General features: G+C 42.7%; 1 long non-coding RNA gene and 1 pseudogene across 1 annotated transcript; both read left to right on the top strand.

Annotated features, from left to right (window-relative positions):
- The first annotated feature begins 14679 nt into the window (after positions 1 to 14679).
- On the top strand, positions 14680 to 19279 carry LOC130454657 (ubiquitin-conjugating enzyme E2 L3-like; annotated as a pseudogene).
- Positions 19280 to 37590: 18311 nt separating this feature from the next.
- LOC130454658 (uncharacterized) lies at positions 37591 to 38728 on the top strand. The gene is made up of 2 exons (XR_008912463.1): positions 37591 to 38466; positions 38557 to 38728. It is a non-coding gene; the product is annotated as an uncharacterized LOC130454658 (long non-coding RNA).
- Positions 38729 to 72089: the final 33361 nt, after the last annotated feature.

A 72089-nucleotide genomic window follows, 5' to 3' on the forward strand; every position in this document is an offset into this window, starting at 1 on the left:
GGCTGGCCTCCAGAGCCCCGAGCCAGCTCCCAGACAGGAATGAGGCGACCGGGCCAGGGATCAAGGGTGGGGACCCGGGGTGGCTGCAAGATCCAGGAGGAATGTGGACTGCGGCCCGGGAGGGGCTTGGGGTCGACTTTCCACTTCCCTCTCCCATTCGCTCCTTTTCCCCTGGCCTGGACGCTCTCCCTTCGGCCTCAAAATAATCTCCCAGAAGGGTTTTTAGGCTTGTTTTTGTTAAAACCGAGGCTCCTCGGGGGTGTTTTCCAGAGAAAGAGGGAGCAGAGAATGGGAGAGAGCATCCAAGGGCTGGGGGAGGCCTGGGGGAAAGGCTTCTTGCATCGCCCTCCCTCCCGTCTTTACCAAACAGTTTTGGTCGTTGGAAGCCGCAACTACCTAGACCAAGCCTCGGAGGCCACAGGGCCTAAGCCAGGAATCTCCACAGCCCTCCCTTCTATCGGCTTCCTCCTGCAGCCACCGCCTCCCTCCCTCCTTCCTCTCCCAGAAAAATCAAAAAGCTCCAGAGACTCGCCGGGAGCCAGTTGGAGCCCCTAAAAGAGAGCCCATCTCCTCCTCCGGGACCGCGGCTCTCCTTTCCCCTATAGAATCCTTGTTGGGGTTGACCAGCAGGCTGGCTAAAGAAATGCCAACTCGGAACAGTGTGTATTTTCCATCATACCCAACACCCCGGCTTCTCCCTGTGGAGGAAATTTAAAAATCACATCCCTCAAGAGGCCTTTGACCCGACCCGACCCGAGCCTCCAGAACACCCACAAAATGCGAAATTCCAATCGGGCCTCTCCTAAAGGAAAAGCAGAGGGTGCGAATAACACGCCCCCTGGGATACCTGGGTTCGCTCTGAGGACATTAAGCAAACCAAGCTTGGTTAGACTTATGAAATCATTTCGATGGTCCTAAAGCTGCCTCTTTCAATCAGTTATTTGCTTATTCAGTTGTTCTTATTGGATGCATCAAAGGGATTTTAACAAACCTCCGTGCCCTCAACAGCCTTCAGAGCAGGAGGATCCACAGTGATCACAAGCGATCCCTTTGCCAGGCTCCAGAGGAAGATCCCCAAACAGCCCACGAATGCAGAGGGCCTCTGGGAAGCCCAAACTCCCTTTGGAGCTTGCTTCTTTGGGCCCTGAGGAGCTCGGGGGAAAGCTTAGAGAGTACAGGTAGGACTGGAAACGTAGAACTGGGAGAGACCAATGAGGCCTCTCCTTTGACAGATGATAAAACTTAAGGGGAGAGAGAGAAGAGAGAGAGAGAGGAGAGAGAGAGAGAGGAGAGGGAGAGAGAGAGAAGAGAGAAGAAGAGGGAGAGAGGAGAGGAGAGGGAGGAGGGAGAGAGAGAGAGGGAGGAGGGAGAAAGAGAGGGAGGAGGGAGAGAGAGAGGAGAGAAGAAGAGGGAGAGAGGAGAGGGAGGAGGGAGAGAGAGGGAGGGAGGAAGGAGAGAGAGAGAGAGGAGAGAAGAAGAGGGAGAGAGGAGAGGAGAGGGAGGAGGGAGAGAGAGAGAGGGAGGAGGGAGAAAGAGAGGGAGGAGGGAGAGAGAGAGGAGAGAAGAAGAGGGAGAGAGGAGAGGGAGGAGGGAGAGAGAGGGAGGGAGGAAGGAGAGAGAGAGAGAGGAGAGAAGAAGAGGGAGAGAGGAGAGGAGAGGGAGGAGGGAGAGAGAGAGAGGGAGGAGGGAGAAAGAGAGGGAGGAGGGAGAGAGAGAGGAGAGAAGAAGAGGGAGAGAGGAGAGGGAGGAGGGAGAGAGAGAGAGGGAGGAAGGAGAGAGAGAGAGAGGAGAGAAGAAGAGGGAGAGAGGAGAGGAGAGGGAGGAGGGAGAGAGAGAGAGGGAGGAAGGAGAGAGAGAGAGGAGAGAAGAAGAGGGAGAGAGAGAGGAGAGAGAGAGAAGGAGAGGGAGGAGGGAGAGAGAGAGGAGAGAAGAAGAGGGAGAGAGAGAGGAGAGGGAGGGAGGGGGAGAGAGAGAGGGAGGAGGAAGAGAGAAAGAGGGAGGGAGGGAGAGAAAGGGGGAAGGAGAGAGACAGAGGAGAGGGAGGAGGAAGAGAGACAGGGAGGGAAAAAAGAGGGAGAGAGAAAAGGAGAGGAGGGAGGGAGAGGAGAGAGAGAAGGAAGACAGACAGAGGGAGGGAGAGAGAGGGAGGGAGGGAGAGAAAGAGAAGGAAAGAAGGAGAAAGGGAGGAAGAGAGAGAAGGAAAGAGGGAGAAAGAGAGAGAGGGAAGGAGAAGGAGAAAGGAAGGGGAGGGGGGAAGGATTGTCCCTTAAGAACTCTATCTGGGATTCCCAGGCTCTCTCAACGTTCTCTTCCTCAGGACTCCTTGGGGTTCACACAGAACTCTGGATGCTGCTTGTAACTTAGCAGAGAGTACTGGAGTAGGAAGACTGAGCTTAGGTGAGCCCAGTTTGGTTTGGAAATTAAATAAAGCTTGCAGCAAAGTTAATGAAGTTAATTTGAGGACTATAACATCATCATTGCACATTTGGCATGCATAGTCATACAAATCCAATTTTAGCTCAGTACATAGGTTAACAATAACTAAGTATAGGTTAATAATAACTAAGCTCTTTGAGGCTAAGCAAGGACTCGTTTTACCTTTCTTTAAATCCCTTGTGTTGAGCATTTAATAGTAAACTCTGAGGAGCCAGCTGGGTCGATCAGTGGATTGAGAGCTAGACTTAGAGATAGGAGGGCCTGGGTTCAAATCTAGATAATTCCTAGCTGTGTGACCCAGGGCAAGTCACTTAACCCAGTTGCCTACTCTTACTGCCCTTCAATTGGTATTGATTCTAAGACAGAAGGTGGTAGGGCTTTAAAAAAATTAGTGAACACTTAATTGTGTTTGTTGACTAACAACTGAGCCAAGTACACCAACAATACTAAGGTTGTATGTCGGTATTGTTATCCTTCATGCCAGATGATTTGGTCCTCAGGTCCTGCATTCTGCTTTCTCTGGCCTCCCCTTCCCCCCACACCGTGGCCTTCCAGAACAGTGGTCTGTGATGACAGTTCCCATGGGGAGATGGCTTCTCCTTCCCTTGAGCACAGATTAAAAAAATAAAATCCCATCCTATTGCTTCCCATCTTCCTCCATCAGTGGTGTTTCTCCTCCCCAAATCTTACCTTGCCTTGTCCAATCTGTGTAGGTGCTGAGCTCTGCCTGGTGGACTTTATCCCCAAATCCAAAAATTTGAGTCAGAATGAAGAACTAAAAAATCATTGATGTGCTTACCCAGAGTCACAGGAAACTCAATTCTAGGGAAACTAATTGGGAAAAGAGATTTACGGTCCCTGCCCTCAAGGAGCTTACATTATAGTAGAATTTCAGAAGGGACTAAATGGCCTCCCAATCTTTGCCCAGTTCTCTGTGACGAAACAGAACTCAGTACCTTTGCCATTCTTCTTGTCCTCTCTTGGATAGGCAGCTGGGTGGTGCAATGGATAGAGCAAAGGGCCCTGGAGTAAAGAAGACCTGACTCCCACCTCTGATACTTCCTAGCTGTGTGACCTTGGGCAAGTCACTTAACATCTGGGAGCCTGTTTCCCTAGCTATCAAATGGGGATCACAATGGCACCTACCTCTCTAGGTGACTGTGAAGATAAGAGAAATCAATGTCTATAAAAGTGCTTGACACAATGCCTGGCCCAGAAAAGGTGCTAGTTCTTCTGTCCAGCTAATAAGTGGCTTTCCTAAATATGGTGCCCAGGACTGAGCTCCATACTCTAGATATGATTTTGCCAGGGCAGAAGAAGCTTCTTCAGGGCAGGTACTAGTTTTGTTCATTTTCCATATTACAGGGCCTTCCCTTTAAAAAAATATATATATACACATATATTAAACTCTTCTCTTCTTAGAATTGATACAAAGGATTGGTTCCATGGCAAAAGAGTGGTAAGGGCTAGGAAATAGGGTTAAGTGACTTGACCAGGGTCACATAGTCTGAAGTCCTATTTGAACCCAGGACCTCCCTATCCCAGACCTGATACTCCAGCTGCCCCCAGATACTTAATAAAATGTTTATTGGATTTTTATGCAATAAAATTCCAACCTAGCAGGGCTGAGTCTTCTTGGTTTGGGGGCTCCTCTTTAGTTTTTTTTTGGTTTTTAATCCCACTTCATAGCTCTGAAGCCAGGTATTATATGTTTAGCTCACAATTAGTCTCATTTGCTAAACCGGAGTGCAGTCTCCATGATAATTACTTCTGGACATGCTAAGACTAATTAACAAGTAATCAGCAGACCCGTAAAACCTTTTGTGGTTACCAAGTAACTGCATCCTGTACCTTCAGCCTGGGTCCATTGTGAATTCCAGGCTTACCATTCTTCTCTGCTGCTGCCTCCCCACAGACAGGACCGAGTGGCTCCCATATTCTGAACTCTGGGACCTCAAAGAGAAATATACCCACGTGGGGAAAGACTGGTTCAACCCTTCGTGAAGCTCCCCCCTTTGTGTCCATTTGATAACATTCGATTTTTACAAAGCACCGATAAGAGAAAAAATAGGAGATGCCTGATTTTGCTCTTTTCCATTCTGGAGAGCCTGCAACTCGGGGCCAGTTTAATTCATTGGCCTGCAAAGGTAACGATGACCTTACTCCAGCGGGGCTGCCATTCCATATAATGCATTGCAAGTGAACTGGACCTGTTATCTTTTTTTGAAGATAAATCATTGAAAAGAAGGGAGGTGCACTATGGGAGTCTTTCTTTCTTGGCTTTCAAGAAGCAATTCCTGTGATAAATAAACCTGAACTCTGCTAAAATACTGCCATTCCCTTTAAGGGAACTGGGGTGGACAAGGGGAGATTAGGGGAAGAGGAATAAATAGCCATCTGGAGAAACACAGCCACCATCTTGGTTTTGTACCAGTATAGAGATAGAACCGTGCTGTTAGAGAGGCCCCCAGGAAGAGAGGAAGGAGGGGGGAGAAGAAGGGAGTCAGAGAAGGTATTAGGGGCTAAACAAGGAGGAGTTCAAAAAGTGTTCAGAAAGGACATCCAGAAGGTTTTAGTTCATCCATGAAATCTGAGGAAATAGAAGAAAATGGGAATGTAACCTGGAGAAGAGGGGCACAAAAGCCAACCCCCATCAGAAACCTAAGCTATGTGCAAGAAGAGATTGTCTTAATTCTGAGGAACTTGTGAGAAAGAACATTATCCACATCCAGAGGAAGAACTGTGGAAGAAGAAACACAGAAGAAAAACAACTGGTTGATCACATGGATCGATGGGGATATGACCGGGAATGTAGACTCTAAATAATCACCCTAGTGCAAATAATAATATGGAAATAGGTCTTGGTCAATGACACAAGTAAAACCCAGTGGAATTGGCTATGGGAGGGGGTTGGGAGGAGGGGAAGAAAAGAATGTGATTCATGTAACCATGGAAAAATATTCTAAATTAAATCTTTAAAAAAAAAAGAGAAGAGATGCTTTTATTCTTCGTATTTGGGTCCCAAGCACCTGGCGCATGGTAGGTGCTTCATAAATACTTGTCTGTGATTAATTGATTGATTGAATTTTTGAAGGGTTGTCATGTGGGAAAGAAAAGAGATTTGTTCAGAGGATAAAAGGAAGAGGATGGGTAGAAATACCAGAGAGGCAATTATTCCTTGTAAGGGAAAACTTCCTGATGAGAAGAGCAAAAGTGGAATGAGCTGCCATGGGAGGTAGCTGGATTTTGGTTGCTAGAGGACTTTAAGCAGTGGATGTGCTATAGTAAATGTTGAACAGCTATCTCTCGGGGCTGGGGGTGGGGGGAATGTATGCATGACATCCTTTTAAGTTGAGTCTACCTTATTAACATTTTCTCCATCGCTTTCTTAAGTCTAGGCAATCATCAAAACAATAAATCACGACCTGATTCATAGTTTTTCTCTTTCATCTTTCACATCAGTGTATTTATGGTTTGACTTTGGGGTTTTGGTTATGTATGAGTTTGCTCTTATAACAATGACCAATATGGAAGTGTGTTTTGCATGATAATAAAAATGGAATTAAAAATATTTTAAATGGTGTTTTAAGGTATAAATGCTCATGATGCAAATTTAACAATCCCTATCTTTAATCAAATTACTTGTCAAAGAAGACTTTCTGGGTCCATTTGGATTAGGTGACTCCTGAGTTTGGATTCAGAAATTCTATAATTCAGTGGTTCTGTGAAGGTAAAGAAAGAAGGAAATGGCAGCTAGTATTTTTATTGTTGTTCAGTTGTTTCAGTCATGTCTGATTCTTCTTGACCTCATTTGAGTTTTCTTAGCAAAGATGCAGGAGTGGTTCTGCATTTCTTTCTCCAGCTCATTTTAAAGATGAGGAAATGGAGACAAACAGGGTCAAGTGACTTGTCCAGAGTCATACAGCTAAAGTCTAAAGCTGGATTTTGAACTTAAGATATAAGCCTTCCTGACTTCAGGCCATTCACTCAATCCACTGTGCCACTTAGTTGCCCTAGATGGAACTGGAAAAAGGCAACAAATGCCAATAATAGTTTCACTCATAAATTAAACTTATTATGTTGGCTTTTTCCAGATTCAGCTGAGACCAGGCAAAGAATTATTTGGATGTTAGAAATGAAAGATCCAGTGGAGCCTCCAAGATTTCAAATGAACCAGAAAGGCCTCATATACACTAAAATATTTATAGCAGCAAAAAACTAGAAACCAAGGATGTGAGATGTCTGTGGGAATGATAACTAGAAACCAAGGATATGAGACTTCTATGGGAATGATGATTATGTGGATAAAATAAGTCAAGAACTCATGGCTCCTTGAGTATAGCAATGTTAAAGCTTATTGCAAGGTGGAAAAAATTGGTCATCATATGCTTTTGTTAATTGACCAAACAATAGACCTTGGAGTTCAGGAAATATATTTTTTTAAACCCTTACCTTCTCTCTTAGCATTGATATTAGCTATTGTTTTTAAGGAAGAAAAGAGATAAAGAGTAGACAATCAGGGCTAAATAACTTATCCAAAGTCACACAGCAAGGAAGAACCTGAGGTCAGATTTGAACACATGACTTCCCAAGTCCAGGTCTGGGTCTCTATCCAGTGAGCCACCTAGCCTAGAGGTGAGAAAAATCTCAAAGTTAATCTTATTCAACCTCCTACATTTTATAGTTGAGGAATGAGGTCCAGAAATTTAGTGATTTGCCGAAGGTTAAATAATATTAGTGACAGAGCTGAGATTAAATCCAAGTCTCCCAATTCCATTGGAATGTTCTTCCCAATAGTGTACAGTTGTTCATAATTCTCTATTGAGTGTTAGATGTCCAGGGACTTCATAAGGGACAAACTCTAAAGAGAGTGTTCAGAAGTCATTGATGTCTAGAAAACAGGTTATTTTAATGGAATGGATCTCCCAGTTTGGGTGGCTTCCTTCTCATGCTCTTGGCTTTGGATGCACCTCAAAAGAGCAGCAAGTGGATAGGCTATCCAGAAGCTACTACTTGTTCTCACTGTCACTTGTCTATCCTTTTTTTCCATCCCTACATTTCCCTGACCAATCAACCTGAACAGTCCCTTCTTTGTAATACTCTGTAACTTGCTCATGCCCACTGTATAAAGTTCTCCACTAGCCATTGGATGAGCTTCAGCTTAATTTATATGGAGAGGATGTAGCGCCCCATGACCTGTAGCTCATACACTGAATAATGGAATGGTCACTGGCATCAGAGGACTTCAGTTCATATCCTGACTCTGCTACTTATTATCTGTGTGACCTTGGACAAATCACCTAATCTCTCTTGGCCTCAGTTATTCACTGCTAAGAGGAAAAGGATTGGACCTCAAAGATCCCTGGAATCTCTCCCAGCTCTAAATCTTTAATTCTGTGAATGTCATGGGAAGAATTATTAGTGTTTTTGAAAAATGGACTTTTGATTCAAAGAGAAACTTATGTGGACAGTACAATTTCCTAAACAATCCTGCCTTTCTCCACCTTGTTTCCCATCCATCCATCCATATGGTTTCATTGGGGAATGACCCTGCCAAAATAATTGTGAGAAGAGGATGTTATTATAATCCCCATTTTTCAGATGAGGAGTTGTAGGGGATGTGGGAAATGAGTGTTTGAGGTACAATTTGAACTCATCTTCTTGACTTTTTGGCCCAGTTCTTTATCCACTGGGCTACCCAACTGACTCAGCACTAAATTGTGATTTAAGTTAAATCACACCACCAGCAATAGAGTTTTAGGTCAGAAAATCTGATTTTAGTATCTTTTTCAGTAGGATTATTTTCTTCTCTTTTGTCCATTGAACTGCCTTGCTATATGATGATCTACTGTGGATGATTTCACCAGGAGGCCCCAGCACTCTAAGGTATAACACACTGAGGCCTTTGGGGCCATTAACACTTTAGCTTGGGCCATCAAATAAGCTAGCAGGGATGGGGCACCGTACCAATAAATGCTGATGAGCTAGAAAAACAAAGTAAGATTAGCCCAAAGCACAAACGTTCTTCCTAAGGAGGGGAAAGGCTGGGAAGAGTGCCATAGACTGAAAGTAGGTGTACAAGAGGCCAAGCCAATGAGAGAACACCAAGAAAGGAAAGGTCTTATCTGCTCCACAATTTGGCTTATGGCCCAACCTACATAGCAAAGATTAACTTCAAAAACACTATATGAATATGTAAAATATTATGCATTATGAATATCCTCAGAAAAGGTCCAAAAACTTCACTAGACTGTCAAAAGGGATCGAGGACTCCAAAAAGGTCAAGACCCTCTGCTTTAAATATTGGAAAAAAAGATTTATGCCTTCCAAAAATATGCAAGAAAACTTAGAGATTAAAAAAAAATAAAATTTTGTCCAATTAAATATTCTGATTTAGATAGAGGACCGCCCGTCTTGGAGTCAAGAATATCTAGGTTCAGGTCCTGCCTCTGACATATACTAGCTGTTACCATGGGCAAATCACTTCATTCTTTAGTGTTTCCTCTCTCCCTGCCCCTCCCCAAGCCACATATAATTTCCCAAGACCCTCAGGCTATATACTGAGTTACAGATCTTAGAGAAGAGAATTTCTCACTGGGAGCTCTCTAAATATATGAAATCATGGGCTCACAATCCCAAGAAAAGTCTTGAATGTAAAAATTGTTAGTGATGACCTTTCTTGGGTTCCTGATAGGATATCTTCAGAATTCTCTGTTACCTAAATCTCCTAATTCTACAGATTATCCTCATACTTTAGGAGACCACACAGGAAGAAAGGATTATGGGATGATACAGAAGGAACCTAACACCCCCCCCCCAAAAAAAAAAAGTAGGAAATCATGAAATCTGGTAGAGGCAAAATGGCCTAGAGGCAGAATTTGAGATTCAGTCAAGAAGACCTATTTCAGAGCCCATCTCCGACACCAGGTATTTTGACCTGACCATTCAGTTACAGATGATCTCTGCCTCATCCATCTACAGCACTAACAGGACTTTCATGGGCATTTTTTGGGAATGGGAGGCAGCATTGTATATAAAATATTTTGTCGACTTTAAAGTTCTCTCTGGATTTGTTATTATTATTGCTATTTAGAAATGAGGGGAGTTGGCAGATGTCATCAGAACCTTCATTTGACCCCATTTCTCTCCATTTTTCTCTTCTGTTTATATATCCTTCCTGCTGCTCATTGGCTGGCTGTGCCTTTGTATAATTTGGTGGTAGATATTGTTCGAGGAAGAGAATTAGCCACCCAAGAAAGCCCTGGGGACAAGGGCCCTCCCTTGCTCAGCTCACTTCAGAGGGAAAAGGAGAGGCCCTGCTGAAGGCGGACGGTTCTGTTTGGGGCTCTTTTTCCCATTAAACACCATACACTGTACTTGTGTAGCTGTCAATCCAATTCTCTTCAGATTAGCATCTCTAAATTAATTTTGTGTTCCACAAACCTGCATAAACATGTTTGTTCAGCAGACCGGATTGGACCCTTCGAATTCGGTACAGAAAACAAAACAACAGAACAACCTCTAAGCACATATGCTCCCTTAATTCATCCACCACGAGAAGCCTTGTTTCATTATTCACTGTCTCCGGCTTTCCCTTTCCATTGCATTCACAGGCCCTGCTAAGCTTCTCCAAATAATCAAAAGTTGCTGCTATTGAAATATAATATTGATAATCCTCCCCAGAGCTTATGTGGGCTTCTTCTAAATTGGGTAAGGAGGATTACAAAGCAGCCGAGGAGAAAATAAGGGAGATGGAAGCAAGCTTTCATTTAAAATCCATTGATTTTTTTGGAGGTCTCCAACCGCCATTTTTTAACCATCCTTTGCAAATCAAATTAGATCATTCAATCCTCAGAGACATTCTCTCACTTTCCTCTACTATGGCACCCTGTTCCCACCTTGCCCCTTTGCCCCAGACTCTTCCCTTATCCTTAGGGATTTGGGCATCCCATTAATTCTCCCTTCAACACCCTGACTTCACAGCTCAGTGCTATCCAGTTGGACTTCACCACCACTTGGAAGTACTTATTCCATGTCATAGAATCACAGATTTTCAGAATTCAGTGGCATCTCGCATATGTAACCTCTTCTCTCCACTCTTGTTGCTAGGTCACCCGCACCATCTTTCACCTGGACTCTTCAGGCATACCTAATTGGTATTCCTGTATCATCTCCAATTCACTCCACTCTATCCTCCCATCGGCTGCCAAATTTTTTTTTTCCTTTCCCCAAAGCAGAGATCCAACCGTGACTTCCCCTTACTCAATAAATGCCCATGGCTCTGTCTTATCTCCAAGATCAAATATATCAGCCCTGTTGGGCATTTAAAGCCCACCATGACCTGGCCTCTTCCTACCTTTCTGGTCTTTTTACACCTGACTCCCTTCCATGTACCATAGAATTCAACGACATTGGCCAACTTGCTATCTCTGTCACCCACCATTCCACCTCCAGACTCCCTTTGCACTAGCTATCTTCCATTCCTGAAATGCTCTCCATTCTCACCTTTGCAAATACAACCTTTTTTCCAATTTTTAAAATCCTCATCTTCCATCTTAGAGTCAATATTATGTATTGGTTCCAGGACAAAAGAGTAGTAAAGGCTAGGCAATGGGGATTAAGTGGCTCTCCCAGGGTCACCCAGCTAGGAAGTGTCTGAGGTCAGATTTGAATCCTGGGCATCTTTAGGCTTTGTTCTCTATCTTTCCCCAAAACTCTTTCCATTTTTCAGTAGTTCTAATCATTTGGAAGCCACAATTAACTTGTCTGTAGCTTGTGTCCATTGATTTTACCCTCAAAATGGCAGCCCTCAAAGACTTGAATTCTGTTTTCACAATCTTTCTAATTCTTCTTTTCCCTGAATAAACATCCCTGTTGCTTTAGCAGCTTCTCATGTGGCATAAAGTCAAGGCCCTTTACTATCCTGGATGCTCCCTTTTGAACATCATTCAGCTTATCAGTGTCAACTTGGACTAGTCATTTCTTAATTCTACAGTTCTCTGATGCCAAGATAAGTAGCAAGCAGTTCCAAATGGTGGTAGTCCTTCATGCATCCTTCCTTTCTCTATTGTCAGGAGAAATATCCTTCTTCCTTGCCAAGGTTAACCCATTGTCTTGTATCCTCATGCTCTTATTATTTCCCACAACCTGGAGGTTATTGATTCATCAACTGCCCCCTCCTTCCCTGCTCCCTTGCATCATCAAATTCTTACCTTTGCCTCTGCCTACAAATATGCTCAAATCCCTTCCTTCCTAGAAAAAATGAACTCTTTCCAAAAGCCTGTTAAACTGCCTCAAAGTGCTCTTCCTTCCCTTTGCTACCAAAAGAATGGAGATGGAAAATATACCCTATTGTTTAGTCTAGACTCATCCACTTGTTTATTTCTTAGACTCTTCTCTCACATTAACTTTCTTTTTTTATATATTGCTTGTTTTTATTTTTTCTCAATTACATGTAAGCAATTTTTGAACATTTAAAAAACTGTTGACTTTCAAATTCTCTCCCACATTAACTTTTCTAAAACATACCACTCTTTTCTCTTGCTCCAAGCCCTTAGCAAAAAAAAAAAGACTCCAACATCTCGTGCTTCTTAAATAGTTACTAAATAAAGCCCAAAGCCCTTATCCTGGCACTCAAGGAAGGATCTTGGAGATTTGCCCCCAGCCTGCTTTTTTCTAGGGTTTTCTCTCCATGAATTTCATGGATGTTTTTTGTAGTGAGAACAAGAGATATCAGACTTACGTGCTCTCTTGGGTATCCATAGAATGTCAAGAGACCTAAAGGAAGTCCTTCATATATTTAGTGGAGTCTCCTGTGGAGGATCTGAAGGAGAACATGAAGATGGAGAGACCTGGACAGGTTATAGTCTGCACCAAAGGAAGGAGTATTGCTCTTCCTACTCCAAACACACTTGCCATTCTCCAGATTTCCTCTCTGTCGTTCTTCATGCAGCTCACCTCACCTTTAATGCATTCCCAACCTAATTTACTGGATTCCTACTCATCCTTGACTAGCAAACTCAAGTGCAACCATCACAAAGACTTCAGTAATCCCAGTCCAAAGTGGTTGCTCCCACCTCTGACCTCCCACAGCACATTTTCCCTTTCTTAGGACCTAGAGGCTAAGTGACTGGCCTGTCCATGGTCACACTGCTAATAAGTATGAGGGTCAGAATTTGAACCAAGGCATCTTTTGATCTAAGATCAGTTCTTTTTTCAACAGAAATAGTTCCTCCTCTCAAATCCTTCTCTATTGCCTCTTCATAACGTAGTGGTGACCATGGTTTCCTGAAGGATAGGCTGGCCAGCCAAGTCAAAGTCTGACAGGTCCTACCAAACTAGAAAGTTTTCAAATGGGATCCTCGACATGGATCTCTTGCTTAAGGACCAAACTGATTTTGTTGTTGTTGAGTCATTTCAGTCTTGTCTGACTCTTCATAACCCTCATGGACCTCTGTCTGTGGGATTTTCTTGACAAAAATACTGGGGGGTTTGCCATTTCCTTTTCCAGGGGCAAACAGGTTAAATGATTTGTCTAAGGTTATACAGCTAGGACATTTCTGAGGCTTGGTTTGAACTCAGGTCTTCCTCACTCCAAACCCAACTCTCTAGCCCCTGCACCACTTAGATGCTAAACTAACTTAGTTTTCTCAAAGTCAAGACTTATTTTAGTTTTCTTTTTAAGCCTGCCTCTCCTCTAAACTTCCACGTGTCTATTGAGGGCATTACCATCCTTCTAGTTATCAAGGTTGTACCCTCAGAGGTATCCTCTACTCTCCCTTCTCATTTATTCCCATATCCTACAAATTGCCAAGTCTTGTTGGTTTTGACTTTCTAGCATCTCCAGAAATTGTCCCTTACTTTCCACTCAGTGTGGCTACTTAGCACCCTTATCACTCCTTCCCTGAACTGTCACCATAACTTTATAATGTATCTTCTTATTTATCTCTTCTGCATCCTCCATTTGACTGCTGTAAAATTTCCTCAAAATATGAGTGTGATCACGTCATCCCCCTTACCTCTAGGATAAAATGCAAACTCTTCATCATAGCAATTCTTTCTCTCTACAACATAATTCCAGGCTATCCCTCCTGCCTTATTTCAAATTATTCCTCCTCTTGGAACCTTACATTCCAGCTAAATTGATTTACTAGCCCTTGCTTGAATTTGGCATCACCTCCATCCCCCATGCCTTCTCACAGGCTGCCCCTCTTTCTGGTAACACTTTCTTTCTTTTGGGGATACATTTGTTGAATTTCAGTGAGTTAGAGTCCAGAATTTCCTTCAAGACTGATGTCAGCTGCTCCGTTCTACTAGGAGAATTTTCTTATGTCTCCTGATATTATTATCCTCTATTTCCTAGAATTTTAGTGCCTAGCCTTAACTCATTTGTGTACAAGGTAGCAAGTTGAGACATCCGAGGGGTGGGGGAGAGAGAGAGAGAGAGGGAAGAGAGAGAGAGAGAGAGAGAGAGAGAGAGAGAGAGAGAGAGAGAGAGAGAGAGAGAGAGAGAGAGAGAGAGAGAGAGAGACAGGGAGAGAGACAGGGAGAGAGACAGGGAGAGAGACAGGGAGAGAGAGAGAGAGAGAGAGAGAGAGAGAGAGAGAGAGAGAGAGAGAGAGTGGTTAGTATGATGGACTTGGAAACAGGAAAACTGGCATTTCAATCTTTGTTCAAACACTCAGTAGATATGTGATCCTAAGTAAGTCACTTAACCACTCATAAGTTTACTTCCATCATCTGTAAAGTGGGGATAAATAGCAGCACCTACCTCATGGGGTCATTGTTAGGACCTAAACAGATAAGGAGAACAAGAATTTATATCACCTACTATGTGTTAGGCACTCTGCTAAGTGCTTTTCAAAAGTTATTTGATCCTTACAACATCCCTGGGAAACAGGAGCTATTATTTATCCCCATTTTACAGATGAGGAATCTGAGACAAACAGAAATGAAATGACCTGTCCAGGTTCACAAAGATAGTGTCATAATCTGGATTTGAACTCGGGTCTTTCTGACTCCAGACCCAGAATTCAGTGTACTTTGGTGCTACCTATCTGTCTCCTGTGAGGTTTAAAGTATCGTACAATGTTGAAGCATTCTAGAAATGATTGCTATTTATTATAGTGTATATGTTGTGCCACAGCAAGAAAATAAAGGCTCCTTGAAAGCAAGCATTATTCTTTTTTTGGGGGGGGGCTTTTGTTTGTCCAGAGCCTTTTTTTTTTACACTTAATAGGCATTTCATCAAAGCCAAAGTATGGTAGCATATGGATAACAGAAACGCTTGCATTAACCCTCCATTGCTTTCATTGGTGAAGACCTAACCTTAAGTGGTTGGTTCTCGGCTGTTGGGCTAAACAAACCACAAGACAAGGAGAATGGCTGCTGTAGCCATGGAGCAGAGCTTATGAGTCTGGCCAACATTAGTGAGGAATGCCCATCAGGCCACCAGGGGAAGAGGCTATCCATGTTCCTTCACATGAAAAGACACACCCAGCAGAGAAGAAAGGTCAAGCCTTTCATAGGTCTCTTTGTGGAGTACTGCTGACTTGGGAGGTAGTATTGGAAGCCTGAGAGGTAGGGACAATGGGTTCTGTAGGTTCAATTAGCCCTGGATTGGCACTGGAGCCTTCTCCTTCCTTAATAATCCTTGCTGCTGCACATGGGCTCCTGAAACTACTGAGATTCATCTACTCAGCTCTGCCTATATGCACGAGTTTCCTCATGGGAATTCTCAAATCTCTTCTGAGATACAGGATTCCCAGTTCTTACCTTGATAATATTAAGAACATAGACTCAGAGAATGGCATCATTTTTAGAATTTGAAGAGACCTCAGCTACCATGTAGTCCAAACCATCCCCCAAAAGGACTCCTTTTATAATTCTCTTGATGAGTTTCCATTTAAGACAGAGCTAGGATTTGAATTCAGCTCCTCTGATTCCACTTCAGGCTCATTATCTGACATACCACACTCCCTTCTCTGTGGAAGGATGTAAAAATCACAGATGCACCCATGGAATCCACAATTCAGTGATCCATTCAGGACTTGGGTTTAAATTCTGACTCTACTATTTCCTGCCTCTGAGACCTTGGATGAATCATTTCACTTTTTCAGTGTTGTTATCCTCTCTGTAAAAGGATATCATACCAAATGACCTCTAAGATCATTTGTAGCTCTCCATTTTGTTATTATAGATTGAGTAGTGCTATGTGATATAGGGGAAAAAATCCTAATGTAGGGTCAGAGGATCTGAGTTTGAATGGTGGTTTAGCATGCTATTTATTTCCAGTGTGACTTCAAGCAAATCGCATGATTTCTCTGAACTCCAGATTCCTCCTTTGTTAAATGAGGTTCGACTAGATGACCTCCAAAGTTCCATTGAGTTGTACATCTCTGGTCACTTTCTCTTTCAGACCAAATAAGAAAAAAGATTTAGGCTTATATCTCAAGATATGACAATATTTCAATTGATCTATAACCTCACTAATTATGGATATTCTGGCCAGTGAGGCAAATTTCAACCCATCTATGTCGAATCATCTTGTTCACATTGCACCATAAGTTCACCCAATATGGTGGAGGCTGCCTCCATTTATCTTGACATCCAAAAGATACCAGAAGTATATAAAAGATATCCATCAGTCCTCTTTTGCTCTCAGCATGTGCCCAGATCATCATCAATTGTACATTTTTATAATGGCATCTTTAAAACCCTTTCTTCTTTTGAAAAACCTTGGTTGTAATATGTTACAGAATATTCACATTTACCATGAATTCTTCTATTGATCTTGATAAAAATCTTATCTTCTTTGTATCTTTCATTCAAATGAGTGTGATGCTAAAGATGTGTTCTGTTGTGGAGTAGCACTTGCTACTGCCTCTTCCCTTCTAATAACCTCCCCAAGGATACCCTCAATGTGGGTATAGACTATAGAAATTGTGTGTAGATCGGAATGTAGGCAAATGGGTCAATAGCTATTTTTGCCCTCTCAGCTTTCTTTGTTGGGAGACAGTAATAATGAGATCTGAGGTTTTCCCATGCCTTTGGTAGATTCTTCTCCCTTGAGAATTTCCCTCTCTGCCCTCTCAATTTGGTCTCCTTCCACCTGGACCACCCCTGTGTAAACTTGACCTAGTTGCTTTTACACATTTTTGCTTCCTTCAGTTTCAATTCCACTTCCTCTCTTCAGACCTCTGACTTCAAAGAAACAGAGAACTTCCAATGAGGAAATTCCTTCTATATATTGACAGATTTTGTACAACCTGCTATCTTAAAAAAGTTCCCTGGTTTGAGGATGCTAGGAACTAAGATGGCGGAGTAACAAATGCTCCACTTACCTGATTCTTATACACACCTCACCTCAAAATAAAGGAAAACACCTCTCTGGAGTAAGAAGAAAGAGTAGCCTGGGAAGCTATCTGTGAGAACCAGCAAAACTTAGACCAGTCCAATGTGCTATGATGACTAGAAGGAATAAATCTGCAAAATGGGAACAAACCCAACCCAAGCCAATCAACATAGGTATAAAAGGCAGAAGGGACCTACTCTCAAATGGCAGCAAAACACCTGGGGCAGCAAGGGAGCCAATAGGGGAACCAATGAGCACCCATGTGGCAGCAGAGGCCAGAACAAAAGACCTACCTAACCCAAGCCAAGCAGCACTGCAAGGACTAGCCCAGCCCACAAAAAAAAAATAGGAACTGATAACATGGGTGCTGATTCTAGCTGGATAAAACAACTGAAAATCTCCCCAGAGCAAGCCAGAAGGGCTACTTCCTTAACAGACAAACTGTGGGAAACAAATGACAACCAGGTCTACCCCAAGTACCACATAAGAGTACTCTGCAACCTTGGAGCAGTGCTCCTTCTACTGTAGGGACAGAGAAGAACCTCAAGAGAGATAAGATAATGGGGGGAAATAACTGGGAAAATGAGCAAAAGACAAAAAAAATCCTGATCTTAGAAAGTAGTAACAAGGAAGAACAAAATACAAACCAAGAAGAGGACAACAATGCCTAAAAGGAAACATGAATCCTCAAGGAAAAGGGTGAAGGATGTCAGGCCCCAAAAGAAACCCTGCAAGAACTTCAAAAGAAGTTAAGAGGCCAAATGACAAGAAATTTGGTGGGAAAGCTTAACCAATAGCTGAGAAAAAGGTTTACTAAAGAAATCAACTCCCTAAAAAGTAGAATAAAACAAAAAGAAATGGAGACACAAAAAATACAATGAAGAAAAAAACTCCCTAAGGAGTAGAATGGGCCAAATAGAAATGGAGGCAAAAAAGACACTTTAAATAGTAGGGTTGATCAAATGGAAATGGAATCACAAAAACTAAAGGAAGAAAATAACTTCCTAAAAATTAGAATTGGAAAAATAGAAGCTAATAAATCTTTAAGATATCAGGAAACAATAAGAAAAAAAGGTAATGAAAAAATACTACAAAATCTACAGTATCTAGTTAGAAAAATAACTAATTTGGAAAATAGATCCAAGATGGATAACCTAAGAATCATCAGAATACCTGAAAGCTTTGATTAAAAAAAGAGCCTGGACACCATATTTTAAGAAATCATTAAGGGAAACTGCCCTGATATCCTTGAACAAGAGAAAAAAATAGAAATTGAAATATTATTGTGTCGCAAAAACTGATGAATAGAAAGAGTTCAGAAAAACCTGTAAAGACTTATATAAAATGATGCAAATTGAAGTGAGCAGAACTAGGAGAACAATGTATATACAGTAACAGAAATATTCCATGATGATCAACTGTGAAACACAAAACCCTTATCAGCAAAGCAAGTTTCTTGATGGAAATGCTATCCACAGCCAAGGAAGGAATTGATGGAATCTGTGTGCAGATCAAAGCCTGCCATCTTCCATTTTATTCCCTTCATGAGATTTCTATTGTATGTGTCATGTGTCTTCTGTTATGACAGACATAAGCAACATGGAAATATGTATTACATGAAAACACTGGTCTGACCTATATCAAACTATGTAGCAACTTGGGGCAAGTTGAGGGCCAGAAAGGAAAGGAGAAAATCTGAATCTTAAAATATCAGAAAACAATTGTCAAAAATTATTTTTCCATGTAACTGGGGAAAAAAAGTTGCCTGGAAATGCATTGAGGAAGAGCAACAGTAGCATATTCAATATGGCAGCCAGCAAGAGACTCATGAAAGATTTTGAAGAAATCTGCAGATGTGGAATGAAAAACTTCTGTAACATCCAAGTTGATGATGCTAATTTATTATCCTATCGAGGCTTGTTCTGACAAGCCTCCATATGACAAGAGAGCTGTCAGAATAGAAACAAACTTCCCAGCAAAGTGTACATTCAAATCATCTAAAATTACATAAGCAAAAAAGACTGACTACCCTACTGGCATTGACAGAAAGGGGCAGGTCTATAAGTCAGTAATTAGATTAAAAATTAGAAGACATCAAACTAAAACTGACTGAGTCTTTTGAGTTCTTCCTAGCTCTGGGGAAAAACTCTTAGCTTGAGCACCCAGTTCAGGCTGACCTAGCTGAAGAATACTCTGACTGTAAAATATTCTGTAAGAACTTCGAAGAGTTGATTCTTTTTAAATGTGGAGGAAAGTGACCTGGAGATTAAAATCTTCCATTAATAATTCTTATTAGTATAACCATTGGATATCCAGAGCAGTGTTTTTCAAATACGCCATAAAATATGCTCCTGGAAAATTGATAGGTGCCACCACCTGGTGTTAAGTTGAGGCAGTTAACAACTTTCTATAGCTTTCTTAGTCAAAAGTAATCAAAAGAAATCAGAGAAAGGAATAAGATTTTAAGCTGTTTGTTGAAAAAAAAAGTTTCCAGGGGCATTAAGAGGTTAAGTGACTTGCTCAGGGTCACTTAGCTGGTACAGATCATAGATTGATCTTGAACACAAGTCTTCATGATGTTGAGGCCATCTTTGTTTTTTTGCTCTCAATCCCTTACTTCGTTCTGTCTCTCTAGTGTTACAGAAATATTTGCATTTAAATCATGATTATATCTACTTGTCATACTTGCAATTTGACAATGAAATTTCCTTGGAATAACTTTACTTAGTTGGTTCTCTCATTCAACTTTCTTCTGAGTCTTTCCTTCACTGCTTTTCATTGTTTCACACAATCGTACTCATAACTTTCCATCATTATTTTCTATAAGATTCTCTCAATGAGTGTAGATTCTCTTGGCTGCCATATTGCTCCATTTAACAACCAAGTCAAGTTGGGACTAAGGTTGTTTTTAGGCTCTTTTTGGTTCCTTGACTATGGTGATTGATTTATAACAATTAAATATCTGTATTAAATTGTTATCATTTATATTAGTGCCCTTTTCCTCTATCCATTTCCCACTTTTTGGGGTCAATAACTTATTTAATTAGATGAAGTTCAAATTTTAATTCTAATCATATCTTTTTTTCATTTTTATTCTTCTTACTTTATATTAATTTTGTTTTTTCCTCAAAAAAGTCAGTAGTCAACTCTATACAGAGAGCTCTTCAGAAATGACCAATATAAGTTATAACCTATTCATTAAACAATAAACAATTTCATTTTTCCAGTTATTAAGTGCTTTACATATCTGGGGTCATAGTATTCTTTTGTGGAAGAAAGTATTTATGATGTATAAACAGGAGGCTTTATATGATCTATAAGTTTTTGATCTCACATTTCTTTATCTTAAGCCATACTATCCAACATTTTTTCCATCAACCTTAGCAATTTGCACCTCTGAATTGAAGTTACTGAATATCAAAGCATTTTGATTTAATTTGGAAGGTCTTATCAAGGTCTTCATAGAATTTCTCTGCCTCTTTAACCTCTGAAACAGATGTTGGCATATAAACTGCAGTTAGTTTCATGGTGGTCTTTTAGCTAATACTTATCATAAGCAAAGTAACCAGAGATGAACAAATGTCCCATGAAGCAGTGTTTCTTGTTGCCTTTGGATGCATAATGAAATCAGATCTTTTGTCTTCTTTATTATTCTCTCCAAGAAGAATGTTTGAGCCATCCTTCTATTTAACTATAATTCCCTCATGTTTTTGTTATAGTGAGAATATCAAGATGGATATAATTTAATTACTCTGGCAACATGTCCACTCATTGGTCATTGGACAAGGATCTCAAATTAAGAACAACAGCTGATTACTATTTAGAGGTGTTCTAAAAACTGGTTTTTCTCATGCCCTGATTAATTTCTTACCACTCATCATCATTATTGTAGAATAGGCTGATACATAAGAACAAGGGTCATTTTGGACTTCTCTTTGTTTCATGGATTGGTGCAGCCAAAGGACTGGTTACCAAACAGCCAGCCTATTGGCTAATAAGTCTCTCTGTACCTACCCACGCCCACAAAGTTAACACTCTTGAGACTGGACTTGAGACCTTTCCAATGTGGAAGGACTTGCCAGAATTTTTCTTTAGCTAGCAGAGTTTTTGAGAATCCACAGTTATCTCCACCACCATCAGGATGAGGCATAAGATTTGGATGCAACTTACAATTCATGCCATTGTCTCCCACTCCTTTTCTCATGGCTAGGCAAAAAGAGGAAGAAAGACCAGAGAAGAATAGAGTGGATAAAAGGTAGGAATAGCCCAAGAGAGAAACAAAAGGGAAACTGGGAAAAGAATAAGAGATTTTGAGGGAAAGTTTGAATAGAAGAGAGATAGAGAGCATATTTCACCTAGTGACTTATCTGGAGATGGGGCTTTTAACCAAGGTCCATGATTTCCAGGGAATCTATGAACTTGAGAGGGGGAAAAATCACATCATTTCCACTAACTTCCATTACAATTGAACTTAAAATTGTCAGTCTGTCCATGACCCTAAGATGAAGCCATGATCTAGAATATGGCTAGGAAGACAGCAAGATAAAACGCAAAAGGACTAACTTAGGACTTTAAGGATCTACATTCAAAGTCCTACCTGGATGACTTTGGGGAAGCCACTTAATTTTCTGGGCCAGTTTCATTTTCTATAAAATGACATTTTTTAATTAGATAGCCTGTAGGATCCTTTCCAGCTCAGAACTCAGGACCCCTCTGAAAAAATGAAGGAAAGAAAAGAAGTTTCTCTATTGAGAAACTGTTCATTATTTTGGTTCCCTTATTCAGCTAGGGTTAAGAATATGAAGAAAAATTACCACATTGATTTTGAAAGACTCATTTTCTTTAAAAATCCTCTCTGCCTTGCAAAAGTCACAAAATTTGCTCAGGAAAAATAAATATCACAGGATTATAGACCCAGAGTTAAAAAAAAATTCAGAGGTCAAGTGATCTGACCGCTTCATTTTATTTATTGTTTTTATTTTCATTTTAAAAAATATTTTTAACTTAATGGCCACTGAAAAAACTGTGCACATTTCCATCAAGCCTTTCATTTTACAGATGAGAAAACCAGCCTTTTCTTGCTATTCACCTGGAAAACCATCAGTCAGATTTTCCCCACTAAGGCAGCTTGGGTCTGGCTGGACTTCCTGTCTGTCCCATGGCCTCATTAGCCCTCACTGATACTGACTCAGGGTGGAAGCCACCAGAGCCAAGGTGCAATATGGAAAGAACAGTGAATGTCTGGCCTGAGGCCCTCTGACATAGTGTCCTTACGATTCATGACAAGGCCTTCATATGCCTGAATGAAAAGTCCCATTGGCCCTCCAGAGGCCAGGAGAGTGGGTGGCTGGATTTTCTCTTGCCTTCAGTCATCCAGAGGGACAGGCGGCATCTTCTGCTGACATCGTTCTTACCTCCTACCTCATTTGCCCTCTGTGCCCACATCATTCTTCTCTGTCTTCTCTCTTTCTTTTTCCTACCCATGGGAAAGGAGGAGGTGGATCTGGGAAAGCAATTTTCCAGTCCCTAGCATCGGCAGCCAGCGTAAGGCTGCTTTAATTGTGCCCTGGAAATGTGGATTTAGCTGGAGTTCAGAGCAACAGGGAGTGATTTTATTTAACATGGGCAATTTCGGAGAAACACCCTCACAATGCTTGAAGACATGCAAGCCTGACCTTTGAAGAGCCACTAAAACAATTCTTTCTTGTGGTGTTTAATTTCCACTCCCTCCTAATTTATTCCACACACAAGCACTCTCCGTTAAAATACCACATTGGGGTTTGACTGTATTTGGAGAATTAGAGCTGAATTTCAGGGGGAGGGGGATGCTCACTGGGGCCCATGGGGGAGGGGGACAGACACAAAACTGGCCAGAATAACGTTTTGCCATGCTCGGTTGGGTCCTGACTTCAAAAACATTCAGAGGAAGCCAAGAACTCCATCTTCCACTCCCCCCAGCACCACCTTCTTTTCTTCCCTCTCCTGAATCAGGAAATCAAAGAATCATAGAGCTGAAAGAGACCTCAAGAAATCATCTGATCCATATTCTGCCTTCAGGCAACAAATATGAAAAACAGTGATTTCTATGGTTCTTAGGAGTTCTGACCCCCCATCGATGTTTATTTTGTTTGCTTACCAGCCCCTCCTTTCCCCCACTGTAACCTATTCATTTTTTTAATTAAAGAAAATCTAAATTAATTTTGTGGTGAGAATTGCACTACCCCCCCCCTCAATTGTCTGCACCCCCAGAATATCACAGAATCTAGAAAGAACACTATCCACATTCAGAGGAAGAACTGTGGGAGTAGAAAAACAATTGCTTGATCACATGGGTGGAGGGGGATGTGATTAGGGATGTAGACTCTAAATGATCATCCTAGTGCAATTATCAATGATATGGAAATAGGTCTTGATCAATGACACATGTAAAACCTAGTGGAATTGTGCATCAGCTGCAGTGGGGGGTGGGGAGAGGTGAGGGAAAGAACATGAATCATGTAACCATGGAAAAATATTCTAAATTAATTAATTAAATAAAAATTTTCAATTAAAAAAAAGAATATCATAGAATCCAACTTGGGAATCTCTGACCTAAACCATGTGATAAGTGTCATGGAAAACTGAAAGCCAAGGGCTAGACATGAAAGTAGCCTCAACAGCATGGCCCCTCATTGGGTTTAAGGCAACAAAAACTTCCTAGTGATTATTGATCTTCCAAAGTGGCCTTGGTAAAGCCCTAGCTGGTTGTGCTTTAAGAAGAGATCATACAGACACTTGTTGGCTATTGTAAAAGTTAAATTAGTACTAGTCTAGTACTTCAAGTATTACTTTTATAAAATTTATCTGACAAAATAAAACCATGTGACTAAGTTAATCTACCAGCTCAAAAATCCCCTCTCCACCAAAATTGCCAACAGGAAAAAAAAGGAACTCCACCCAATTTATCTCCTGTCTACATCAGTATGTAACAACAGGAAGTGAGTGGGCTCCTGGGAATTGTAGTTTTTAGGGAAACAGATTCCAGTTTCACATTATGACATATAGGGGAATTTTCGTTCAGGCACAAGCTAGACAAATTCATCTCAGAGGTCCCTTCAAACTCTCAGATGCTGGGAAATATTTATGGAATGTCTTTTATGTGCTTTACATGGTGAATGGCCATGATACAATTGGTACCCTTAAGCTACTTGCAGTACAGTTGGAAGAAGCTTACTAAATGTTGAGTGATTAAGCACTGACCATGTGCCAGGTAGGATCAGGTCAGTGGAGTCAGGAAGTTCTGAATTCAGACCCAGCCTCAGACACTAACTAGCTGTGTGACCCTGGGCAAGTTACTTACCTTCCATTTGCCTTAATCCTCTGGAAAAAGAAATGGCAAACCACTCCATGATCTTTGCCAAGAAAACCTTCCATGGGATCACAAACAGTCAGACAGGATTGATCAAATAAAGAACAACCACCACTTCTTGACTCAAAGCCCAGGGTTCTATCCACTCTGGTCTAAGCTGTCTAACTGTCTTGTAGAGAGAGAAGATGTTCATATCGATCCATTATTCTAATAGATTGCCTGTAAGTGTATTCCCTAAACCTATCATAGTAGGTGTATAATAAATGCTTGTTCATTGAATGATGGATATGTAATTTCATCTGCATGTATTCTTTGGGTAGCCCATGCCCTACCTCAGCCTATTTAGCCATCCTTAGATATTCCCTTCGACATCAAAGTATCCCATGTAGTTCCCCACCTTATTAGAACATCTTCCATATTTGCCCTTCCATAACTTTGTTACAGGGACTTCAGCCTACAAAATGGGAGACTCTCCTTGATTTCTGTTGACATCTTGAGGTTACCAGCAGAGCATGTGAGTTCTCCATGAGTTTTTCCGGACTCTCACCACAAAAGCAACCCATCCTTTTTAATCACATAGTTCTCTGATGACTTCTTTGATGACTTCATTGTCTAATGATTTGTGTGGCCTCCTATTCATGCCCACCATGTTGCCCTTGAGTGATCCTCCATTTCAGTTCTCCAGAGATTGGAGCATTCTTGTCTCATAGCAATATGGCATCCGTATCCATCCACTTCCCTGGATCTGTAATCTCTGGGATCTGGAGACTTTGTCCAATGAAGCACATCATGATCCATCTGTGTTCCCAACACTTGGACAACTCTTTTCCACAGCCTTCTGTCAATTCACCAGAGAGAATCTACTCAGAATTCTAAAGCACCTCCTTCAGTGTCAGGATCATTTAAAAGATGGGCATTTGCTGGATGGAGAAGTTTGGGACCCTTAAAAGAAATCTGCAGTTTCCCAAAGGCAATCCAGCCTCTTCTGTTCCTGCTATTCAGCCCCGCATACAGATTTCTAGAATGCAAATATGGAAGAGCACCATGGAGGGTATTTCCTAAAGCTGAGCTAAAAGTGTGTCTTGTCACATAGGAAGCCTCTAGTCAACATTCATTAATCAGCCCACAGTAACAACCATCCTAAACTGAGCACCTGTTAAGTGTCAGGCACTGTGGGAATGTATAAAGAAATGGGAAGCTGGGGGGGGGGGGGCACAATGAAAAAGGCACTGACTCTACCATCAGAAAACCAGGGTTCATGCTTAGTACCTGGGCAAATTACTTCCCTGGACCTCCCCTTTCTTACCTATAAAATAAGAGGGTTGTACTAAATGGGTTCTAGAGATTTTTCCAATCTCCTGATCCTGAAACACCATATTGCTCTCAAAGAGTTCTAGGTCTCAACTTAGAACTATTTTTATTATATAATTATTTGAATTATAGAATATATAGAATTAGAATATAGAAATACATAATTATGTATAATTCTATTACATCTAGAATTATATACAATTCTACTATAAATTGAAACTATATCATAGAAAAATAGAATATAGAATGACAGAATAAAGCCTTTGACAGTTTGACTATGTTAACTTATCCCAGATAATTCTTATTTGGGAGAGCCTAATTATTCTACACAAGACATTCCAAAGGCTAGGGGATTCGCTGCTGGGCTCTCACCTGAGGGCTGCTGTGATGGACACGTAAAAAAAGCAAAGATGGAGGGGGAGGGAATTTGTAGGCTTTCCCTTTCCCAGCAGATCTGAGACAGGGATAGACCCTTAGACTTTTTGTTTGCCGTCTGTAGATTATCTCTTTGCCAGTCAACGTGCTATTATTGAACACATAGCAGTGGTAGTAGTGGTGGTGATGGTGGTTGTAGTGGTGGCAGTAGTAGTGGTGGTAGTAGTGGTAGTAGAAGGAGTAAGAAGGAGGAGGAGGAGTTGTGGTAGTAGTAGGAGTAATAGGAGGAGGAGCAGTGGTAGTAGGAAGAGGAGTAAGATTAGGAGGAGGAGGAGGAGTGGTGGTAGGAGTAGGAGTAATAAGAGGAGGAGGAGCAGTGGTAGTAGGAAGAGGAGTAAGATTAGGAGGAGGAGGAGGAGTGGTGGTGGTAGGAGTAGGAGTAATAATAAGAGGAGGAGGAGCAGTGGTAGTAGGAAGAGGAGTAAGATTAGGAGGAGGAAGAGGAGTGGTGGTAGGAGTAGGAGTAATAAGAGGAGGAGGAGCAGTGGTAGTAGGAAGAGGAGTAAGATTAGGAGGAGTAGGAGGAGTGGTGGTAGGAGTAGGAGTAATAAGAGGAGGAGGAGCAGTGGTAGTAGGAAGAGGAGTAAGATTAGGAGGAGTAGGAGGAGTGGTGGTAGGAGTAGGAGTAATAAGAGGAGGAGGAGCAGGGGTAGTAGGAAGAGGAGTAAGATTAGGAGGAGTAGGAGGAGTGGTGGTAGGAGTAGGAGTAATAAGAAGAGCAGGAGGAGGAGTGGTAGTAGGAAGAGGAGTAAGATTAGGAGGAGTAGGAGGAGTGGTGGTAGGAGTAGGAGTAATAAGAGGAGGAGGAGCAGTGGTAGTAGGAAGAGGAGTAAGATTAGGAGGAGTAGGAGGAGTGGTGGTAGGAGTAGGAGTAATAAGAGGAGGAGGAGCAGGGGTAGTAGGAAGAGGAGTAAGATTAGGAGGAGTAGGAGGAGTGGTGGTAGGAGTAGGAGTAATAAGAGGAGGAGGAGCAGTGGTAGTAGGAAGAGGAGTAAGATTAGGAGGAGGAGGAGGAGTGGTGGTAGGAGTAGGAGTAATAAGAGGAGGAGGAGCAGTGGTAGTAGGAAGAGGAGTAAGATTAGGAGGAGGAGGAGGAGTGGTGGTAGGAGTAGGAGTAATAAGAGGAGGAGGAGCAGTGGTAGTAGGAAGAGGAGTAAGATTAGGAGGAGTAGGAGGAGTGGTGGTAGGAGTAGGAGTAATAAGAAGAGCAGGAGGAGGAGTGGTAGGAGGAAGAGGAGTAGGATTAGGAGGAGTGGGAGTAGGAGTAGTGGTGGTAGGAGTAGGAGTAATAAGAGGAGGAGGAGCAGTGGTAGAAGGAAGAGGAGTAAGATTAGGAGGAGGAGGAGCAGTGGTGGTAGGAGTAGGAGTAATAAGAAGAGCAGGAGGAGGAGGATTAGGAGGAGGAGTGGGAGTAGTAGTGGGAGGAGGAGGAGGAGGAGGAAGAGGAGTAGCAGCAGCTGGCATTTGTATAGTGCTTGAAAGTTCTGAAAGCACATTACCAGAGTCATCTCATTTTATCTTCAAAGCAATCCTGGGAATTGGGTGCTGCTATTATCCAAATTTTACAATTGAGGAAACTTAATCTCTGCCCAGGACTGTGCTAACCCATAGGAGATACCAAAACAAGAGGCAGCATTCTAATTGGGAAGAAAAGAAAGGAGTTCTGTCCCAGCAGGATACCAGCTGTAAGGGGGAGGTCAGGTGGAAGGGAAGGCATTGGCACCAGCATCAGCAAAGGCAAAGTGCTTTGGGGAGTGGGGAAGACCTAGAAGAGCATCTTACAAAGGTAGGACTTCAAGGGAGACTTCAGGGCAGCTTGGAGGCCGAGGGGAGAAAGGAGAACATTCTGGGCATGAAGGACGGCCAGGCAAAGGCATGAAATGGAAGGTGTGAGCGTCCTTGTCCCTATCTCAAGGCAACAGCAGCCTTCTCTTCTCAGCCCTGGGACTCTGCCTTTCCTGGACCCCCCCCCCCCATAGCCTGTCATGTCTTTTAATCCACACGAGTCCCCATTTTCAGCTCTCTGAACCTTCCCCTCCATCAGGAAAACCCTTTTGGCCGTGGCCTCCCCACTAATGACCAAGGTCTGCCTCCCAGTGACTCCCGTCCCCTCTGGCAGCCCCCTCGTCTTGCCTCTCATCATCCCCTCTAAGCAGTTCACAGACTGTCATCCGCTCTGACCTTAGCCAATCACCTGTTCCTGACTGGACATGGAAGCGGCACTCCCAGATCTCCACTGGGCTGCCTAGAAAAAACTGCCAATAGGCTTGTTGCCATGACTACCCTCCTGCTCAGGGATGCCAACAACATTTTATGGGGCCCAAAGGTATCTGTGTGTAACCTGAGCAGGCCCCTTATCTCATCAAAGTAGGGCTCAAAGAGAGTTTCCCAGGGAGGAGGTGCGAGTGTCAATATGCCGCGCCTGCAAATTCTTTTCACTGGTGACCACCAAAGTCCCACCCACAATAGAGTTCAGGTTCTTCCCACTTGGAAGCTCACTTTGATCCCCCAGGTAAATGCAAACCAACTCATCAGGACACAATGCAGGATATCTACTCTGCAAAGGATGGGGCATCCCTGGGGTTCCCCACTTGCTAGTTCTCTCCCTCTTCTCAGATCGCCTTTTCTTTGTGAATGTAGGACTTCACTTTTTTTTTTTATAGTTTATATCTCCATCAGTTGGCACGGAAAGAGCCCGATACATGTTTGTTGAGCTGAATCACTGAAGTCGAAGCTCCAACTCTTACTACAAGGCACAATATTAAATCACTCCAGCCTCAGTTTCCTCACTTGTAAAATGAAGAGGTTAGACTAGATGGCCTCTAAATTCTGAAACAATGAATCCAGGAAGGCAATTAGTGAAGGCTTATTTAAATAAGATAAATTGATAACATTCCTTGGCAAGATGGCGCCATGTTGGGGGTAGTAACTAGGTTTTCTCTCCCTTTAAGGGGTTGGAAGATTGGTGAAACGTTAGGGAATTGACACAGTGCTGATAAGCTACTTCTGGATGTAAGTTTGTGGGTGGGTATGCAAGCAGCTTAGAGGGAACCTGGTTGTAAGGTTGAACTTGTCTTTTTGCCCTTTTTGAAAGGGGGGAGCAGAGAGAAGCCCAAGGCAGCCATTTTCATATTGCATCCAGGCTGTTTCTGAAGTGGACTGGAAAATCTTCATTAACCCTGAAACCTGAAATCAATACAGCATGGAGACAGTAGCCTTGAGGCTCCAGTGAAGGGATTAAAATAACTTGGAGAAGGACACTCTTAAAGGGATAGGGAAAGAGTGCCAAGACCAGGCAAGCCTGCTGTCATCCCAAGGCTGTCGTCTCTGTCTGGTCACCCAGGGGATAGCAGAAGAGGTAAGGCCCATACACAGTACCGATTCCAAGACAGAAAATAAGGGTTTTAAAAAAGAACCTACTATGTGCCAAGTAGTGTACCATAGTGAATAGAGTTGACTTGAGTATTGGAGAAAAACTGGATTCAAGCCCACCTCTGCCCCAGATGTGATCCCAGTCATTTAATCTTTCAGAGCTAAGATTTGCAGCAAAGGGGTCAACTTGCATTGGGTAGAAAGAGTTTATGTATTATCCAGTTTTGAGTATTAGTAAAATTAGTTCCAGAATCACTCTACATCCCTGCTATGTCACTGTTAAAGCACAGATAAGAGAAGAATAATCCCTGCCCTCAAGAGGCTTCTACTCTCCCAAGAGGAGATAATGTGCATATAAATAAATACACAAAACGACGAAATGCTGGCCATTTTGAGAGGAAGAACACTAGCCGGGGGAGGGGGGGTGGGGGTGGGGGGAATTAGGATAGACTTCCCAGAGGAAGTGATTCTTCAGCAGGGAGCCCTTGAGGGGCGTAAGGGAATTCTTCAAGGAGGGGTTAAGGGAGTACTTTCCAGCCATGGGGGACAGAGTGTAAAAAGGCATGAGATGGGAGAAGGAATGTGGCAGGGGGTGAAAGGCAGGAAGGTCAATTTGGATGGACCTTAGAGTGTTAGAAGTAATGCAGAATGTCAGGAAAAAGAGGTTGTAACCCAGTTATGAAGGGCTTTAAATGTCAAACAGAGGAGTCTGTATTTTATCCGTGGAGCAAAAGGGAACCACTAGAATTTATTTAGTGGAGTGAGAATGAGACAGCCTTGAGGAAAGTCTCTGGCACAAGTATTGGAAAGATAATAGATTAGAGAGAGGTGGGACTTGGGGCAGGGAGGCCATTCTAGTAGACCAACCCCTTAGGGTGGTAGCTGGGTAAGAAGTGAGAGGATAGATACTAGATGTGTTGTGGAAATAAAAACAAGATTTCACAACTAAACAAGACATGGAAGATGAGAAAGAATGAGTCAAGAATAACCTAACCCCAAAGTTGTGAATGTGAGTCTAAAAAGTTGGAGATTTTCTCAACAGAAATGGAAAATATTTAGAAGAGGAGTGAGTTAGGGATGAGGGGAAGAAAGAAATTAGTTTGAGGGGCAGTGAAATGACTCAGTGAATTGAGAGATATGCCTAGAGATGAGGCTCCCAGGTTCATTTGACCTCAGACATTTCCTAACTCTGTAGCCCTGGGCAAGTCATTTAACCCCCATTGCCTAGCTCTTTCCATTCTTTTGTCTTAGAACCAATACACGGTATTAATTTTAAGACTGAAGATAAGGGTTTAAAAAAAAGAAATGAGTGTTTTGGACATGTGTTTGAGATGTTTGGGAAACACTTAATTTGAAATATGTAATAGGCAATTGGCTCTGGGGCTGCAGCTCAGGAGAGAGACTGGTGCTGAATTTACGTAGAGATCTTTTCTCTTATCATCATTGAACTCATGAAAGCTAATGAATGAGCTCACCAAGCTAAGAGGGACGAGATAGAGAAGAAGGCTCAGAATAGAGCTTTATTTAGGCATGGATGGCCACTGATGAAGTATTTATTTGTTGAGTCCTCAGAGACAGAACCAGGAGCAAGGTGTGGAAACTGTGAGGTCAATTTAAGTAAAACTCTCAATAATTACAGCTATCCAAAGGTAAACTGAGCAGAGGGGAGGTCATGGGGAAAAAGCCTAATGACCTAGATATGCAGTGGAAGAGATTTATGTTCAGGTATGGATTAGAATAATTCTGAATTCCCTTCCCACTATGACATTCGCCTTGCATCTTTTTTTGGGGGGCATATTTTATTGATTGTTACCTCAAAGAGCTAGGTTGTAAGCTCTCATCTCTTGAGAGCTGAGATAGTTTTCAGTTGTTTTTGTTTCCCCCAGTGCTTAGCATAGTGTTTGGCAAATAGTAGGTGAGTAATAAATGCTTGTTTATTAACTGATTAATAATTTTGGCCCCTGGGGTCAGCGGGGTGGCTCAGTAGATTGAGTGTCAGACCCAGAGATGGGAGGTCCTGGGTTGAAATCTGACCTCAGACACTAACTAGCTGTGTGACTCTGGGCAAGTCACTTAACCCCCATTGCCTAGCCCTTACCTCTCTTTAAAAAAATTTTTTTTTTCTTACTGCTCTTCTGTCTTAGAACCAATACCCAGTATTGATTCTATGACGGAAGGTAAGGGTTTAAAAAAATAATAATAATTTTGGCCCCTGTTAAAAATCTACATAAACCTTGGAAGAGTAATACTTTAAGACCAGAGATGTCAAATATGTCAGAGTGGGACTAGCCAAATTGAAAAGTAAATAATTGGAAAATATTTAACAAAATGAATAAAAATACAGTAGGAGAGAGACAATGTTACCATGTGATTTCCTAATATATGGCTATACATGGCTGCTAGGTCCCTTATATTTGCATTAGTAGCCTCTATTTCTGTTTTGAGTTTACTTTTGTTCGGTCTTGTTTTAGTGTGTTTTACTCTTTGTGACCCCTGGGGGAGGGGTTCTTTTTTTACTGTCCTCCCCCCCCCCCCCACTGGAGGTTTTCTTGACAGAGATTCTAGAGTGGTTCCATTTCCTTCTCCAGCTTATTTTACAGATGAGGAAACTGAAGCAGAGAGGGTTACACAACTTGTCCTGGGTCACACAACTAATAAGCATCCAAGACCAGATTTGAACTCAGGGAGATGAGTTTTTGTGACTGATGTTCCATCCACTGAGCCATCTAGCTGGCCCATTTAAGATTGACACCACTGCTATAAGCCATTTCCAGCTCATTGAATTCCTGTGGCTTCCTATTACCTCCTGGATCAAATATAAAATTCTCTCTCTGTTTTTTATTTATTAAAAAAAATTTTAAACCCTTACCTTCTGTCTTGGAATCAATATCATATATTGGTTCCAAGGCAGAAGAGTGGTAAGGGCTAGGCAATGGGGGTCAAGTGACTTGCCCAGGGTCACACAGCTGGGAAGTGTCTGAGGTCAGATTTGAACCTAGGACCTCGTGTCTAGACCTGGCTCTCAATCCACTGAGCTACCCAGCTGCCCCTCTCTCTGGTTTTTAAAGTTCTTTTAATGGACCCTGTCTCCCTTTCCAGGCTTCTCCCATTTTATTCCCCTCCAAGAATTTTACTATCCAGAAACACTGGCCTTCTGCTGCAACAACCACCAGCAGGAGTCCATCACCTGCCTTTTCACGAGTTGCCCCCCCATGCCTGGAATGCTTCTGGCTCCCCCAAATGTAGTGGTTTGTAGAATGGGGGCTCGTTGAGGGCAGGGCTTGTGTTTTTGTCTTTCTTTGTATCCCCAGCACAATCCTGGCAAGTAGAGGACGTATAAATGCTTGTTGACATGAAAGAAGATAAAGAGGCAGCAGGAGGACAGGGTGTGGGTGGGGGGCACCTAGAAGAGGCGAGAAAGGGCTTCACAGAGGAAAGTAAAGGTCCAAGGGGGGAGGCACAGACAAATGTCAATTATCCAACAGCTGTCCCTCAGAACAAGCCAGATGTGGGCTGCACAATTCCCAGGTCTGTGGCCAGAGAGGTGGATTCCTCCTACCTCTTGGTTATGGGAGCTGTTGGGTTGGTGCTGGAGCCATGGAGAGAACAGAGCGAGGTCCAGGAGATGGAACTGAATTAGCCCCAGGCACAGTCGCAGTCACAGCTAACAAAGGTCTCCTTCTCTGGAACTGGGTGTGTCAAAGAGAACAAGTTGCTCTACAGGCAAAGTTTCGGGTTTGTGCCTTCCCATGGGGAAAGTCTTGCTGCTTGGGAGAAACCAGATTGGCACCAATTTAGCAATAATCCTGCAGAGTGCTGGGAATTGCCTGAGGTCTGGGACAGTGCCTTTTGCATGTTTGCTTCTATTGTATGGGTGCTGGCAACTTGTGAGTGCTCAAAAAGCATTCCTGCTGGAAAGGAAGAGGTGGAGAGAGTCCCAAGCTCTGAGCCCCAGACCCCTCTCACATGCAGCTCCATGTGCCAAGGACTCCCCCAAAAAAGACCCCTTCAGGGTGAGATGTGAGTCTGATGCCTGCCAAACTCTCCAAACTGATGGATTGACCAACAATGGTCTGCCAGTTATAGGTGCATTGGTGAAATGGACCATAGTTGTGAAAACAGACATCCATGGGTTTTATTTATATATAAATATATATGTATATATTAATAACCCACTTTTTATAGTGCTTTTAAGATTTATAAATCTCTTCCCAAAAGAGACCGTGTCCCCATTTTGCAGATGAAAACATTGAGGAGGTTAGAAAGTTGACAGGTCTTATCTCATTCAGAATTTGAATCCTCTTCTAGCTACACTTCAGCTTCTCCAGCTATGCCCCCTGTATATTCTCCCCACCCCAGCCAATCACCATGCTGCCAGGAAAACCAATTGTCAAGACACTCAACATCATCCTGGAGATTGAATCCATTTTGGTACTCATCGGGCTCTCCATAGCCTCTCTGCCCCCCTAATGGAAGGACTGAAGGGTGGACCATAAAATCCTCCTGAAGTTGCCATTTAAAGAGGGCTCCCAGGCCAGTCATTTCCCACTTAGATTCAGGTCCGCCATCATCAAGCTCCTGTGCTTTTCTCCCTGCTTCCTCTTGGATCTGCTACTTGCTATGACCTGGATGACTTTGGGCAACTCAGGGTCTCTCTGGCCTCAGATTCTTCTTCTGTACAATGAATGGGTTGACTGGATGGCCTCCCCTGGTCTTTCTCCATTCTAAATCTATGATTGTATGATCCTTCATATGGAAAGAGACGCCACTTCGTGAAAGGTCCCTTGCAGTCTAAAGAGAGTGTGTGAAATCCAGGAGAGGTGTCCTACTTGGTCTTTGGTAGTGGCGGAGCTTGAGACATCCCTCCTTCCCTAGGAGAGAAAACAATCTAAACTATAATTAAACATGTGCCCTTTCATATGAATGAAGCACCAAAAGTAGGTTTTAATGACAAACCGTAGGAAGAAAAGGGAGAAAGAGGAAGGACAGAAGTCTGAAGGCATCAAAGTCCATTTGGACTCCATTGGGAAATGTCCTGATCAGTCCTTTCACCTGAAAATAGACAAAGTTGGGATTCATCCTTGTTTTCCCTTGCTCACCATCATCTGGAGAGGCCAGTGTGCACTGACAGCTAAAAGAAGGGACCTTGGATGGCCCCCGCTCTCCTCCCAATGGAAAACCAAGACCATGTATTCCAGCAATATCTTGAAATGCACGTAGCAGCTCCGTTCTCAGAAGGGGAAGGAGTTGCCAGTCTCAGGTGGTATGACCCAAGTCTTCCTGATTCCCAAGGAATAATCTCTACAGAAAAGGAAGCAGAGACCGACTTCATCCTCAGAGAAGACCACAATCCTTGTGGTTCTAGCCTGGTGCTGACCGGTTTGCCCAGGTGGTTTCCAGAATGTTTCTCCTCTGGGTTGTTATTTCCTAACTTCTAGCCAGATGGCACTTCCTGTTTGAGCAGGTGGTTTGGTTTTGTTTTCTCCAAGCTGCCTCTGGGGCAGTGTTTTCTTGTGGGAAAAAGAGAAAGGAGGGGAAGGTGGGGAAAGGGCTGGCCAAGGGTGTTTATAGAATCAACCCACTGTTCGTTCTCTCATTTTCAGGATTCTTTCTGGTTAACCTGTAGGAAGGCACAGACAAGCAGAGCAAGCAGCATTGCCAAGAATGAATTATGTACCCTGTGGGAGTGCTAGGGCTGGGGCAACAGTTCACACGGGAGCACACACTTGAATAGTTGTGGAGCTGAGCTTACAGGGTTCCATCACTGCAGTAGCTCCCTCATTGGGGCTCTGCTGACTACGGATGATGGTGTGATGCTGCCATGTCTTACAGCAGCTTTCTGCTCCTGCTACAGCATCCTACAAGGCAGGAAGTGTACTCGGCTAGCAGGAGTCCAAGGGCCTGTACTCCTCTCAAAGGCACAACAAGAAAAGAAAGCTATTGCTCTGCACTGTGGAAAAATGCTAGAGAAGGTAGAAAAGAAGGTGCTTCTAGAAAAATTGGACAAGGACGGGGTCCAAAGCACAGATACAAAGTACGGGGTACAAAGACCCAGAAAAGAAAAAAAAGCCACTTCCTTAGATACTAGAAGGTGGTTTGGGAGAATAAAGGTAGGTGGTGCTCTGAGGGAAAGGCACTAAACAAAGATGGATAGAAGGTAAATTGAGGGAAGGTTTCATTTTACTCTTGACTATCCTCAATGCCTGGCACATAGGTGCTAAATAAAAGTGCAATGATTGATGGGTAAGATATCTAGCCCAACTCTGCTCCAGACTTTTCCATCTCTTCTCCAGCTGTCTTCGCACACTGCTAAAGTCCCCTCCTCTACTAGATGAGTTTCTGCCCTTTGAAGGAGTGCCCAAGGCATCGATGCTCACTTCTAACCTAGTTCTGTCCCTGACACTCTGGGTTTTTATAGCTTTCTCCTCCTTGGGAACCCCCCATCCCACTTCAGTTTTCAGCTCACTTTTAGATTTATCCTGATCCATTCCACTGTAAACTCCTTGAGGGTAGGAACCATGGTCCTTTGGTTTCCATTTGTGTGCCAAACACAAGGTAAATGTTTTGCCTAATCTAATTCAAGGTAAATCATTTCTTTGTAAAGTTAGAAGTCATCCTCTCCCCTGAGAAAGTCTAGTTAGTCAAATCAAGACTGTGCTTTTTGAAAGGGTGCTGAGAATGGCAGCCTTTTCTGAGCCCTTTTTGTTCCTCTTTGTGGGTTTACACAGCCCCAAAGTCCCTCATGACCTTTTTCCCTGAACAGCAAAGATGTTTTTATGAAGAGAAGAATTTATGGCACCAGCTCAATACCTATTAGTGACCCTCTCTCATCATCCAGGACTATTGTGTTGTCCAATGCAGAATGCAAAAGATTCAGCTGACAGGTGAAATAAATTTTGTTCATAGAATCTCCCAAGTTGGAAGAGTCCTTAAAGGTCATCTAAGCCAAACCACACGGGAAAAATGGTTACTTAGCCTCGTTTGGGGGCTCTCCAGTATCAAAGAACCAAATACCACCCCGCCAAGGCAGCTCATTCCCCTTTTAGACATGTCTAATTTTTCGTGATAAAGCAAGTGTCATACCTGCATGTCCCTTCTCTCCCCACTCCCCCAACTATCGCTCATTAGTTCTAATAACCCTTTCTGGGGCCAAATAGCCTTGTTTTTAGGCCTTCTACCATCCAATTCCTCCCCTTCCCTTAGATGTGCCACCACTGGGAAATGTGACCATAATATTCCAGATGTTGGGTATGTAAATTGGGCTCCTCTGAGCATGCCCAATTTTAACACAGAGTCAGCCTTGAGGGTGAAAGGTGGCCACCTCCATTCACATAGTAAAGAAGGTAGCAGATTCCACATTAGACCAACCAGGCATGCTTAAAGGCCCCTCAGGGCTGGCGCCATGATAAAGTGGGGGATACTCAAAGGAGCCTGGGCTTGTCCATGGGTCAAGGCAAGTCAAAGGCCAACCCCACTCTTCTTTTAGACATCAGACCTCTATTCGCGAAGCCTAAGCTTGCCCAAGAGGCCGTAGAGCTTCTTGGAGTAGAGTGGAGCCTTGAAGACATCAAGGAGCCTATGGAAGTCCTCCATCTGATGCAGAGTGACTGGGAATCTGAGTAGGTCTCTTAAGCGGCAGCAACCCGAAGATGACAAACCTGGTCTCCCCCAAAAGAACTGCATTCATTTTCTGGTTCACCATCTCAGAGTATTGACACACATGAATTTTAAGTAAAACTTTCCTTCATTATTCATTTCCATTCATCCAATCCGTGAGCCTTTGTTAATCACCTATGATGTGCAGGATGTTGACATACAAGAAAAGGCATAAAATGGAGACAACATATAAATAACCAGGTGCATAGAAGAGAGGAAGATTATGGGAAAGGGATCTCCAGTGGCTGGGGAAACTGAGGAAAGTTCTGTAAAATGCAGGCTTTGATATGATTCTTGAAAGGGACTCAGGAAAACGAAGAGGCAGGTATGTCCAGGAAGGAGAGAATTCTTGGCATGGGAGCGCAAAGGAATGGAGATAGGAAATGGAAGCATCCTATTTTAAAATTATAAGAAGCTAGAGATACCCTTTATATAGCTCTTACTGTGTGCCAGGCATTGTGCTAAGGAGAGGAGTGATATATAAAAAAAAACTTAAAAGGCAGGCAGCAGCTAAGTTATGGAGAGTTTTAAATGTCAAATGGAGGAATTTATATTTGATCGTGAAGTTAATAGGGAGTTGCTAGAGCTCATTGAGCAGAGGAGGTGTGGATGTGACATAGCCAAGACCCACTCTTTAGAGAAATCACTGGTTGATTGGAGGGGAGCTGGGAGACACTTAGGGAGGGCTGACCAGTTCAAAGACTTCTCTCAATAGTCCAGGAATGGGATGGCGAGGAACTGAGCAAAGCTTGAACTGAGAGAATAAAACGAGAGAGGTGACTGTAGCAACAATGAAATTCGTCCATGGCTGGCTTACATGAGGGAGATGAAAGTAAAAAGTCTTGGGTGACCCCAAGAATGACAACTTAAATTGCAGGGAAGTGAGGCTCCCAGATAGGGAACGAGGGTGGCAGATGACTCTGGAAGTCCTTTCGCCCTTCATATATTCTATTACCATATAGATGTGGCTCCTTCCAAATGGGACACTCAGCTAACAAGGCGGAATCTTCTCTTTCCTTAACTACTGCTGGATCTTCTTGTTGCTAGGAGGGATTGCCCTGTGTGAAGCTGGCGCCATTTTGGAATGACTGCTTCTCTACACTCTGTCTTCCATGTGGTGTCTTCCTATACCCGACTGGACTTTTCTTCCACTGAGGAAGAGGGAAAATCCCCTTTTCCCTCCCTCGTCCCTGAATCATTCCTTTTTGGGACCTGGATTTCCTACACTTCTTACTTCAGTTCATGAACATGGCTTCCTCCATCACTAAACTAGGGAACTCATCTTGTCTCCTAGTGTAAATCCATCCTTTGACTCTTGGCTACCCATCCTTTTCTGAACATCTATAGAATTTTGGTGGTCCTCTTGTGTGGCCTTAGGCTGGACAAAGGTGCTTAGGGTCCTTTCTCCTCTTGTTCCTAACATGTCATCCTCTTCCCACAAATTCAAGGAAATATTTTCTTCAAGTCCTATCTGTTTCCTCTGCTTAGCAGTAAACAGAGTAGGAAGCACTTTCTGGGTGTAAAGGAGACTGGCACACCTGCATATTGCACGAAGGTACTTGACTAATGCTATTTTTTTTCAAGGTGTGGGTGGTAGGAAGGAGAGAGAAAATAGATTCTGTTAATTAAATTTCTTTTTGAATAGGTGGGGTGATACAACAGATGTGGAACCTGGCATACATTTTCAGATGAGGTCACTGTCGTTAGCTTTTGCTTAATTGTTTTACTTTGCTACAAGGGACCTCTCGTGGAGTTGGGGTAATCTGTAAATGTTTGTAATGTAAAAACAAAACATCAATAAAATGTCAGCTGATCCATATTACCCACGTGGGAGAGTCTGAGAGCTTGCTTCTGGATAATGTCATGGATATACCTTGGAGACGCTTGAAGGGGAAGGAGGGAAGCCAGCATTGATTAAATGCCTACTATGTGCCAGCAACGGAGTCAAGGACTCCTTTGGCTCGAACATGTGAAGACATTCATTCTATGACTGATTCTACTTTACAATTGTATAGTTAGGAGAAGCCTTTTCAGTTGTTCAACTCCTCCATTCCCTGTTACAAAACCTTCCTTATCCCCTGTGCTTCTTCAATCCCCTCCAATTCCTTTAATGTTACAGTTGCCTGGGTGGCCAGATGTTGTGATTCAATGACATTGGGATTATGATGAAATGCTATTATGCTATAGGAAATTATGAAGAAGACAGAGAAACCTGAGAAGATTCTGCATAAAATGATGCAGAGTAAAGTGAGCAGAACAAGCCAAACAAGAACAATTCATACAATGACATTGTTGTGCAATCAGACAACTTTGAGAGACTTTCAAAGCCTCATCGATGCATTAACCAGCCACAATTCTGGAGAACTCGCGATAAAAACATGGTACTTGGAGGCAGCTGGGTGGCTCAGTGAATTGAGAGCCAGATCTAGAGATGGGAGATCTTGGGTTAAAAAAATGGCCTCAGACGCTTCTTGGCTGTGTGATTCCCATTGTGGAGTTCTTATAATTCTTCTGCCTTGGAACCAATATATGATTTTAAGATGGAAGCTAAGGGTTTTTTAAGGAAAAAAGAGAAAAAAAATGTGATACTTGCCTCATGACAGAGAAGGGCTGGGCTTTCATATTGAAATCTATTTAGAGGGAAGATGGAGCATGACCAATAAGGAAATTGGTTTTGCTTGACAATCCATGTTTATAATAGGGGTTTTGCTTTTCTCTCTCTCTGTTGGGGTGAGATGAGTACAAGAGGTAGCAAAGAGAGAAGGCAAATTTTCATTGAAAAAAATTAATTTAATAAAATGAAATTCAATCGCTAATTTCTAGGACCTAAAATTGGAAGGAGCACAAGCAGTAGGGGCTAAAGTTGATGGAATTTAAAGAAAAAAGACATCCTGGCCTTTCACACACCACTAGAACTCTGAGAGAGAATGTACCAGTCCTACAAATATAAATTTTGTATTAGCTATAGATATAACATCTATAGTTTCTTTCCTAGAAATATTTTCTAGGACAGTTGTTTTCAATAATCAGCTTAGATGGAACAGTACACAGAACCTTGGACCTGGAGTCCAGAAAACCTGAGTTTTCACCTCTGGTCTTAGATATGTATTAGTTATATGACCTTGAGCAAGTCATTTAACCTCTTCCTGCCTCCGTTTCCTCATCTGGATTTAGGCTTTCTCTTTGGAGCAGACTCTGTTCTCTTCCATACACTTGGATAGCATAGATAGTATGGTCCTGTGTGTGGTGACTAAAATTAGACCCACCTCTTGGAATTATTCGGTTTGGGATCAGCCTTAGCCAGCCTGCCTCACCAGATGTTCTCTTACTACCTCAGTGACAGGTGGTTTAATTTGGGACTTTAAAGTTACGGGATTCGATCTAGAAGGGATCTTTGAGGTCATCTAGGTCATCCCTCTCCCCTTATTTTATAACTAAGGACATTGAGGCCCCAAGAAGTAAAATGACTTGTTTAAGGCAACACAGCTAGTGTTGGAGGAGAGATTTAAACCTTGGTCTTCCTGACACTCAAACCAGTAATCTGTTGAAGTATTTGTCTACACAGCCCAAGTTATCAGTGAGAAGACTGAGGTGTCAAAATTATGATCAGTGTAGTTACCTAACCTGCTTAGTCCCACCCTTTAAGCTTGATCTTTTCTCCCAAAGTAAGCTTTGAGCCTTCTAAATTATTCAGATAATTTATTTGTAAATTAACAAACCATGGGTTCATTCATAGCAATTTTTGCCAAACCCAGGGCATAGAAACTTGTCTTCGCCATACAGGAGGCAGGGTTATGATTTTTCTCTAAGGAAAAAAAATTGAGGAATGTCAGGTCACAGAAGTAGCAAATCCAAAACCAAATTTTGGGACCACAAAATCTAGTATTCTTTACTCTGCCCCATTGGTTCTACAGGGGTTTTTTTTGCTCCTGGCACAGTATTCTTTTCTTTGAGGCATCATGGCATACCAAAAGTTGGCAGCAGAGAAAGATTCCTGGACAGCAGCATTCAGATTTATTCCCCAGGCTCTTCTCCATCCTTTCCAATCCTATCCACACCTTCCTTGTCTTGATTTCCCCAAGACTCAGCTATGCATCTCAGAGATAGCTGCCACTGGGACCATGCCAACAGGGAAGGCAGGGACCTTAGAGGGAAATGTGGAAGTCTTGGGGCCAAGCTGAAGGGTGAAGAAGGAAAGGACAGTATGGGGATGGAGATGGGATGAGATAACACTGGAAAATCCCTGAGATGAGCCACTCATTTTTAAATGACTGTGTGGAGATCCAAATCCCTTAACACACCAACTAAACCTGGGATCTTACTTACTCTGAGGACCATGGCAGCACACCAGTGTTTGTTCCATCCATCCCTTTCACTGCCTTGCCAAATGCCTTCTTACCGCCATGTCTATTTTCTGTTGACTATCGTTTGTACCTCAGGGACTTATTGGGCCAGTATAATTTTACAGCTAGTTCTACAGGAGGAGAGAGGCTGAAGGAAACACTTTCTCATGCCCTGAATGGCTGCCTTCCAGCTCAGCATGGTCCTATTCTCCTGACAGAAGATAGCAAGACAACCAGGTAGAGTAGTTAGTCAGCTGGATTTGAAGACACAAGATCTGCCTTCCAAGCCCTCCTTTGCCTCTGGATTATCTGTGAAGCACCGAACAACTTGTTCCCTTCACCAGGATTCAACTATAAAATGAAGGGGTGGGACTATATGGCTTCTAAGAACACTCCCATCTCAAAATCTATGGTCCCAGGGTACTAGGTGGCAAAGTAACCCTCTATTGAGAAACAGAGTCAGTACATTATACTTGGTTGAGCATATTTCTAAGAATGCAGCAAGAATTAGACCACATTATAATGCATCAAACATTAAAATTATGCTGAGAATAATTGAATCTTTCTTTGTCCAGTCTGGATCTTAGTAGAGCCTCAGGGTCATTTTGACAAACATCATATGATGATAGAGTCACCAATATGGAGGCCAATAGAGATTTCTAGGTGATGGAATGACAGGTAACTATGCCCTGTGTTCAGTTTATGCCTTACCTCCCACCCCAAGCCTCCCTTCTGCAGTGATGCTCCAACTTTGGGCTTTTGGAACCTTGGGGCAGAATCTTGGAAATGAGCAGGTATCTACTTCTCTCTCTGTCTTCCAGATTAATAGCTGAATGAATCAGAATTCAACTAGGCGGGAGGAGAGGAATATAATTTTTTTTCATTAGAATAGAAATTCCTTGAGGATAGGGGCTGGCTCCCTTTTTTTATTTGTATCCCCAGGACCTGACACATATTGGGAGTTTAATACTACAAGGAGTTGGTAAATTTATTGACAAAGAAATATATTTGATAAGAAGTGTTTTCTTTCTCTAATCCATGCAAAAAAAATGCTAAATACAAATGACAAGCAGATACTATAATTTTACTTTGAAATAAACATTTTCATTCTACTATCTCTGTTTTCTTTGTTTTGTGGATTTAAAAAACGTACTATGTCAATTGATGCTGCTTGGTCCTTCAAAATATTGTTAAATTCCAGGCTTTTAAGTGCTTTTTCATGAATAAATGAGTGAATGCCCTGCCCAGAAGTTTGGTCCCTAGAGGAAGAGTGTCTATGATGTTTCCTGGATTGGAAAGTTTCTTTTAGTATCAGGATTTTTTTTTCTTTTTGTGGCTAGGACTTTGTATCTGTTTTGTTTGTCTTGCCTCTCCCTGTCTTCCCAGTTGATTCCTATCACTCTCCCAGTTCTTGCTTACCTTAATAATTTACCCTTTAATGTCCTGTCTCAAAGTTGGCCCTTTAACACCTTGCCTCTTAAGGTTAGCCCTTTAACACCCTGCCTCTTAAGGTTGGCCCTTTAACACCCTGCCTCTTAAGGTTGGCCCTTTAACACCCTGCCTCTTAAGGTTGGCCCTTTAACATCATGCCTCTTAAAGTTGGCCCTTTAACATCTTGCCTTTTAAGGTTGGCCCTTTAACACTTTCCTTAAGTTCGATCCTTAAAGACCCTGCCTCATAAGGTGGTGGAGAAAGAGAGCTTCCTTGAGGCTCCAAGACCCCCTGACTTGCCCTATGTCATACATTGGTAAATGATAAATGACAAATGGTAAGTGACAGAGGTGAGATTTGAACCCAGGTCTTCCTGACTCCCAAGCACCCTTATCCATTAAGCATCCCTGACTCTCCTATGGAGACATGTCTTGTGTATCCAGCCCAGTCTCTACTGCAATAGCATTTACCACCTCATAGCTTCCAGTTTACTCTGGGACCATTTCACAACCATATGCTGTCTTGCGGTCTTCTCAGGCTCATAAAATAAAACTCCTCCGTTTGGCGTGTAAAGCCCTTCACATTCCGGCTCCAACCTGTTTTTCTCACTTTGTCTCCTTTTTCTGTCTCTTGCTGTGGCTTCCAAATGAACCTCCACGGCATGAAGCGTGAGAATGGGGGCAGTGATGCTGATCGAGGCAATAGGACCCTGCTGAAAACAGAAACCTGCTTCTCAGGAATTTTGCCAGCATCCCAGCTAAGGGGCTCTTGATGTAGGGAGCGGAAATTCACCAGCCAGACTGGCGCACCCAGAACCCTCACCCCGGAGGAGAAGAGCCTGTGCGAGCGGGAGATCTTGATGGCCATTGAGGTCACTGATTGGAAGGAGCCTGGGGTCCTGGGGGCGATCCATGAGCAGCAAAAACTGGCAGAGATGCTCATTTCGCTTCCCATTCATCCCAGGAGAAGCCTGACTTCCAGCCCAACTTTATGAGTCTTCCAAGGGACACTTGGTGCCTCCTAAAGATGTGCTACCAGGGATGACAATCGGAATTGGGTTGGGGTTTGCAACCAAACAGATTCCTGATCTCAAAACTTGCCCCTGGCTCCTTGGCCTTTCTGCTTTGCCATTTGCAGTCTCATCTTCCTTTCCTTTGACAGCCTGGATGGTTCTGATCACAGGGGAGAGATAACTTAAATAGACTTGAAATGATTTTCATGATGATGTCAAGGTAAGATGCTGGCCTAGAAGGCAGAAATCTGGGATTAAATTCTGCTCTTACCAATTGGTTGCAGAGGAAACCTGGGCTCACCCCATTAGTGGTGTTGTGGCAACATGGCGGGATGGGAAAATGCCATCTTTCAAGCTAAAGGACCTGCTTCTGTCATGTTTTACTCGGGTGACCTTGTTCTTGGCTTGGTGCATCAGGAGTCAGGAAAACCTTCATGCAAATCTAGCTTCACACACTTACTAGCTGTGTAGTCATGGGCAACTCACTTCACCCTGTTTGCCTCAGTTTCTTCGGCTATAAAATGGAAATAATGATAGCAGGACTGTCATAAGGATACAATGAGATAATGTGTGTAAAGTGCTTAGCTCAGTGCCTGATACATAGTAGGTACTTAATAAATGCTTATTTTTTCATTTATTTTTTCCTTCTTGGGACTCTGTTCATCTATAAAATAAATGAGTTGGACCAAATGGGTTCTAAGGTCTCATCCAATGACAAACCTGTGATCCTATCATCCTATATGATCTAATCTCTGCCTCGGTTTTCTGGTTTGAAAATTGAAAGCGTCAGACCAGCTGATCCTCTCTAACTCCAGCTCCTTTCTCCTTGAAATTCTGGCCTAGATTCTCTGTACTTTAATTCTGTTTTCAAATATTCTGACCCAGTGTTTAGAGGGAGGGGAACCTAAACTATCCTCCCAACATTCTCTGTTTATTTTTCCCTAGTCAAGGGTTGGCAGGGGTTTCCCACTCAGTTTCCCCAGTGGCCTGCCAAGCGTTGCTGCCTATTGAACACTTCAGAGTCTTGCGTACATCAGAGCAAAGTCCTATCATCTTAGACTTCTTCATCCCTCCAGACAGTCTTCATGTCCCACAGCTGACTTGTCATGGGTGTCGCACCCTCGTCTCTGCCTGCAAACCAAAGGTAATGCATCCATTCTTTCACATTCCCCCTCGAAGAGTTATAGCTGCATTTAGATCTGGGGATCTAAAAGATTCTGTTCCATTTATGAGTTTCCTTTCAATCATAACTGATAACATTTCTATAGGACAGCCATCATGCAGAGCTTTCTTTCAACCATCCTTTGCTGGGATGGTTCGACCTACCATCCTCCCTTATACACAAAAACATAATATGGAAGAAGCGTAAGAGAGGCATAAAAAAGCATGGATCTGAGGTCTGGGGGGTGTGAACTTTAGATTACTCCACCCTAGTTAGTCTAACAAAAACAGAAATGTCTACACCCCTACTTAAGGATTAAGTATTTAGGAGAATGACCTATGACAGACATGTGCTAGCAAATGACAAGTCGGAAACAACTGACAGGCCCCTGGACTGTCCTAAATCAAGCTTAAGCTACCATTGGTACATGTGAGATGCAGGAAAGTGATGTAAAAATGGTCTATATATTTCATGTCACTTCCTCTCTCCAGGCTCTTTGGCGGCAGAGAGGTGGCTGGTGGCAGCTTGCTGAGCATGCTAAGCATTCTGGCATCTTGGCATGGCGGCAGCTATTGTCCAGTTTGGCAGTGAGTTTTCCTTGATACTATACTGGGAGAAGCTTAGTAGCCTAGTTCAGGTGAGGCATCTTTACTGAGCTCTATCAGAGTTAGGGCTAATTCTTTCTCCTTTACCTTCCAAACACTACCCTCTTAGAAAAGCCTCTAATCTTCAGAGACCTCATGGCAGAAGACTTTGAACTTCCCCTGGCACCAGCCAGGTGGGAGAAATCCTACACCCTTTCCCTCTCCCTTCTCCTTAATTCCTTTCCTCTATATTAATTAAACCACCATAAATTTCCAAATTGACTTGGGTATTTTATTTGGGATATTCCCTGGTGACCAGAATTAATTTAGTTTAGGTCACAACCCAAAAATTATCCTTACGGTGGAAAGGAGTTCCTTTCTGACCCAGGGGGGATGGACAATTATTATTTCCATTTCACAGATGAGGAAACCAAGGCTGAGGGAGATGACAAATGCATGTCCTCTCCCCACACATGGAAAAGCAGCCCACTCCTGAGAGAACCCATGATGGGGGAAAGAGGTTGGGGAGGTCGAAGAGTTTGTTGAACCCACCATTCGCCGGTGATGGAGCTGCCTGATGCTAATCCACATGACTGCAAAGTCAATAGCATCGCTCCTGGCTGACAGGATGTGAACAGCGTGTTCCTGGAAATGATTTTGGATTCCTTCCGACAGCTGGCCCCCCATAACCTTTTCCCCTCTCCAAATCTAATCTATGGCTCTCAGGGAAGACAGATGATAGTCAATTGCAAACATTCAGTTGGGGGCCCATCTTTAATTGGAAAGCATTTATTTATTCATTATTGGGGAAAACCAACCATTTCCCAGGGTCCATTCTGATTTTAATTAGAATATTAATCAATGATTCACTGCACAGTTTGGGCCCAAAACTCTGCAATGCAATATACTAAAATTCCCAGGAACGGAGCCAATTTAATTTGTATTAGATATTTTGCCCCAGGTTAGCATTAGGGACTTATTATTGAATGTCTTATGTAGCCATTATTATTATAAATGTGCATATTGCGCAAATTAAAATCATCTTTCATTCAGGAAAAACTTTTCCGTCTGCCTGACTCCCAGTGATTACTCCCTCTTGTCCAGAGAGCTTTGGGAATTTGAGATAACACTCAGGGAAGAAGCCGGGACCTGTGGTCCATCACAGGCTGCCTCTAACCCTCCGAAGAAGCTTCCCATTTCTTCTCCCAGACACTTCGTCCAAACTCAGTCTAGTCAGGTGAGAAAATTTAAGGGTATTTTAGAGATTCAGTTATGGGCACGATGCCTTTTTTCTAGTCTGCTGTGAAGAGAGGAATTTTTGTTTTATTTGGTATTTACTAAATTCAGATTTAAAAAAAAAAAAGGAAAAATAGGGATGCCCTTTAGGGACTGACATCCTTATCTTTCTAGACTTAATTTCAGATTGCTCCCCTTCAGGCATTACACTCTAGTCTGCAGTCAAACTGGCCTTCTTCCTATTCCCCATAGGGGATAGTCTATTCTGTAAGTGTTCTCAGGATGTCCCCCATTCCCTATTGGAATGCTCTCCCTCCTCTCTTCAACCTGAGAGAAATGTAGCTTCCTTCTAGGCTCAGCTCCTTTCATCTCTAGGTCTGGCATTCAATCCACTGAGCCACCCAGCTGCCCCCCTCACAAAGAACATCATCATTACCATTGAAATAGAGTCTTAACGAAGATGGAAATGGAATAGGGACCTCCTTCTCCCAATTCAGTCAGCACCTTCTTCCCTCCAACTTAAAATCTCAGGGAATTTCCCAGAGCCCTGAGAGGTTGTGGCTTCCTCAGGGTCACACAGTCAGTATACGTGAGTGGCAAGACTAGAACTCATGTCTTCTTGGTTTCAATGCCAGCTCTTTATCCACCGCATCCCAGTGCCTCCAACAACAGTTCCAGTTGATACTTATCATGGCGCCCTAGAAGGAGCATTGCATTTGGAATCAGTCTTGGTTTTGAATTGCACGCTCACTGTGTACTCCTGTGGTCTGGAGGCAAATCAGTTCTCACTTTTTTCTTCTGCAAAACAAAGTAGATGATTTCTAAGCCTCCATCCCCCTCTAAGTCCCATAAAATATTCCAGCCAAAGGAAACTTGAGGACTCACTTTTATCAGGGTCTTCTGTCAAACTGGTCAAGAAAGTTTGATAATTGACTTAATTGGTCAAGAAACGTTGGTAATTGGCTTCTAGAAACCACAACAGAGTTGTTGGACCTGGAGTCAGGAAGATCCACCTTCAGATACTGGCTTAGGTAGTCACATGGCTTTGAGAACCTCTTTGAGCCTCAGTTTCTCTTATTTGTAATGTAGAAATAATAATAGCACTTATCTCAGAGAATGGTGTTTTGAGGCTCAAATGAGATCAAATGCATCAATGCACTTTGAAGACCTTAAAGGGTAATATAGGGGACAGCTGGGTGACTCAGTAGATGGAGAGCCATGACTAGAGGCAGGAGATCATGGGTTCAAATTTGACCTGAGACACTTCCTAGCTGTGTAACCCTGGACAAATCACTTGACCTCCATTACCTAGCCCTTACACTTCTCTGTCTTGGAACCAGTTCATGGTATTGATTGGATGGAAGGTAAAAGAGTTTTAAAAAGCACATTTAAAAATAAATGTAATCATTATTGTTATAATAACTGCATGCTATGTAGCCACAGCCTTGGTGTTACCCAGCTAAGCCACCACTCAAGAGTTATTTTCAGAGCAATGTTTTAGGTTTGAATTCCTCCCTCTCATCCTACCCTAGACCAAACTGTTGATACCTGCCACAAAAACTTGATTTAAGGCAACTCGATATTGCTGTCGTGCCTTTATGTAAAAAGGGGGCATTGATTAGTGGTCAAAAGAGGAAACAGAAGGACAGTTTGAGGAGCTTGTTGATGGCTTATGGGAAATCATTGAACTTAACAAGGTGGTTTTCTCCACTAAAGGATGAGGAAGGAGAGTAGTGCCTACAGGGTGAGGATGTCATGAGAATTGGCAAAACTCGTTGAATCTTCAAGCAAACTGCAAATGGTCTCAGTGACCCCCAAGGATTATTACACAGTGTCCTTCTGGATGGCAAGGGGAGCACCTGGAAATCCTGTAGCTCATTTATACCTTTGGGCGACAGTGAAAGATGGGGACCAGCCAAAATGTTGGAGGAGCCAATGCCTGACAAATCATGGCTTTAGAACTGGAGAGGACCTCAGAGGCCATCCATCTAGTCCAACCTTGTCATTTTCCAAACAAGGAAACTGAGGCCAAGAGAAGTTGTGTGCCATTGTGGCCAAATGAACTGGGTTCAAATCTAGATTTTGTCATGAAGTACCTGTATGACCTTTGATGAATTGATTGAGTTCTCAGTGCCTCAGTTTCCTCATCTGTAAAATGAGATGAGTCTAGATTGACCCCTGATAGTCTTTCCAACACCTTTTCATCCTATCAGTTGCCAAAATCACACAGAAAATAGGAATCAAAGACAGGATTCAAACCCAGCTCCTCTGACATCAGAACTTCCAAGCTGTCCCCTTCATTGGAGTACCTAAGCAGCAGAACTGGTATCTGAGGTCCTCTGCCTCTAACTCTGATTTTGTCAGCACTGCCTCCTGGATCAGTTCTGGCCGCTCATCTTTAGTGGTCACTAGATAAAATTCATGCCATGTGGCGTAATAGAAAGAACAATAGTCTTGGATTCAGGAGTCCTGGCCAATTGCAGCTCTGGTGCCAGCTGCGTGACTTTTAGCAAATTATTCTGCCCTTCTGGGCTCATTTGCTCATCAACAAAATGAACCAAGGTCTACTGGCCACCATTTTCTTTGCCAGATTATAGTGAGTATCCTGTTCTGTGGTCTTCCAAGAGCTCTAGAACTGGGAAGAGCAGGAATATTATACCTTGCCCCATGATGCCCTGGATTTTGGCCCACACTAAAAAAAAAATCAGAACCCAAGTGGGATATGAACAGAGAGAGGGGAAATAATATTTAAGGTTGTTCCAGTGGTGTTAGAAAAGAATTAATGAGAGGAATTAATCAAAATATGAAAAAAAATCTGTACTGGAAAATATTGCCATGAGTAGGTGTATAAGAGCATAAATGTGAATGATAAGAGTGATGGCTAGAGTCTATATGGCCTCCTAAGGTTTGCAAAGCCTAGGGGATAGGGTGGTATTAACCCCATTTTTTAAATGAGGAAACTGAGGCTAAGAGGTAAAGTGACTTGCCAAAAATCACACGGCTTTGACCAGGCTCTGTCGTGACTCCCATTGAAACCCATTTGCTGTACAAGAATGCATACTCTGAGAACTATAGGGTATTAGGGATTTAGGTATGAACAAGAAAAAACAAACCAGCCAGGTTGTATAAGACAGGGACTCTGTGGAGTCCCACAAACCCAGTTGAGGATGGCCCAAGCCTTCCTCATTTGGCGTCCATTATTTGGGAATCAAAGCAGCCCCAGGGCGAGGGGTCCTGGCTCCTCTGTCCAGGGGAGGCTTTCCTTGGACCATGATGCTATGAGATCAGACCTGAAGAGGAGCCTCAGTATGGAAGAGAGAGAGAGGCAGGAGGAGGACTTGCAATCCAATGATCGGGACGGTGATTGAGTCTGAGCTTGAATCCTGTTTCCTTCTCCTGTGTCCAACAGCTGAAACCTTCACAGCTAAATTAAAACTCTGTCCATTATATGTGCAACTTGGACTCAGGAAGACTCATCTTCCTGAGTTCAAAGCTAGCCTCAGACACCTATTAGCTCTGTGACCCTGGGCAAGTCACTTAATCCTGTTGACCGCAATTCCTCATCTGTAAAATGAGCTGGAGAAGAAAATGGCAAACCAATCTGGGATCTTTGCCAAGAAAACTCCAAATGGGGTCACAAAGAATTGGGCACAACTAAAAATGACTTTACAGCAACAAATATAGGTGTGTATACACTCACACGCATATAAAAATAATTTATTTGTATTAAATTTAATTTTGGTTAAGTGACATTTAAATGAAATTATAAATAAAAAATTTCCATTTTATTTGGATGTCATACCCCTTTATTGTGCTAGATCAGCTACCTGGATGATGGTGATATTTTGGAGTCAGACACAGAGCCAAGAGAGGAATGAGAGAGCCTGAACCCCTCCCCAAAATAGAAGTCCAAAGAGGTACTCCCCAAAAGAGAGTTGAAAGAACAGAGGAATGTTCCAGGGTGAGAAGGGAGATGAGACTCCAGAGAGGCAGAAAAAGAGGATAGGAATCAAAGAGAAATACAGTGACTTAGCCAAGGTCACTCAAGGAACACAGCCAAGACTGAAACTCTACTTGCAACCCTCTTTGAAATATGCTATGCCAATGCCTCCACAGCCCCATCTAAGCCACTGTTCAGCCTAACCTAGATTACAAGTGGCATCTCTTTACAAATATCTCAGATTTAATGATTGTAAAGATTTCTGAGTCTATACTCAAGAGCCTCCCTTTGCCACTCCCCAGAGTCCATGAATTCCTTTTATTTCCTATTTTGATGGGGCAGGGGGAGACCTGGCTTCCCTGACTCCAGTTCCAAGGCTCCTAAGTACAGAGAGGGTCTCAGCACTCTTTAGAATAGCAATGCCCTTGTGCCTTCTTGTACCATTCAATAATCTGGGATGGGAAGTAGTCAGAATTACTACGCCAATTGCAGGAAGCCTACTTAAAGTCATGAGAGGAGGGAGTAAAAAGGCTCAGCGAGAGAAGAAAATTGGGGGTAATTTTGAAATGAAATAGCTTTGTTCGAGAACTAGGAATCGCTGATCTGAGCTATTCCATAAAAGAGAGGGAGAGGAAGAAAGATGGGGAAAGGATGTCATTTCCGAGAAGGTACTCAGGGCAAATATAAGGAAGCATAATTTCATGTAAAAGTTATGTTTCTAGAATTCATTACCCCCAAGAGCTGGAGAGTCTGAACATGGAAGTAAGTTAAAGAAAAGTTTAAATGCAGTTTTGGAGCATCACACCCTAAGAGAGGAAGAAGGCCATCTAGCACTGTCTGAGGTTTGACATCATGAGCTCATACATTTCTTCATTTTTAAAAATAGTTTATGGATTTTTAAAAGGTTATACCACCATAACATTAATATGTCATTATATATATATATATATGTTAAATATAATGTTATTAAGTAGAATATTTCCAATAACACCCAAACTGGAAACCTTCCTTTGATACAAAAGATCATAGATGTAGGAGGAACCTCAGAGACCATCTAGTCCCACCCCCTCATTTTATAGATGAAAAAACCGAGGATTTGCCCTAGACCAGGAAGGTAATAAGTATGATTTGAGTGTAGGTCTTCTGAGTCCATATCCAGGGCTCTTTCCACCGTATCATCCTGTCTCTCCAGGAAAAAAGTAGAGCAAACCTCTCAGAGTGGAAGATCCGACACCATGTAATAGTCTGTACCCATCCTCCAGCACCTCTGTGCTTGGAATGTTCAGGGAAGACCAGCCTCTCTGGGGTGAGGGCTTTGTTGAGCCCTCTTCAGGCTCCTAATCCACCTCTGGGATCCACTGGGCACTCACTTCTCACCTGTGGCTCCAAGAAGCTAGAGCATACACTGTGGACACAGCCCAGGAAAACCATCTCAGCAGAAGGGCTGACCCAGGTTGAGGGTAACCATTGGGCCATGAGCCCATTGGTGCCATAGGGGAATGCCTACTCCACGCAGGGGAAGACTTCCCCCAGTGGAATGGGCAAATGAGAACAATTTGTTCCAACAGCCAGGAAGGAGGCAGAAGCAGCCATTGTGGAACTCTCAAAGCGTGGTCAGACATGGAAGATGCCAAGGTTATCCGCTGCATCCCAGGCCATGGCCATTCATCCTCAGGACTTTAAAGACACAGAAAGAGAGAGAGGCTGATAACTTTGCGCAACTCTGCCTCCCTCAGATCCAATTCACAGGCAAGTCAGAACATTGCCCTGTGTGATGTTATTGGTCTTCTTTGAAAATCAAGGACAAACAACAACATACAGATAAATAAAGGAAGCCGTTTCATCATCCATCCTTTGAAGCCAAGATTGGTTATTGGATTAAATCTGATCTAGGGCATCTTTTCAAGTTGTTTTCATCCCCATTATTTTGGCCATTCTCCTTGAGAATTACGTTAATATGTAATCATATCTACTCTATGTGTTAAATCTAATGTTATTAACTAGAATATTTCCAATAACACCCAAACCTGAACAACTCTCCATTGGTACAAAAGATCATAGATATAGAAAGAACCTCAGAGGCCATCTTGTCCTGATGAGCAAGGACTGTTTTTTGACCTTTGTATCCCCAGGATGTAGCACAGTGCCTGACACATAGGAGGGGCATGATAAATTCTTGTTAATGCTGCACCAATCTTACTAGTTCTCTGTTTCTTTCATTTAATAGAATGGAAGATCCTTGAGAGAAGGAGTCTCACTTAGCCCTAGTACCTAGCATCTAGCAGATACTTAATAAAGACCTGTTAAAAAATCGATACTCTGAATTTTTTTATATTTGCTATTTCTTAAACAAAATAATATTCCATTGCACTCATGTGCCACAATTTATCCAGCCATTCCTTAATCAAGAGGACGCCATTTTGGTTTTGGTTTGGGGCTACCACAAAACTTAATGCTACGGATATTTTGGTATGCATGGGACCTCCTTTTCTACCCCTCTTCCCATGTCTCTGTCAGCAACAGGACACTGGGTTGCAACTTCCATGGAAACCACCCACAATGGCATTTTTTATGTCCTTAAAATGTCAAGAAAACTTCACTATTGAACTTTGTGCCTCAGAAACCATTTCTCATGTCTTATATAGGTTGGTTAAAGATGGCATCATAAATGATCCAAAAGCTGTGGCCCCTTTAAAGATGTCTTCTTCTTTGCCACAATGGGTAAACCACCATTTGTCAGAATTTGGTCTCTGATACTGTGAAAGGTTTGTCTTCTGAAAAATTACAGGGCCTGAATAAGAGGTCATCTAGCAAATTTATTTGTCTCCAGGCAGGACTTCTGAACTATCCCAGAGAGATAAAGATGTGACCTAATTTAAAGGTCCTCTGGGGAAAGAGAGTCGAGTCTCCATGTTGCCTTGGCATCCTATGCCAAGGTTTAATGGCTCTCCTATTTGTTCCTCCTTGTATCTACCCTGTGTCCCTCCTGTTGTCATTTCAGCCTCTTTCCTCCTGGTTTTCTTATGTCCCTGATTTGAGATAGAACCAGACAGGCCACCCAATAACCCTCTGACCATTCAGCCAATTCAGGATTTAAGGAAGTGAGTAAAGGAAAAAGGAGGAGGAGAAATTGAAAGAAGGGAAAGGAAAGGGAAACCAGAATGGAAGAGGAGTAAAATTAAATAGATGAATAATTGCAAACATAAATAAAGCTCTTAACTACATCTCATTCAATGAGACAGATGAATAAATAGCAGAAAATACAAAACACCAACTCTTGCTAAATTCTAAGGAGCCAAGATAGCAACACTGGCCAATGGCAACTGACCCAACAATAATAATATGAATTGTTTCTTTTTTGTATTCCCAGCATCATAGAATCAAAAATTTAGAATAAAAAAATACCAAACAGTCCAACTTACTTGTTTTACATATGAGAAACTTAAGACTCAACAAAGTGAAATGACCTACCCAAGGTCATACAAGTAGAAATTAATACACATGGGTACTTTGGTGCCAAGAGGGCAGCTAAGTGACAACATAGTACATAGATGAACAGTCCTGGAATCAGGAAGAGCTGAGTTCAAATCCATCCTCAGATACTTACTAGTTGTATGACCCTGGGCAAGTTACTTAACCTTGTTTGCCTCATTTTCCTCATCTATAAAATAATCTGGAGAAGAATATTTGCCAAGAAAACTCCAAATGGGATCACAAAAAAACAAACATAACCCACAATTCTGGTTCTAAATCCTTCACCTTTTCTGCCATACCTTCCCATACTATATCATAGGTCTTTAGAAATATTTTTCACATGAAGAAATGGCTGATTATTCATTCATTTAAATTAGAAGAATTCTAACCTCTCTGGGCCTCAGTTTATACCTCTATAAAATATGTGAGTTGGACTCAATGGTCTCAAAGGGTTCTTCTAGCTCTAAATGTAGAATTCTGTAAGTAAATTAGAATACTTCTGCTTCCATTTCCCCCTTCCCACCTTGGGGCATAATTGTTTGTCAAGATAGAGTTTAAAATCGCTTTCATCTATTATCAAGGGTGACCACTATAACTGACCACCTTTCTTGGCCTTTAACCTTGGGAACCAGGTCCCTCTCCATCATTTTCTCTTAGTGGGCCCCCATGCCCTTCCACCTCTAGGCATAGTCGAGCTGGCTTGTTTATTGCCAGTCTGAGTTTGCAGACATCACACACATTCCCTTTAATTGCATTTTCTGTATTTAAAAAACATATAAATTGAGCTTATCACCCTACCTGCACATGGCGAACAGCAGCGGCTGGTTGGGCGTGCTGACGGGCAGCAGTTTCTAAGCAACTTGAGGAGGCTGATGCCTGGTGGAGCCACAGTGTAATTTGGAGGGGGTTGGGGAGTCCGAAGAAAACCAATAGCATCTCTGTGTGGCCCCAGTTTTGATTGATTCATAAAGGTTGCACGGGGTCTTTTGTGAGGTTAATTCTGTCTTATTCTAATGATGGAGAAGGCTGGTTGTGTACAGCTGGAGCCTCTGTTGTGTGGGATGTTTGATAACTGTGTTTCCGCAGCAGACGACAAAACAGGAGGCCAATAAATGACCTGTGGTACCGAGGCAGAATGATGGGAATAGGATGATAAAAAAAAGCCAGAGCTCCACTGAGGGGAGGCAGGGGTAAGGGGGAACAGTTGTGACTACAGCAGATCCCAAGGAGAAGAACCAGGATGTGGGATTATGAATCCAGGTGGGCATAGGGGACAAAGGATAAAGGAAATCAAGAGAAACTCCTCCTGTTGTCCCTCTGTTGCCCTCAGTCTAGTGAGGAGTGACTGTCACAGAGATCTGGGAATGAATGAAATGCTGACTCTGAAGCAGAATGCTCTAGTCCTCCAGTTACCCAATGGATTTGGAATCTCAATGATGAGACGTTTTTCTCTTGTGATGCACATCCCAGCCTTTCTTCTTTGTGTGTGTGTGTGTGTGTGTGTGTGTGTGCGCGCACATATGTGTCCATATCCTTCTACAAGGTCACTCCAGAAGATCCATCCAATATGCTAGAAGCCTTCTTGGAAGATACCAATGGCACATCCCAATGGAAGATACCAATGGCACATCCCAATGGAAGATACCAATGACACATCCCAATGGAAGATACCAATGGCACATCCCAATGGAAGATACCAATGACACATCCCAATGGAAGATACCAATGGCACATCCCAATGGAAGATACCAATGGCACATCCCAATGGAAGATTCCAATGGCACATCCCAATGGAAGATATCAATGATATCTTGGAAGATACCAAGCTGTCCATCTGTTAGTCCTTATTCTCCTTATATGGCCAGCCCATATTACTACATCATACATTTATTTTGATATGTACATCTCTTTATGAGTTTCTCCCAAGTAATTTCATGAATCTCCCTTTGTTGTGTATTTCAACCAGTTCATATCTACCGGGTACCTGTGGCCACTCCACTGCCTATGGGGTTGGTATTAGTTTTATAGGGTTTATCCTTCTTGACCAACATACTCTACACCAGAGATTTTTGATCAAAGGTATAGATTTGACCCACAGCTTATGTTCAGCAATCATGGTGGCAGAATCGGGACTTGAAAGTTTTTAAAACCATTTCATAGCCTATGAAGTTGGATTCTTGCATTTCTCTCTGAGTGACTCTAGTAGGTCTCTCTCCAAATCCATGCCAAGACTATGCCTGGCCAAGCTTCTGAACTGGCTTCTCATTTTAAATCCTATTTGGGAAAAAAAACCCAATCAGGTGACCTCCTTGGGCCATATGTTGTTGTTGTTGTTGTTGTTTGAAAATTTTATTTAGTCCATTTAGAACATTATTCCTTAGTTACAAGAATCATATTCTTTCCCTCCTCCTCCTCCACCCCTTCCCATAGCCAATGCGCAATTCCACTGGGTTTTACATGCATCCTTGATCAGAACCTATTTCTGTTTTTGATGTTTGCACTAGGATGATCATTTAGAATCTATATCCTCAATCATATCCCCCTCGACCCGTGTAATCAAGCAGTTGTTTTTCCTCAGTGTTTCTGCTGTTGGGCCATATGTTTTAAAATCCATGAACTCCCAATTCCCACCTTGAGACTCAGTGGCCAATCTGTGATCCATTTACTCAGCTTTTTGAAGTTTTTGTATACTTTTCTGAACCCAGAGTTTCTGATGATCACCTGTGGTTCTGTATATGAATAACAATTGAGGAATGAGTTGGTATTAGTTTTTATAGGATCATAGATTTAGAAATGGGAGGGACCAACTAGTCTACCCCCTTTGTTTTTTCAAGTGAGAAAAATGAGGCCTAGTAAGATGAAATGACTTGACTAAGGTCACACAAGGCATAAAGAGCAGAGGTTCTCCAATTCCAAATCCAACATTTTTTTCTACTATACTGCTTTTTAGAGAGTATAGCATGCCATGACTCATTACCATGCAGCATTACCTGAAGAGGAGCAGTGTTAAGAGATGAGCCATTGCTTCAGGGAAAAACGTGGCTTCTTGGCACAATTAGAAGAATTGTACAGTTTCCCCAGGGCATTACGAATACAACCCACCATTTTTTTCCCTGAGCAGCCCATAAGAGAATGGAGAAATTAAAATACTTAAAAAACAAAAAAACCCAAGCCTGAATAATTACAGTAATAAAGTTAATAAAGCCCTCTCCTTACCACAACCCTGAGGTAAGTCATATTATTTCCATTTTCCACATGAAGAAACTGAGACATGAGAATTAATGTGCTTTCTCAGGGTCATATAGGTAGAAAGTGGTAGGTGATGGCGGCTGGTCTTGGAAGTGGGAAGAGTAGGCAGCTGTTGACTTCTGACCCTTTGTTATTTCTTCTTGTTTGTGGTTTGAACTGGACCTGAGATTTCATTGGTATGAGAAGAGTTTGCTAACAATGCAGACTGGCACCTGCCCTTCAGTTTATAATCTGAGACGTGCGTGGGCATGGGAAGGTTGGGTAACTTGCTCAGGATCACACATCAGAGGCAGAGAACTTGAACCCTTGTTTTCTGGACTCCCAAGACCAACCTTCTTTCCATTACAACAGACTACCTCTTGACCTAGTGCTATTGCTGGGTCACTGGGGATAATTTGCCCACCTCCCATCTTCTGCAGATGCCCGAGATTTCTTAAACAGGGGCCATTGAATGATGGCATCCCATCCCAAGGAGTGGAAAACCAAAGTCCATGCTCTGGATTAAAGATACTTTCCTAAAATTTATATGTCATAGAGCGCCTTGCAAACTTCCAAAAGTCTGAAGATCCAGGAATTCCCATTGGTGACAGTAAGACCGTCCCCAGAACTATAATGGCTGGTGGCAGCAGCCACATTGGGAGATCCATTGAAGACAAACCAAGCCTTTAGGAAAAATGGTTTGAGACTCTATAAAAGGCCCAGAAGAAAACTCCAACATGCCCAAGGGGACTTCATGAGGATCCCATGAAGGAGAAAAAGAGACACACTGTGTACTTGTAAGAGAGCACATCCTGACTTGGGGGGTGGGGGGATGCTCTGGATCAACCCCAGGTAGTGCAGTGGCCAGAGCCCTGGGCTTGGAGTCTGGAAGACTTGGGTTCCAATCCAGACTCATGTATTTACTAGCTGTATAACCCTGGTAGTTTCCACATCTATAAAAAGAAGGTGATAAAAGCACCTACCTCTCAGAGTTGTGGTTGTTAAGAATCAAGTGAGCAAACATTTGTAAAACTCAAATATATATATAATTATAATATTAATTATATGTAAATATATATTGCTGTTGTTGTTATTAAATGATCTCTAAGGCTATTCCCAGCCTCAATATGCTGCATCAGGCAATCACATCTGGTGGTGACCTAGGGAATTTTGCTCCATTAAATCATTCATACCCAAAGCTCCATCTTCCTGCTTTCCCCTCCCCACTAATGAGCAAACCTTCTTTTTTCTTCCTTTTCCTGGACTGTGTGGCCCTGATTGGGGAAATGACCTAAGGAGGCCTTCCTGCCTGGAGGAGGAAGAGGAGGAGTGCCATGGGAACTGACAGTCTGGACCACATCCTAGATATGACGGAATCCTGCTTGGGCTTCAGTGGGCCCACCTAACCTGCTGTGGTAACCTGGCTCTCCCATCCGGCTTAAAGCAATGAAGGGAGGGAGGGAGAAGACAGAGAGAGAGGGAGAAAGACAGAGACAGAGGGGAGACAGAGAAGGAAAGAGGGAAGGGAGAAGGAAGAAAGAGAGAGAAGAAGAAAAAAGGGATTTGGATGAGAGAGGACTTCTGAGTGAATTCCAGAAGGACCCATCCTCTGGGGTGAACAGCTTCCAGGCAAGCTGACTCTGGAGATAACCTCTGGAAGAAGTGATGGAGGGGAAGGAAGGGCAGGGAGAACTAAACCAGAGAAAGATCTAGACATTCACATAAAGGACCAGGCTTAACCCTTAAGGCTCCAGACACTTTTTCACTTTCCCCTTTGCTTTTTCAAACCCTGTAATTGGCATTATTTATTTAGTATTTCAGGTTCACAAAGTGCTTTATATATACTATGTCACCAAATATAAAGAGTGCACTGCGGTAAAATAAATGCCCAGATTCCCAAAGAATTTAAGTGTTTGAGCCAGGACTCATTTATAGGTGTTTGGACTTTAAGAGGATTCCCTGCTTGAATTGTTGACCTTGAATTACATCTGACTCTTTGTGACCCCTTTTTGGGGTTTTTTGTTCAAAATACTGGAGTGACTTGCCATTTCCTTCTCTGGTTCATTTTGTAGATGAGGAAACTGAGTCAAGCAGAGTTAAGTGATTTGCCCAGAGTCACACAGATAGTCCGAGGCTGGATTTGAACTCAGGAAAATAAGTCTTCCTGATTCCAAGGTCGGGGCTCTAGCCACAGAGCCACGTCTCTCCCCCTCCTTCCTGATAGGTCCTTGGTTAAGTCTTGGCCATGCTTGCCTTTGCCTCTCCATACCCTCACCCCCACAGGTTCTCTCTTTTGCCCTGATTTAGACTAAGTGGAGAGTGTCCCACAGTTAACATCTGAGCATCTCCACACAAGCCCCTGCTAGTGCTGAAAAGGAAAAGTACAATTTGGCTTCTTTCCAATGGAGTAAGCATCCTGGTTATTTGAAGCCAGGCCTCCCTCTAAATGGGTCCCTCTTGATTATCAGACTTGAGCTCTTCATCAAAGTAATTCACTGGTCAGTCAGTGGCCCTGGACAGACTCAGTCCCACATTGTTTGTCTGATCATTCAGCCAATGGCATCAGTCAGGGGACTGTGCAGGAAGATTGTGAATGAGTAGACCCATTTGCCTGGAGAGGCTGGAGCAAGGGACTTCTGAAGGAGCAGGTAGGTGGCATGGTGGCCAGGCCAGGAGTCTGGAGGATCTGGGATCAAATCTAGCCTCAGATACTTCCTAGCTCTGTGACTGTGACCTGCCTCGCCCTTAAGGCAGAAGGGCATGGGTTTTTGTTTGAGAGAGAAACAGAGGGAAGGAGGGAGAAGACAGAGACAGAGAGAGGGAGAAAGACAGACAGAGGGGAGAGAGATAAGGAAAGAGGGCAGGAAGAAGGAAGAAAGAGAAAGAAAGGGGGAGGGAGAGAGAGAAGGGAGAAAGGATGAAAATGGGGGGAAGGAAGAAGAGAGAGAAAGAAGACAAAGAGAAAGGGAGACAAACAGACAGAAGGGAGATAGAAGAAAAGAGGGAAGGAAGAAAAAGAGAACAAAAAGGGGAGGAAGGAAGGAAGGAGAGAAAGAACGAGAGAGGGGGGAGAAAGACAGAGAAAGGGAGAAAGAGACAGGGGAGACAGAAGGAAAGAGGGAAGGAAGAAAGAAAAGGGGAGGGAGAGAGAGAGAGAGTGAGAGAGAGAGAGAGAGAGAGAGAGAGAGAGAGAGAGAGAGAGAGAGAGAGAGAGAGAGAGAGAGAGAGCCTTCTGAACGGGAGGGAAGGGTGGAAGCAGAGGCATAAGACCAGAAGAGAGAGGAGAAAATAGACTTGGGCAGCTGCCTGCCTGAGATGCATCTAACTCCTGACAACAATACTTGGCAGTTTCTTTCCCGGTTTTCATGCTGGTGTCTGCCTTGAGGACCCTGAGGCAGTTGGGCCTTTTGAACTTTTAGATTGGCACCATTTTGGGCCAGGAAGCCATGGCTTGGGGATGCAGGCTTTCTCCCAGCAGTGATTCCCATGCAGAAAAACCAAGCTGGCCAGATGTCAGCGCCTCATGGATCCAGGGCTAAGACGAAACACCTTTTAGACATTGAGTGGGAAGCACCTTCCAGACCCTAAGGCTCCTAAATTGCTCAGATGGTCAAGTTATTACACCCAGCTCTGCACTGTGCTGGGTTAATGAGAAACGTGGGACTGCAGGTGTGGGAATGGGAGCTTTGCAAAATAAGCGAAGGGAGTGTTGCTGCTGTTTCTTATGGTTCCTTTCGCATTGGTATTTTAAGTAAATGGCCTTTTATAGTACTATTCCTGCCAGCTAGGAAGGGCGGCATTTACAAGGTGAAAAGTGGGGGCTCATGAGCATGATCCTGGGGTGCTCAACATCCTTAAAGGGTCCAGTTCTTCTTTTGGAAGGACAGTCCCACACCAAAGGAAACAAGGTCTTCCACAGCATGCCAGGAGAGACATCTTTCACCAAAATTGTGACAGATGGTGGATTCTTTCTAGAACCTATTAGACCGAACAGTGCACACATGTTTATGAAATTAAACCACCCTATCTCTTAATAAAAGGCAATAGGAGATTTCAGTTTACAAAAACAAGAGGCAAAATTAATGAACTAGCTAATAGTTGTTCCCTATTTATAGACATTAGTCCAAAGTACCTTTAGAGTCAAAACATACACCCTACTTTTGATACTTTGAAATATTGGTGATTTCATCTCTATGGATATTTCCTGCCCCAGATGCAGATAATGAACCTTTTCTCCCAACTTTCTGTTGAGAGAGATGGAAGGATTTATGAGTCTAGAGGAACCTAGGCAGCTAGGTGGCCCAGGGAACAGAGCTCTGGTCTGGCAATCAGGGAGATTCATCTTTGTGAATTCAAATATGGCCTTAAACACCAACTGTGTGACCCTGGGCAAGTCACTTAACCCTGTTTGCCCCAGTTTCCTCACTTGTAAAATGAGCTGGAGAAGGGAATGGCAAACCAATCCAGTGTCTTTGACGAGAAAACCCCCAGATGGGGTCATGAAAAGTCAGACATAATTGAAATGACTCCACAATAAAAAAGGAGCCTAGGCAACACAATGGATAAAGTACTGGACCTGGAGTCAAGAAGACCATAGTTTAAATCCAGCTTCAGACTCTTACTAGCTGTGTGACTTTGGGTAAGTCACTTAATCTCTATTGGCCTGGTATTCTCATTTGTAAAATGGGGATAATAGCACCTACCTCCCACAATTGTTGTAAGGGTCAGATGAGGTAGTAGTGAAGCACGTCACATGATGCCATGTATACAGTTAGCTAAAGGTACATATTAGCTCTTATTATGGATGGATGGATGGATGGATGGATGGATGGATGGATGGATATGTTAGCTCTTATGGATAAATGGATGGATGGATAGATAGACATGTTAGCTCTTATTATAGATAAATGGGTGGATGGATAGAGACATGTTAGCTCTTATTATGGATGGATGGATGGATGGATGGATGGATGGATGGATGGATGGATGGATGGATAGAGAGACATGTTAGCTCTTATTAATAAATGGGTGGATGGATAGATATACATGGTAGCTCTTATGGATAAATGGATGGATGGAATAGATAGACTTGTTAGCTCTATTGGATAAATGGGTGGATGGATAGATAGATGATAGATAGGTAGATGAATGGATAGATAAATAGAGGAGACAGAGAGCACATGTTAAGCACTTGTTATATGACACACACCAAAATAAATGAAATGATTTTATTTTATCCCCTTATCACTGACTGAGCTTTCATGTGTCAAAATTGTAGGCAATCTACTTGGTATGAAGAAGTTAAAACAATTTGTCAGACAACAGGTAACTCAGAGCAATCTCTGGTTTGGGGATGGCATTTTATGTTCTATTTATAAAATAAATCCTAAGACACCTGACCCCTCCTGCTGCTGACCAAGAGGACTTGGCCAAGAGACTTCTCAGAGATCTATGCCCCCAGTAGGAGAGCCAGACTGAAGTCAGCCAAGCTCCCCAGGATGATATAGTATCACCCACCCCTGCCAAACTCAGAAAAAAAATTTCTCGTGATCACCATCCTGGAGGAATTCCAGTTTCTTTACCTTCCATTTAATTGTTCTTAAATTAATTTCCTGCAAAGAGTATTATATAGTGTTTAACTGAATGCATCTCTTGCTTTAAAGAAAAATTTGCCTGTGTTCCATGGGGGACCATTGTGGTGGAAAGGTGCTTTGGGTTCCATTTCTCTCTAATGTGTTTTCTTGCCTAGTTGCTTCTTAAGCTCTTCAAGGAGATTTCTCTGTGGGGCTGAGACTGCTTCCACTCAACCAACTCAATGGATATCTAGAGTTCTCTTTCCACAGGAAAGCTCAGTGGGGAGGGTAGATGGGGAGAAAGCATCAGGATGGCTTTCAAGTGTCTGAAGGGTCATTATTATGTAAAGCACAGTACCAGATGGCCTCCATCTCCCCAGAATACACAGGAAGTGAGGAGCTGCTCTGAAAAAGCAGCTTGGCTCAGAGATGGAGTCTGAGAAAGAGTTTCCTGGCAGCAAAGAGAAGATTGGAGAATCTCCCACTCTGGGGATCATTCAAGACAGGAGAGATTCTCAACTGTGTAGGTATTTTATGGGTTGCTCCTTCCTGCTTGGAGACTGGAAAGAGCACTAAACTTAAGAGTCCAAGTCACTGAATTCGAATCCTGCCATTTACTACCAGTAGACCAAACACTTCATGTCTGTGAGATTGACTTTCCTTCTCTCTAAAGAGAGGTGACCTCTTAAATTCTCTTCTACCACTAGATTGGCAATCTGAGGCTAGGTGACTACTTGGGAACTGAAGAGTATGGTAGAAAGAACTTGACTGAGTCAGCAGACACAAGCTCTTCCTTACTCTATCTCTTAACACAGACTAACTGGGTGACATTCTATGCCCAGGTCTCAGTTTGCTTTTCTGTACAATAAGAGGTCAATGACAGATGATCTCCAAGATCCCTTTCAGTTTTGAGATGCTGTGATTCTGGGGTGCCTTCCAATACCCAGAATCATAGTGAGGATTAGAAGAAGCCAGGATCCCCAGCCCCACCCCATTAACTAATTTGATAGGGCATTTCCCAGGTTCTCTTTTCCCTAATCTCTCATCACTGTTAGTGCCCTAGCTCTGAGATGACTTCCCATCTAGTTATGTGCAGCTTGTAGGTATCTAGTTGTTAATTTGTCTCCCTAATTAGAATTTAAATGTACAAGTTCCATGAGGTAGAGGTAGTGGCCTAGTATGGCCTTGGGTGCAAGTCACTTAACCTCTCTTTACCTCAGTCCCCTCAATTGTAAAATGGGAATAATAATAGCACCTCCCGGGGTTATAAAAATTTTATACAATGCCTGGCATACAGTTGGTGCTATATAAATGCTAGCTATTATTGTCTTTTTAATCTCCAGCTGGTATCATTTTAATAAATACTTGTTGAATGGCTGACTAAGGCCAATTGCAGGTCAACTATTGACTTTTGTCGGAGAAATATTACGTTATAATGGAAAAGGCACTGTATTCAGAGTCAAGATGGGTTCTGACCCTTCTCTTCTGCCACTGGTGAGCCATTTGACTTTGGGCAGGTCAATTTATCTCTTTGTTTCAGTATATTCTTCTGTAAAATGGGGAAGTTGTCTTCCATGTTAAACGCCTGCCATGTTTCAATAATCCATAGATTGAGGGACAGAAGAGACCTCGGAACTACTCTCTCAGATCTGCTTCCTCAACATGATTCTACCTCCACACCTACCACCTAGCCCAGCCAGAGATGCCAGTACATGTAGATGCTCTCCATTCCTGATTGGTCAGTGCCTGGCTTAGACCGCCATTTTGTGAGGCTCTACAATCATGATCACTTCACTCCAGGCTCAACTCACTCTTCAGCCTCCTCATCAGCAATGCTACCTTGTCCCTCCCTGTTTAGACCTCCACTGATTTTTCAGTTCTCTTTTATGTTTTGTTTTTCCCCATTCAAATATTGACTCCTTGAGAGTAGGAACCATCATATTTTATTGCATGTTTATCCCTAGCACTTAACATAGTGCCTAGTATGCTGTAAGAGCCTAATAAATGCCCTATCCACCCATCCATCCATCTATCTATCCATCTAATTTCTCTCTCTACCTATCATCAGTCTATCCTTTCTCCCTCATTTTACAGATAAGAAAACTGAGACCAGAGAGGTCAAATGTCCACGGTCACTAGAGAGTAAGGGGGAAAAAAAGATGAAAGCAAGCATTTATTAAGCACCTACCTACTACATGCCAGATTGTGCTAACCACTTTACAAATAATATCTCATTTGATCCTCAAAACAGCCCTGTGAAGTAGGTGCTATTATTATCTTCATTTTACAGTTGTGGAAACCAAGGCAGGCAGCAGTTTAAGTGACTTGCCTTGGGTCACACAGGTAGTCAGTGTGCAGCTAGATTTGAACTCAGATAAGGGGCAGAGCTGGGACTTCAATTTAACAAGACTGTTCAGCAAGCACTGACCAGGCACTCCTTATGTGCCAAGGGCTAGGGTGAGTCCTGGGAACCTGGAGACAAAAAAATAGACTCAGCCCTTGAGCAAATCTTATTCTACTCGTGGTTCTTTGAAGCCCCCAGTGTCCTTGTCACTCCAGACTCTCGAGGCAGCTTTCAGGGGACGGTGGAGGCTCCCCTGGACTGACTAGGCACCATTTCCTCACCATTGTCATTATCAGTGGGTATCAGGAACAGAAAAGGGGGGAGGATGGTGAATAATATGAAATGACAGAAAATGTTAGAAAAAATAATAAGCATATCTGTAGCTGGAATCAAAAAAATCCCAGACCGCAGCGTGTGGTCAGTTGCTATGAGACCGATCTTGTCACGCATGGTCCTCTCCTTTCTGACAAAAGGACACATGGTCTGATCGCTCTGGCTGCTATTCTTAGGTCCTCCTCTGACGCAGCCTGAAGCCTTACTTCTCGGGGCCTCAATATCCCCCCTTGTCTGTGCCTCCCTCCACATTTGTAAGAGGGGGTGCTAGGATTGCCTCCCTGCTTCCTGTGCAGAGGAAATGATCCAGAGTGTTGATTAACTAATGCTGCCCACTTTCTTTATCTACTTTGGAAATCAAGGGCTTTGTGGCTAATGGACTGACCTGATTGGGCAAATCTAATCTGCCAAGGATAGTCCAATACCAGCCTTGGTGCAGGTCACCAATCCGTAGTTGCCATGGATTAAGTGGTCAGTGGGATGTGGTGCCCCATGCCAGCATCCCCTGGCACTTACCTGTCTGCAACTTCCAGAATTTAATTGCAGACTTCTCAGGAATGAATCCTAGCTGTGTAAGAGCTAGCCAATCAGAAGTTGCATGTGTACCTGTCAAACTGCTAAATGTTTCCCTCTAAGACCTTCCTTTATGCCCAGAACTGGCAGCAGCCAATTCATCTGGGGAAGAAGATAACAGAGAAAGAGTTTGATGGGAAAGACATTGACAGGCAGCTAAGACAGGCTCTATCTTAAAGGTCTCAACTAGCTGCAGTGTGGCCATCCCATCCCATCCCATGGCTCTGCACAAGGGCAACCCCATCCCAACATCAGCGCTAACCAATGGGACATGATAGCTTGATGGATGGATCAACAAGCATATTAAACATCTACTGTATGCCTTGGACTGTGCTAGATCAAACACAAAAGGGTTCTAGAGAGCTCTTACCCTCAAGGAGGTTGAATGCTTGCTTCCTCTCTGGGGAACCTTAATTTCCTATAAATGAGGGAATTGGACCAAATAAAATAGTCTCTAAGATCCTCATCATTTGTATTTGAAAGATTTTCCAGGAGCCTCAAGAACTTTTGGGTAAATTTTAGAAATAGCTTATTTTTTTAGAAAATTTTTTAAAAGAAATTACTCAATTAACCCAAGGAAGAACTTATTAAAACATATTCTTCTTGGAGAAAAACTCATTTGAGAAGGAGATAGTCCTGGCCCATAGTACTTAATGGAAAGAATACTGAATTGGAAGTCAGGGAATCTGAATTCTAATTCTGCCACCTGTGTCATCTGGGGCTGGCCACCATTGGACTTTTGTTTTTCTCTTCTGCAAAATGAGGAGCTGGAATTTTCAGGTCTGGATCTCTGAGACTGTTTAAAATGTGTCCAATCACAGAGCATCCCCCTGTGGACTAGTCAGATCAGACAGTGTGAAATGGAAGCCCACTCCTTTCCACCAATCCCAATCATAGGATGTCCCATAGTTTAGAATAAGAACTTTGTACTGGTGACATCAAGTGCACAGTAGGGATATTTCATACTGGCATAGTTTTGGAGATAGAAGGGAATCTCAGGGGTTATCCAGTCCAACCCCGTCATTTATAGAGGAGGAAACTGAGCATCAAAACAGTTAAGCCAAACAAAAGGATTTGGTCCTCTGACTCCACTTGAGGTATTCCTCTTTCTCCAGGTCCAGGACCTGTCTGTCTTCACCTCCTGGTGAAGGAGTCTACATTTTCTCCAAAAAAAGGAAAGGCTTATCTTTCTCAAGAGCAGGATTTCAACAAGATAGATAAGTAGATGGATGGATAGATGGAGAAATAAAAAGAAAGATAAATAGATTGGTGAATAGGAGACAAATGATGAATAGAGTTAGATAAATGGATGGATAGATAGATAGATGGAGAGCTAGATCAATAGATACTCAATAAATGGATAAATAGATGAATAAGTGGATAAATTGATAGGTAGATAAAAATATAGATGAAAGATGAATGAATAGGTGAACAGATAGATAAGTGGGTGGATAGGGATAGATAAATGGAAAGATGAATGAATAGATGAATAGATAGATAAGTGGATGGATTGATAGATAGATAAATGGAAAGATGAATGAATAGGTGAATAGATAGATAAGTGGATGGATTGATAGGTAGATAAATGGAAAGATGAATGAATAGATGAATAGATAAGTGGATTGATGGGGATAGATAAATGGATAGATGGAGAGGTGAGAGATGGATAGAGAAATGTACAGATAGATACATAGACAGATATATAGATAGATGGATAGACAGACACATAGATGATGGATAGATAGATGGATAACTGTTCAGATGGGTGGAGAGAGAAAGACAGACAGACAGAAGAATAATTGATAGCAATTAAATTGTTTCTTTGTGCCAGGCACTGTGCTAAGTAATTAGTCCTAATTCTTAAGGAACTAATATTCTAATAAGGGAAGATGAAACCTAATGGGGGATGGGAGAGAAGATGCAGGAGAAAAGCAGCTACTAGGAAGGTAGAGCAGGCTGGAGAGTGAGTTGAGCTGGGGGTGAAATGAGCTGCCTGTCTGGTGCTTTGTTCACCTCTTCCCCTTTCTACTTATTCCTCTGCTGGCTGGAGGGAAAGCCAGGGGAGCCCAGGAGCCCAAGCTGAAGGGACCCTCTGGCCATGAAAATAAGCTGATGCAGGTCACATTCATTGTTCACACAGTGGGGCTCCTGAGCCCAGGACTGGCCAATGGGTACCCTCTGAATAGCCAAGCTGGGGGCTTCCCAAGTCCCCACCCCTCAGCCATCCTGGCCAAAGGGAGTTGCAGATCAGGTTTCAAAGAAACAAAGGTTGGCAGGTCAGGTTCTGGTCTCGAGTGCTTGGGACCTACAGAGACTGGCCACAGCCTCCTACCGGAGCAGCCTCTGCCTCGGTGTAACATAGCAACCTTTGTTCCTGAAAGGATTTTAATGGGCCAATTTTAGCACTGCAATAAAGCAAAAAGTAATTACCTGGGAGGGAAATAGGAGGCTTTTTGTTGTTCTGACGCTTCCCTCACCCCACCCCTGCCCATCCCAATTTTCTCCCTTCCTCCTCCTCCCCCCTTCCTCTCCATAGATACGCTGGTGCGTGACCCAGGAAGGACCAGTAACTCTTGGGATTGGAATGTCTCCTCGAGAGAGAGGTTCAAACCTCGCCCCTGCCACCTGTTACCTGGGACTCGGGACAAGCCTCCATGTCCCCCTCTTTAAAATGAAGGGATTTCCTTGGATCCTCTCCAGGAAGGGGCAATCCTGAAAGACTCATGTCAGGGAATGCTCTCTACCTCCAGAGAAAGAACTGTTTGGGTTGGCTGGCTGTAAACCAAAGCAGACTCTTTTTCACATCAGTGTATTTAGGGTTTTATTTGGAGGTTTGGGTTTTGTGTGAGTGTGCCTACAAGAGGACCAATATGGAAGTCTGTTTTACATGCCAAAAAAAAATAACATTTAAAAAAATCCAAAAACAGACAAAAATAAAATGATGGGGAAAATGCAAAATAAAGTGAAGGGGGTTCGACTAGAGGGTTCTGGAATCCCTTGTAGCATCAGAGATATGATCTTCCATCTACATGGAACAATGCTAGGAAAGGCACCCAATTGTGTACACCTTTTTTTAATTTAAAATATTATTTAATGAATTAATTTAGAATATTTTCCCATGGTTACATGATTCATGTTCTTTCCCTCCCTTCCTCACACCCCTCCTCCCATAGACAACATATAATTCCACTGGGTTTTAAATGTGCCATTGATCAAGACCTATTTCCATGTTATTGATGATTGCACCAGGGTGACGGAGAGCTAGCTATTACTTAGGACTTCTGGAGTTGGAGCAAATATCTGCTGAAACATCCTATCTTAATTGGCATTTAATTATTAATTTACTTAATTGGCAAAGTAAATGGACTTGGGGGCTAGGGCATGGTGAATGAATGAATAAATGTAAAAGCATATGGTTCAAACACTGGGCTAAGTATTGGGAATATAAACAGAAAAAATCAAGATGATCTCTGCTTTCAAGAAGCTCACACACTTTGAGACAGCATTTAAAAATCAGAATTCAGCCACAAGGCAGATGAAAAGACCCTCCCAGTTATAAGGATGCTATGGTCAGGCAGATGGCAAGACCCAGGAGTTCTTCTGGGTCTGTGGAATAACACTTAACCCACTCTACCATCTGGTAACTCTCTCTTAACCATGTGCTAAGCTCTTTTAGACTTCAAGGACTATCAGCTCCCTCTAAATTTGGTAACCCAAGGCAAAGCCCCTGTTGCCCTGCCCTGATTATGTGTCTGGCTCCCTCTACTCCTTCCCAGGTAGGTCAGTGCCAAAAAAAGAAAGAAAGGTCTTATATATAAATAAAACATTCAAAGCAACATTTTGTGGTAGAAAAATAACTGGCAATAAAGTGGGCTCCCATTGATTGGGGAATGATGGGACAAATTGTGATTTTGTGAATTTCTAGTTATATACTCTTAGGGATTGCTTTTATGGCATGAGAAACAAAGAGAAAAGAATGAAGAGAAACAAAGGAGGATTTGTATGAACTGATACAAAGCAAAGCAAACAGTAGCAAGAGACCAGTGTACACAACCAGGGCAATGATGTAAAATGATGACAGTCAAAGATGTCAGAATTCAGTCAGTCAGCCAAAATCCATTTGTTCATTAAGCACTTACTATGCAATAAAATGAGCAACCTCAACCCTAGAGTGACTGATAATAAAACATTCCCTTCCCTTCTTGGCAGAGAAGTGATGGACTCAGTGTGGAAGCTTGTTTAGTTTTATCTGGATTTCTTTGTTATGTGGGAGGATTCTATTAGGAGGAATAGTGGGAAATGTCATAAATGTAAAAAAAAATTTTTAAGAGAAATAAGGAATTTGATATCACAGCTGACTCAGGAGGCATGGAGAGAAGACAAACCTAATGTGAGTATACAGACAGTTTCCTGAAACTGCTAATCATTCAGATAAAACATTCCTGTCACCACAGGCAATGCCACCCTTTTATTGACTTACAAGCAAAGAATTTCCAAGTTGCTTGAATTTTCTGGCTGGAATAACTCTCAGCATCATTCTCTTCCTTCAAGGCTCAGCTCAAGAACCACCTTTTATGGGATACCTTTCCTGATCCCCTGGTTCAGGTTCAAGGTTCTTTTGTTGGATCATGGATCCTTTTGGTGTTCTGGTAAAAAAAATCTATGTCCCCTTCCTCACAATAATGTTTATAAATACATAAAATAAAACACAAAGGATTCCGTATGAAACCAGTTCTATTGAAATAAAGATGTACCGTTTTTTCTTCCCCATCCAAGTCCACAAATCCTCTGGAATCTAGCTACAGACAGCCTTGGGGTTCCTTTCCCCTCTCCCTGATTAAGCCTCCCTTAATTCTCTCTCTCCAATCATCTTCATTATCTGTGTCCATGTTGCATCTCCCTCTGTCCACACGCAGCACAATCTGAGCTCTTATAAGGCTGGGACTGCTCCGATTTTGTCTTTGTGCTACAGGTGCACTAAGTTCCAAATGACTCCCACATAGCAAGAAATGTTTATTCAACTGAATTTTTAAAATTCTATTTCAAGGATTATTTTAAATTAAATCATTTAAATGAAAATCGATTGTTTTAATGTTAATTATCAGATGAGTATTGAAATTAAAACTTCAATAATTTCACAATTAATTTAAAGCTCTACCTCTGAATTTTTGTGTCTGCTTTCTCCCTTTTTCTGTCTCCTCCCTTGCTGTCAGGCTGTCTGAATATCCTCCTCTTCCTGCTCTCTCTCTCTTTCTCTCTCTCTCTCTCTCTCTCTCTCTCTCTCTCTCTCTCTCTCTCTCTCTCACTCACACACACACACACACTCACACACACTCACACACACACACACACACACACACACACACACATCTTGGTGTGCCTCTCTCTTGCAGCCCCTCTCCACCTGGCTAAATTGATGCTTCTAATCTGCTCTGGGCTTAGAAAGCAGATAAAGGAGCTTGCTGGAGTCATGCACAAAATAATAGCAAGCGGGTCCTTTGTGCGAGGCAGAGGGGCTCTCCCATGAGTAAAATGCACATGCTCCAGTGTGTGGATTTTAGGGGGAATGTTTTGGTTGCTCAGGAGCCCTTTATGTTCATTTGCTAGTGCTGGGTTATGTTCTGCGTGGATACGGTCATCAAACTTTTGGTATTTTTCAGTGATTGAGATTAGGTCTGATTTTGAATCAAGTCCAGCCAAACTACGCACCTTCAGTCAATTGAGTTATTTTCAAGTCATTAAAAAGTCATAATAATTTTTATTTTAAAAAAAATATGTATATATCTACAGCCACATAGCTGTACGTGGATAAAATGTTACCATGTATGCATGTGTCTGAGTTTGTACATATGTGTATACAGAGCGGGGTAATAGGGGAACCAATGGTTTGCTGGCTTAGGACACTTCCCATAAGAAGGGGTTAGAATCCTCATCCCACAGAAAGT

This window comes from Monodelphis domestica, chromosome 5, assembly GCF_027887165.1.
Source record: "Monodelphis domestica isolate mMonDom1 chromosome 5, mMonDom1.pri, whole genome shotgun sequence".
NCBI lineage: Eukaryota > Metazoa > Chordata > Mammalia > Didelphimorphia > Didelphidae > Monodelphis > Monodelphis domestica.